Source organism: Haliotis rubra, unplaced genomic scaffold, assembly GCF_003918875.1.
Source record: "Haliotis rubra isolate DU_JTF1 unplaced genomic scaffold, ASM391887v1 Scf646, whole genome shotgun sequence".
NCBI lineage: Eukaryota > Metazoa > Mollusca > Gastropoda > Lepetellida > Haliotidae > Haliotis > Haliotis rubra.
Genome location: NW_025767353.1, coordinates 66,965 through 138,541, shown reverse-complemented (window position 1 = coordinate 138,541; position 71,577 = coordinate 66,965). Strand labels below are relative to the sequence as shown.

At 40.3% G+C, this 71,577-nt stretch overlaps 1 protein-coding gene across 1 annotated transcript; it reads right to left on the bottom strand.

Moving 5' to 3' along the window:
* Positions 1-10,869: 10,869 nt before the first annotated feature.
* LOC124256978 (A disintegrin and metalloproteinase with thrombospondin motifs 18-like) lies at positions 10,870-42,309 on the bottom strand. Its single transcript, XM_046690936.1, has 14 exons — positions 42,274-42,309; positions 41,634-41,691; positions 39,300-39,523; positions 37,856-37,948; positions 37,141-37,278; positions 32,890-33,081; positions 30,991-31,071; positions 29,153-29,304; positions 28,271-28,305; positions 27,262-27,376; positions 26,075-26,218; positions 22,716-22,851; positions 18,985-19,104; positions 10,870-11,029 (listed from the first exon to the last, which is right to left on the bottom strand). Exons 1-14 carry the CDS (start codon positions 42,307-42,309, stop codon positions 10,982-10,984), a joined length of 1,572 nt encoding a protein of 523 aa, XP_046546892.1. The 3' UTR covers positions 10,870-10,981.
* Between the last annotated feature and the right edge of the window lie 29,268 nt (positions 42,310-71,577).

Sequence of the window (71,577 nt, the reverse complement as noted above, 5' to 3'; positions counted from 1 at the left end):
ATCGTTATTATTTTGGAGTTTTTGTACTTGGGCCTATGGCCTTTATACGGAATAAAAGTTTGAAAGCCGGGGCTTACACATGAATGTTGCTAAATAGGCTTGGCAAACCCTCAATAATATCTAAATATGAAGCTTTGTAACCTATCGGGCTTACGCGAAAGAAATGGCTTGCTACGCGCCTGTCATTATACCCTGTACACTCTCTGACTAGCCCTTCTTCCAAGCTTTATTACTGTTACTGTTTATATTACCATTATCATCATGCTCGGCTTCATCACTATTTGATGGTGATTCATAAGCTGTCTCCATGATAAAGCGAAATCGACTTTGACTTTAGCAGAGAATTCTCATAATTATGGAAACGTTTCTGTTGTTTTTTATTTACATCAATATTTGATACTTATGTAGTGGACGGTAAGATAATGAGCATCTTACACTATTGTCACAGTTGGTAAACTACGAATCTTTGCATCTTCTGTAAAACAGATTACTGCTAGCAGTAAATTCTCTTACATTTCTAGTTCAGGAAAGTTAATTTTCAAAACAGGTTTGTTTAGAACAAAATTAAATAATCAATGTAAAAATTTCCATATTTTGATCCTATAAATAATCATTGTATTAAAATAAAATGTCAATATTTCAGTCCTATTTGTATCCAACTGGATGCAGAAATATGTTTTATATTTTAATGGCTCTGGTGGGAGTATCCAATGGTAATACGAATCTTATGCTGAGAGTTTATAAACGAGAGTATGACACGGGGATAAATATAACAAAATAATGGCAGGTGGGGATTATGAATGAGAGGCTATGGAAGTTGGAAAATGTCATTGCCTTGAGGTTATTCAAATTCGCGACTCTGTCATAAGACACGCAGCCAAACAAACAAACACAAGTTCAAGAGCCATTGGCGTGTCAGCGTGGGAGTGTTTGTAAATCGGGATGTCTTGTCATACCATATTGGTCGCATCCGTTGTAAGATCGACAATACAGTTGTCTCTAGGAATATTTCACCGCCCTATAAGACGTCGGAAAATCTAAATTTGACAAACATTTAAATAATATTTGGCAGGATTTCAATGGGCCTAAAATACGTTAAAACATTTTCAATCTCAGAAGTTATGGTGGCCATGCATTGTAGAAGGAGAAGAGGGGGTCTTTCATAATGTTCATCTTATGGTAGATATCTCGTGTGAAATCGCACCGTTCTAAAATTATGTGAATAAACAGGTACAAACAGAGGGCGAGTTAAAGGGTCGTTTTTCAACACTATTTTACTTGTATAGCGACATGTCAGCTTTCACAATCGCAAAACATAATCTGGTAGAATCGGGATTCGAACCCATGACTATGTTTCCGGCCTGCCCAAGGGACGCAAGTTTGTGAATTACGGCGACTGAGCGATCCGTGCCCCTAAATGTATAATGAGGATTTGAACTGTTCGATGATAATAGACTCACACGACGGTGTTCTGATACTGAGGAGATAAACATCATGTGTTGGCCAATTTCCGGGTGTTATTGAGTATTTGAAGCACGGGAATTCATTTGGAACCGACGGCGTCAGCCGGAGGTTTCAAATGAAATATTCCCGCTTAATGGTTTGACTGCTGGTGACTGCTGGCAGAGATGTACAGAGAGGATAGGCCATGATGAATAGATACATGAATATACCTTGATGTTTTCATTGTGTCCAACGCTGAAAAGCTGTTGCATAACGTTTCTCCTTTGGGAAATGCTTTCTTTCAAATAAAATTTGTCTCTGTTCATCCAGAAAAATGGGTACACGCCAGAATGAAATAACTGATGTATAATTGATATAATTTGAGAAATGTTTTTCCTTTTTGGGAGACGCATTGTTCGAACTTTGCACATACACGGCGAAATATCCTCTATATACTTGAGAGCATTGAAACAGTGAAGTACTGGTGTTTGGAGACAGGGTAACAGATTCCATGCCGGTTGTGAATACCTTCAGGACCTGGCGTTGTATTGCATTTGAACTTCACGCAGTCAGTTGTTGATGAAACACACCAATGGCGACCATATCTTCATGTACATTGTTATTGTACTCTTCCGCCCATAATTCTTCGAGGTTGAAGTTGACTGATGTAGACCACAACTGGTCCAAACACTTTCACTTCCACTTTCTTTTCGTGTTTGTTGAAAGATTTCACTTTGCCTTCAAAGAATTAGAATTTAGAACTTTTCTTTCGTTGTCCTGTATATTGTTCATATAATGTTTTGTCATTGATTGCCCTGGGAACATTTCAAGTAAATTTCTATCCAGGGTACATCTGTCCTTGTTTCAGTTTGTTTACTTTGAAACCTGCTTTTGTGATGATGCCAGGACACGCCAACTGATTTGTGGTTTCGTCTATGGAAACTGTATAGAATTAATTCAGTGTTCGAGTAGGAGCTAACACCCAACGGCTGATGTCATCCAAACAGCAGTCCGCATCGAGAGTGACTGATCTAACTTGATTTTGTTTATCAAGTTGATTCTGTGGAAATGCTTCGTTTAGCTGGCCTCCTTTTCTCAGTCAAAGCCTTGAGTATATAATGACATAAACATCACACACAAAACGATTCTCAGGAAGAACAGGTGTCAAAAAGAAGAAAACTCAAAATCATCGAGGCCAACATCGAGGATATCATTTTGTAAGCCCAGATGTGGGTTTTCAGTGACAACCTCATCTTGTAATTAATGGAAGACTATTGTGAACGTTCAATCGTTATTTCGGGACTGCTCTTGCTGTTGTTACCAAGGGTGTTGACAGTTAGCTCACCTGGTTCACGACGCATAATCAAGTTTAGACATCAGAGCTGGTCACGAATATTCTACTTTTTGGGGTATTTGTGATTTACTCGTGGAATTTCTGGCTATCCTCTTGTTTTCCCACATTCGAGAAGTGTGGATTTCAGTTAGATTGTCCAAGATACTCTTAGACGGGTTCTGTGCCTCCCCTGGTGCAAGACCTACATGTGTATGTCCAGTGTGGCTGATTTGAATACCGGAGCTTTGAAGTGAAGAAATATATTCCTTCTGTTGACCAGTGATAGCCAGTTTCGGTGGATGATTGGTTCAGGAAAATAACCCTTCTCTATTTATGCCCACCATGGAAATGCGTATATTTACAGGATATCAGTATTATCATCATAATTACAGATAAAGGTTGGGTGGTCGAAGTAGTCAGGCCGATGAGGTTGACCATCAGCTCTGATATCCTTGCCCCAACGACACACAACCCAGAAAGCGACTGACTTCTCTAAGGATGCACTGACTAGTCGAACCCTACAAGAACTGTCCGGAGAATGTGGAGACTCCCCAACTCGGCAGCCGTCTGCATTACTCAGAGAGTCAGATGCCGGACACACTCCTGAGCTGCGCCAAGAGATTAGGAGGTACCAAACCAAGGGTATCTAGAACAACGGGGCGTCTGACGACAGTGTTCTTAGGATGCCAGACATTACAAAAGCGAGTTCCGCATCATGCTTTTCCCGAACCTTACCAATCACATCGCTGTCTAAAGGGACAGAAAATTTAAGAACCTAAATAAGTTCATCGGCTTTATCAAAACGGACAATTTTGGCGGGATTTTTTAGGCTGTATATAGGTCTATTCCAAAGAAGTATTACAGCATCATTTTCCATGACCCATGTTCCATGGGTGGACCTCGGAATCAGAGCCACAGGCATGAAGAAGACGGTAAACGAAACAACGAGTCATGCTATCGTGTCGTTTAAGATATGTTGTTTGAGCCAAACAAGGAAGGACATCCACTGGCAAGGCGTTGAACAGTTATCATTATTAATATTATTATTATTTCTTACTTTCTTGTAAACTCTATTTACGTGGCTCGCATCAGTGTTGACATTATCACACAGGTGATTGAGACGATATGTCAGACGAAGAAGCCAGATATAATGGCTATCACCTTTACAGTTTACGTACATTATTAACGGATGGACGTGAAACTGATTGTATTTATTAAGCCAATTAGTTGTCACTGATTTTAAACATGGGAACCCTTCCAAGTAGATCTGGCTGTTGGTCCACATAGCGTCATTATTAAGGCGTCAAAATAGATATTTGTAACTTCGGACAATACAACCCTTGATGATTCGGGTTAGAATTTATCTTCAGCAGTCTTTGTTTGTCGTAAGATGCTACGGGATCGGGTGGTCAGATTTGATTATTAGTTTGATGGATGTCATCCTATCCCGATTGAGTAGAACGATGCTCATGATGTCAATCACTGGATTGTCTGGTCCAGACTGTTGATGTTATTTTCATACACTGCTTACACTAACCTTTGCTCAGTGCGGCGTTAAACAATAAAACCCAAACCAGAACAAAAACAACCCCTACCATACATAACGAAGTAAATTTAAAATCAAAGCTGTGGAAATGCAACATTTCCTGTGGGATGTATTTTTTGTATGTTAGGAAAGACTGTAAAAAGATCATTATCTGGAGTTTTTGTTGTATCATATATACTACCTATGTTTACAAGTTTACACTCACTTAAAGCACTCACTATATGTTATGCATATATGTGTGGATACATTGAAGATGAGTTTCTCCACTAACTTTGGGGAACCAACTGCAAACTTTATGCAGATGAATTGCACGAGGATCATGCATTAAATTGCTAAAAAGCATGTGCAAATATCATGTACGTGAACAGCTGTGTTGTGGTGTAAAAGTTTGTTTTAAAAATTCGCCAATTTTCACTCAGTTTCATCATGTTTTGTAACCTGACAAATAATCTTTTCAACGTTACGAATTTGTTTACAATACATCAGTTCATGTGTAAACAGTACCTTTAAACAGTATGAAATATTTGTAAAATCTAGTTTAGAACAGTTGACTTAAGTAAGTGGCTACATTTACACTAGTGTGTCTAAACTTTTGATGGGGAGTATAGATACATTGTACTTTAACGACCGCCTATGATTAATATGTCTGTAATTAATCTCTCATGGTCCTTTCATTCTTTTTATTATGGTACGTCCTGTGAGGGAATGGTTTATGATAAAAGTCTGAGGTGTATTTCATGTAGATTTACCTCTGCAAGGGATTGGGTATGGTTTTCCACAGTCTTCACTAACGTTCTGTCATTAAGGCAAGGGACAACAAGAACAGTCAAACACACTTGAAGTTGAAGGGACCTACGAACGAACTTCGAGTTATTCGAGGTTCGACACAACCGCACAAAAGATTGATTAAGGAAACGTAACTACCTCGCTTTGACTTCCAGACAACCGAAGATCAATACTTTAATCCAATGTTAGAAATCGAACCAGAGTGAGTGAGTTTAGTTTTACGCCGCACTCAGCAATATTCCACCTATATGGCGGCGATCTGTAAATAATCAAGCCAGGACCAGACAATCCAGTGATCAACAGCACGAGCATCGGTCTGCGCAATTGGGAACCGATGACATGTGTCAACCAAGTCAGCGAGCCTGACCACCCGATCCCGTTAGTCGCCTCTTACGACAAGCATGGGTTACTGAAGATCAATTCTAACCCGGATCTTCACGGGTCGAATCGAACTAGAGTCTTCGACCACGCTCGAATGGTTAGGACACCAATTGACTTTCGACCTCATGCCACAGACGTTGGTCCGTTATGCAAAGGGAAATATATATTTTAAATATATTGCTGAATACGTGTGAATGGTAACGTTAATTTCTTGCTTCTATGTCCATGATACGTTGTTGGTTCAAGACCCGAAATCTCTCCAATGTTTGGTTTGTCCACACCAGATTCTTGCGTTCCGCTGAAGCCAAAATCTAAAACATTTTTTTCAATGTCAATGGTTTCACTCAATTCACTTGAATCTGACACACAGTAATTTGACATAAATACTGCCGCAAGTGACGTTACATGCCCGATCACCAATTCGCCCTGACATAGAAAAATGTAAATAAACTCTCAGGTTCTATTCTACTTAACACACATTTATTTGAAAAGAAAATATATTGACCGAATCAGCTCATTCACTCGTCGAGAATAATCAGTGAAAACAAAATAAACTGATAAAGTAAATGCAAGGAAGTTTTAAAATAGATGCTGTCCAAATATACCCTGCGTGGCACTCAGACTGTCCAGCAGTACCATTTGTCCCCAGCCACCTGTCCGATAACAACTGATGTTTTATAGATTACACAAGACCACTCAACGGTAGCAGTAATTGCATTTGTAGACGACCAGAGATTCGGTGATGCCAGCGTCACGTCATTAGATGAAAAGACTAATTTATTACACTTAGATTGCTGTGTCAATATCACAGAGTGTATATGCAATATTCATTCGTTTATACCGCATTTGTATTTAAATGTTTTCATCACCCCCCAAAAAACTATTTGCATTGCATCATTATTTTTAAAGTACAACAGGATGTGAATCAACGGACCAAAATAGTTCATGAACAGTTGATGCAAGAGCGGGCAAGACATTGGAAAAAAGCAAGGGACGTGTCAATGAAAGGAAGTATCGTGCAGGTTAATATGATAAGAGTAAACCCGTGGTTTACCCATTTGCAGTCACCGGATGTGTGATCCATTCATATATTTCTTTCTTTGAGATAACGAACTGATTGTGCTGATTTTTTTATACCAACCTCAATTCCGTCAAAACATTTCATTTTTTAGTTTTGTAAACCGACAAATTCCTGGAAAAATTCATTCCTTGAACTATGAGGCATTTGTTATTAAACGTTTTGTTTCCTTTGTTTGTTGTTTAACGCCAGACTCAGCAATATTCCAGCTATATGGTGGCGGTCTGTAAATAATCCAGTCTGGACCAGACCGACTAGCATAAGTTGCTGAAGACCAATTCTAACCCGAATCTTCACGGGTATGTTACTAAACGTAATGACCACGGGTGGGATTCTATGAAGGTCAGATCGTGCGAAATAGATTTTTAATGCCCCATCAACTTTGGATATCATTTTTCGTTTAGTTGATAAGATTAACGATGATCTGCATGACGATCGGAAACATTTTGATTGAGCACTGCGAGAACCAATTATCGTCTACATCGACAAACTGAATTACATCTAATAGCGCTTGAGCCATTTTGTGCCTGGAACAGATCAAAGTTGATTGTGGAGATGCCAAAATTGATGGGGTTTGTGGTTTGTCTTGCTATCGGTCACTCGTCCATCTGGTCCATACTAACAGCTGGTCATAGCACAGCTAGAATATTTCAGTCTGCGGCGTAAAACAACATTCGCTCACACATTGTCTTGTTTCAAGCTTATTCCTTTTGAGAACACCTGGTGTCATAATTGCCAGAAGATCAGGTTACGACTTGATCTTCAGTAACCCATGCGTGTCGTAAGAGGCGACTAACGGGATCGGGTGGTCAGGTTCGCCGACTTGGTTGACACATGTCATCGTACCCCAATTGCGTAGATCGATGCTCATGCTGTTGATCACTGGATTGTCTGGTCCAGACTCGATATAGCTGGAATATTGCTCAGTACGGCGTTAAACAAAAAAAATCAAGTGCCTTTTCATGTTATTTCGCTACAAGTTTGCTCTTTGACCCAGTAGAATCTCTGTCGGGAGATAACCTTGAATGGCTGCTCTCTTGCGTTGACATTCTATATTTTAAATGCAATTTCCCATCAACATCAATATACTTTGATTAAGGCATCCGAATCAAATACACCATTAACATATGCTATACAGCGTGGTAACTATATACCTTTAGTAGCCAGAGTGCGATATTTCCCTTGTGGCTATACCACTCTGTGACTGGAGACTCGCTTCGAGAAGGTAGAACCCGGTTGAGCGAGTGGCTGAGCTGAGTAAAGGTCAACAAACGTAAATCCCAAAATGCATTTGGATGCCCACAAAACTTATCATGGATACAAGCGTGGGAGGTTGACATTTTCGCACAGTGCTAATCACATAGGCATACATGCATATGATTCAGTAACGGTTTGACCATCTCTGCATGGAATCACAAAGGGACTCAAGAGTGGCTGGAAATGTCACCGGATCTCTGGAGGTAAATATATAACATCGACGCCAGAGAATACCAGTCTCAATTATTCGAGAAAGCAGATTAAAACTGGCGTAAGGGTTCAGATGTGTGAAAAGTATATGAACATATGACTGAAATTAGTGATGACACCAGGTGTTCGCTTAAAGAAGGACACCGTTATGACAAGCAGGATATGCATGGTCATTTATTAAGAAACGGCTTAAAGGAAGCGTCCTTTCGAATTGCTAAAAGGAACTTAATGATTAATTATTATAAAACTTGAGTAATTAATTAATAAATTCATTACTTTACCACAACAAACAATATTCCTGTATGCAAAGATACAATTAACAAACCTATTAAATATGCAGATTTATCAGGAAATACATAACTTCATTATATGATTTCCCTGATCAAATACTTTTCTAACCATTATTTCCAACCGCGGATACTCTGGTCGAATGGACATGGTCTCCAGCCCAATGGAGATGGCTTATCACACAGATGACATTTTAAACAACAATATTGGTATTTCCCATGTAGGAAGCGTGACTGTTCAATAGAGTTTTCAATTAACCTCAACTGGGGATATTGGGGATTAATTTCTCTGTGGAACCATCCGGTTATTGTCTCCCTCGTTTACGCTATTCAGAAGTCCATTATCCCTTGTAGCGACTTAAGAGCCATGCAAGTTTGTCCTGCTTGTACATGCCCACCTACCTAAACACAGCAAACTCACTAGAGAAAACGTTGGACTATAGAAGATTTGTCAATGAGCTGTGTGTTGCCTCACTGATGTTATGTTCATGTTAACAAACAGCTCGGCTTGAGTTAGTAGTTATATGTGGACGTTTGTGAGACCTTAATTCATCCGATCTGATGGACTGAAAAGTATTTTCTTTATACACATATGACAGCCATTTTTTGTATACATAGAATTTACATATTTATGATATAAAAATAGTATATAACATACAAATATAGAACGCCAGTGTATCAGAAACAAACGTGGGGTGTAAATGATAAATAGCTGTGAAAACACATACCAGAGTACAGTATACGAAAGAGAGGAAGACGATGGGTTATTATAGACAATATTGTGTTTGGCTTTGATTCATCTAATCTTACAATAGTCTAAAATTAATTTCATAAGCATATGAATGGTCGTTATGTGAACATTCCAACAATTATGTGAACAATTCCAGCCAGAATATCTTCTAGGAACCCATTCCTATGTTCATCGGTGGGGTAGCCTTGTGGTTAAGGCGTTCGCTCGTCACGCCGAAGACCCGGGTTCGATTCCCCACATGGGTACAATGTGTGAAGCCCATTTATGGTGTCCCCCGCCGTGATATTGCTGGAATATTGCTAAAAACGGCGTAAAACCATACTCAGTCAGTCAGTCCTAGCCTCCCCCGACCAACGCCCTACACACACCCAGAATATAAATCTGTCGGTGCCTTAAGAGCACATGAATTTATGTAATTATTGCATAAATATATGTTGTGATAAACACATTATTAACACAGATTGAGTTAGCAGATTAAGTTCGTGTAAATGCAGCTATGCGTTAATTTTTGGGAAATTTTTATATGACACGACTCGAATTTGATGACACTGTAGTCAGTATACGGTATATTTAAGAGAAACAGTGTAGATAAACAAAGAGACCCTTTTCATAAGTGAAAATATATGTTTTGATTTCAGCATTGAAAAAGAACACTGGAGGCGTTGTCAAAGACACCTCATAGCCTCCCCGATCAATGCCCACCCCCACGTGGTGCACCCCAACCCCCAGTATATACATTTCTTGGTACCTTGAAAGCTTAGGAATTTATGTAATTATTACACACAGAAATGTTGTTATGAACACATTATTAACACGAACAACCTCAAAAGCAATTTACTTTTCGTCTTCTGCCAAGTAACATTTATGCGTCATATCCGGCTGCACCCGTATGACACGACGTCCCCCCTATACCGTAAAACCTGCAAACGCCGGACGCGATCAGTTCCGGAAGGTTCTGACGGGGTTTACTCGCGACAGGTGTTATAGCGAGGCTAAAGAAATCAAAATATAATATCCTTTCTCAAAGTTTCACATTTGTAAGAGAACGGATAAACGGTTCCATTGGGATACAATACCTTCCACATTCAACGTTTCCATCTCTTAAGACTTTACTGGTTTAGCAATTGCATTTATTCAATAATTTACGGTATCTGTTAGGAGTGCTACATTCACCTGGAAACATGGATCACGGCTCGAGAAGTGTTAATCTTTTTGTATTGCATGCTAGGATACAATCGAAATGGAACTCGAGGAAGGCTATTGGTTATACAATAAGCTGTTTATCAGACTAAAATTCATTGAGGGCAATCATTAGAAACAAGCAGAATCTCCCCAATGAGAATAAATACTGGTACTGGATTACCCTTGTCAGTGAATACGGTACAGATTGCGAAATGTGCCTGACAAACGTTGAGAAACAATTATCAGCCACATAATAGTTATTATATTTATATTTGAGAACCTAATTACTAACGTGTTTTGAATCGGCTTCTGATGCAACAGCATCTGACGCATCAGAGGCGGTGGGGTAGCCTAGTCGTTAAAGCGTTCGCTCATCACGCCGAAGACCCGGGTTCGATTCCCCACAATGTACAATGTTTTGAAGCCCATTTCTGGTTTCCCCGCCATGATATTGGTGGAATATTGATGAATGCGGCGTAAAACCCAACTCACTCACTCGTACTAAATGGTATTCTCCCAACATTCAAAATTGGAACACAGCATTTTCACTTTTAAGCGACGTTTATTCAGCTAGTTTGTGTTGATTGAAACTAATATATTATTCAAAAGCCTGAATTATCAAAGCAAATTTATAAAACGTTTATTAGAAACTTACATTTCCAAACCACGATCGAAAATTCATACTTGTGATATTTGATATTCACCCTAGGTTGCATGTGAGATATCATCAAAGGGGCGCCCTCCGGTCATAGAGACACACTCCTTCAACACACCACTGAAACAGACAAAAGTTAGTGAGTGAATATTGGTAACTTGACATAATGTCCATAAACATAAGAAATCACAGCCCAAAGCAGAGTCGACCGCACTACCCTGACAACATCACGAGCATGTATTTATGAATCACCATCAAACAGTTATGACACCAGAATATCCATGTCCGACGATGGCAGCTATCACAAACACACGCAAAGGCTGGTCAATTGTTCGTACAGTACAAACATAAGATACAGATCAAAGTACGGAATACTATTGTCATTGATGCGCCGAAATACCCTCCAAATGTGTACCATAAAACGTCTTAGAAGTTTACTGGGGCCATCAATGCTTAACAATGAGCAAATATCGCATAACCATCTATGAAATCTTCAAGGATCGTGCACGACTGTACCTAATGATTTTGTGAACTGTACACATCATAGATTGGAACTGCCGAGATATTGCTCGACATAAGTAAACTTTGTCTGTTGGGTCAGACTGACTTGTGATTAGTCACTCTGAATCTTTATGCAAAGATCTGATATGAAGCAGACGCGCTTGTCTCGCTGGGTACTTGTTGTTCTTTTTCACGTGGATAAATCAATGGCAGGACATTGGCTGTAAGTACTTTCAGAGTTCTCAATGGCAGCCCCCACCCCCATCCCTAGATTATCAAAATAGTCGGTTCCTAAGTGTTATAGAATAAGATGTGCAGTATAAGATGATATGCAGGAATAACATCATGTGCAACGGTAACATGGTATGCAAGAATGGTCATGCGCAAGATTAAGATGGTATGCAAGAATGGTCATGCGCAAGATTAAGATGATGTGCAAGAATAAGATTATGTGCAAGAATAAGATGTATATAGCAATAAGATGATAAGTCACATCAAGGTTAAGGAGATGAATACGACGATATGCAAGCATAGACTTATCTGCATCAATAACATGATATGCAAGATTAAGACAATACGATGATATGCAAGCATAAGCGTATCTGCATCAATTACATGATATTCAAGTTAAAGACAATACGATGATATGCAAGCATAAGCGTATCTGCATCAATTACATGATATGCAAGATTAAGACAATACGATGATATGCAAGCATAAGCTTATCTGCATCAATAACATGATATGCAAGATAAAGACGATACGATGATATGCAAGCATAAGCATATCTGCATCAATTACATGATATTCAAGTTAAAGACGATACGATGATATGCAAGCATAAGCTTATCTGCATCAATAACATGATATGCAAGATAAAGACGATACGATGATATGCAAGCATAGACTTATCTGCATCAATAACATGATATGCAAGATAAAGACAATACGATGATATGCAAGCATAAGCGTATCTGCATCAATTACATGATATTCAAGTTAAAGACAATACGATGATATGCAAGCATAAGCGTATCTGCATCAATTACATGATATTCAAGTTAAAGACGATACGATGATATAAAGACAATACGATGATATGCAAGCATAAGCGTATCTGCATCAATTACATGATATTCAAGTTAAAGACAATACGATGATATGCAAGCATAAGCGTATCTGCATCAATTACATGATATTCAAGTTAAAGACGATACGATGATATGCAAGCATAAACTTATCTGCATCAATAACACGATATGCAAGAATAAAATAATATGAAAGTAGAGATCTAAGCAAATGCGAGTGACTGACTGACTGAGTTTGGTTTTACGCCGCTTTTAGCAATATTCCAGCAATATCAAGGCGGGGGACGCCAGAAATGGGCTTCGCTCATTGTACCCATGTGGGGATTCGAACCCGGGTCTTCGGCGTGACGAGCCAACGCTTTAACCACTAGACTACCCCGCCGCCCCTAAATGCGAGTGAACTAACGTGAGTGGATATGCTGAAATAAGACACTACGCAAATTTGTGCAAGTTGAATATAATATAAAAGGCATTTAAATAAAATAACTAAAAATGTTCAAGTGAGATGAGACATACATAGGTTTGAAGCTGCAGAATAAAATGAATTCAAACAGATTGAAGCACATTGAAGTCATCGTGTACCTGTATAATACTTTTCAAACAGCACTCAATAACCTTTAGGTATACAAAATTGCAATGCAACACTCCCAGCTCCAAAACAAATAAGGATTATTTTACACGCTCATATGAAATATAGTCAATTTCCTGCTGAAGATAGTGTCGGTATATTTCAGTCTGGAGCGTAATTTCTTTTTCGAACCTGCCGACCCTGAAATGATGCATGGGTAACTGCCATTTATACAGGGTGAGAGAGGTGAAATGAGATTTAGCGTCGCGTTGAATATTCTTTAACGTGCATGTGTATGTGCATGCTCGTCCGGACCTAGGGTGGTATTTTATAGCGCCAGAGAGCAGGGATACCGCGCCACAGTATACCGTGGATACCTTCCGCTGTACGGGCCGATGCCACATCCACTAGACATTTACACGTGGTCCATTCACACAACGGATCCATTTTTCCCTACGACATTTGCCTTATATATTATTGCACGGTGTAAATTGCTTCACGCTGTTGTAAGTGCTATTCAGAGGCGCATTGATGGCGCTAGATATTAGTAGGTGATCTCGCCAGACAGACATCAGTGTCACACTGCACCACACGGTTGTGAGGTGTTGAATATAAACTGACGTACCAAAGTAACTACACACCCGGTTAAAATATTTTCAAATATTTTCAAATCGTTTTGATTGTGACGTACAAGTCACAAACATTGTGTACGTATTACCAGACCACCTCATATATCCTTAACAGCGGTGTGCATGATTTGGTTGGTTGGTTTGTTGTTTAATGCCCCCGGGGCGGTGGGGTAGCCTAGTGGTTAAAGCGTTGGCTCGTCACGCCGAAGACCCGGGTTCGAATCCCCACATGGGTAAAATGTGTGAAGCCCATTTCTGGTGTCCCCCGCCGTGATGTTGCTGGAATATTGCTAAAAGCGGCGTAATACCAAACTCAGTCAGTCAGTCAGTCAGTTTAATGCCCGACTCAGCAATATTCGAGCTATATGGCCACGGTCTGTAAACGGTCGCCTCTTACAAGTCATAGGTTGCTGAAGACCAATTCTAACCCGGATCTTCACGTGTGCATTAGATGATAATTATGACAATCACGATTTTTTAAATAGCACGTGCAATATGAAAATATTACACAGTTGACTAAGATTGTCAGTCGTATACCTGTTAATGGCACACATCAAAATGTTGTCGTTTTGGCAATCAAATAATCCCAAACCTCCAGGTGTGTTCTTTTTCAATGCTAACATGAAAACATATATTTTCGTCTATTAAAAGGATCTGCTATTTTATATACTGTTTTCTCCTTAATATTCCGTATACTTACTACAATGTGATCAAATTCGAGTCGCGTTGTACATATACGACAAGGATTTCGGTATGACACAAGTGTTATCATGCATGATGGCAAGGTGTTAGGGCTTGACACAAGTGTCATTATACGTAATGACATGGGGTTTTGGCATGACACAAGTGTTATCATACATGATGGCAAGGAGTTTGGGCATGACACAAGTGTTATCATTCATAATGACAATGGTTTTCGGTATGATACAAGTGTTATCAGACATAATGCAAGGGTTTTTGGTATATCACAAGTATGATCACACATAATGGCAAGGGTTTTTGATATGACACAAGTGTGATCACACATAATGACAATGGTTTTCAGTATGATACAAGTGTTATCATACATCGGCACAATGTGTATTGAATGGCAGCCCTGGGGTGATTGGAGGGGTGATCCTTGTGCCAAAAAACCTTGGTCTGTTGATCTACTACAAATAGTTCAAATACAAAATAGATGTTGTCTTGAGGGTAAAATGTTGCACTTCACCAATAAGCTCTCTGTTCGACAATATCACATCGAAGGATTTTACCAGTGTGATAGATGTCTACTGCAGGGGATCCACGTTGGGCTTCCGTGCCCGACCCGTGAAGGTCCGGGTTAGAATTGATCTTCAGTAACCCATGCTTATCGTAAGAGGCGACTAACCGGATCGGGTCGTCAGGCTCGCTGACTGGGATGACACATGTTATGTCATCGTATCCCAATTGCGTAGATCGATGTTCAAGCTGTTGATTCCTGCATTGTCTGGTCCAGACTCGATTATTTACAGACCGCCGCCATATATCTGGAATATTGCTGAGTGCGGCGGAAAACTAAACTCACTCACTCACTCACTCACTTCCATGCCCGCTTATACTAAAATGTCGTCAAAATAGGTGAGTGAGTATGGTTTTACGCCGCTTTTAGCAATATTCCCGCAATATCACGGCGGGGGACACCAGAAATGGGCTTCACACATTGTACCCATGTGGGGAATCGGATCCGGGTCTTCGGCGTGACGAGCGGACGCTTTAACCACTAGGCTACACCACCGCCCCAAATGTCGTTAAAAGAGGCGTTATTCCGTCATACTGATGGACAGTGTCCAAGACGACCGTCCACACCTTATGATCATACCACATTATATTTCCTGTATGGAGCGTGTGCACGAAGGAGGTTCCAATTATCCCCATCCCCAACACAAGGAGACTTACAAAGAGGCAGCTTACAGCCCGCACGCCCATAGAACTAGTAAATGTACCTGCTATATTTATGGAGCATGTAATTTACCTAAAAAGTAGACCAGTGTACAGCTTGTTGAGAGTTGAGAGCATTTGCTCATTAGGAAGGGGAATTCTTCCTCTAAAAACCCAACCTAGGTACGAAGCCTCTGCTCTGGGACCTATAGGTCTATTTTTGTCGTTGGACAATCGATATGACCTTTAGCTCCTAATCCGCAATGCAAAGTGAGCATTTTTCAGTTCTCCTTCATTCCCATTAAGTGAGCAAGTGGTATTGGGTGCAACTGGATTCCCAAATTACCCAGTATACGGATGGTTTCCAGGTTTCAGGAAACGAAGTCATTTTTGTAGTGACAGTCAGTTTCAAGGAGTCGAAACTAATGTATCTTCGCGATCCGACCAGATTGATGGCCAAAAAATGCAGCAATGACGTAAAAGGGAACATGAGAAAATTATTTAAAACATTAAAAAAAAAATATGAACGACACAACGATTTCAATATTCAAACAGACATAGGAGTGAGTAAGTGAGTGAGTTTGGTTTTACGCTTCGTTTAGCAATATTCCAGCAATACCACGGCGGGGGACATCAGAAATGGGCTTCACACATTGTACCTATGTGGACAATCGAACCCGGGTCTTCGGCGTGACGAGCGGACGCTTTAACCATTAGGCTACCCTATATAGGAAATATACATAGGAATATGATTTATAAATGAAAAAGAGAATCCAACGCTTTTTTACTTCTCGAAGTCTGTTGTGTAATTATTCATTCCAGGGAGGATGCAGGATTTTGGAGAAGGTTGGGGCTCGGGGGAGTGTGCGCATAAATCATGAAGTCCAAAGGTTACGGGGAATTGCTCCTCAGGGAAAATTATTCGATGGTGAAGGTGAGAGGGGCAAATACTGATCTGTATGGTAGACCTGTCTGTGGAAGTCAATGTGACACCGTCAGCCAAATGAACCTTGAGTGTTTTAGAAAGTCCAAGAACATCGCGCTAAGATCAGATGTGTTGTGTTACAGTGCTAAACGACTGATAGTCTGCATCCTGGAATAGTCTGACTTGTGCCAACAACATATTGTATTCCGCCAGACTAACCTCAGAATATAACAGGCCAGAGTCCACTTTAAAGGGGAAGTTTTACACGAAATTAACCTTTTTCTTTAATAACAATAACAGCAAATTTAGAATTAATTAACATGCTTGAAAAATATACGGTTCCTTTTTCACACACTGGAAGTAGGACGTTCTAAGTACTCGTAGAAATATGAAGCCGTTATTAGTACGATCTAAAACAGACAAGAGTTACTCCCTTAGATTATGACGCAATTGGTTCCAGTTTGGCAGGATCCTTGCTTTGAACAACAGTATATTCTATAACCATTTGCTAATATGAACCAACACATCCAATTTTACAGATTATGACTTTCAAATGATGTTGGATGGAAACGACGAACAGGAGGTGGAAACAAGAGAAGTCCTTAATACTCAGAAGTACAATGTTCAGACAGTAGTTGATTTAATTACAAGGGTCTGTTATATTTCCGTCTCCTGGTTTACAGCAATGAAATATTTGCCTGCGAAAACCGATCTGTGTGATGTTGTAATAGAAAAAGAAGTCATTATGTTCTCGTTATTATCTTCGTGCAGGCGTGGTATATTCCATCACTGGATAGAGTGAGTGAGTGAGTGAGTGGCTTGGATTTAACGCCGCGTTGAGCAATATTGGAGACATATCACGAAGAGGGACACCAGAAATGGTCTTCACACATTGTGCCCATGTGGGGAATCGAACCTGGGTCTTCGGCGTGACGAGCGAACGCTTTAACCTCTAGGCTAAACCACCGTCCCCAATGGGTAGAGGATGAGCTGGGTTCAACGCCGTCGCTTGAACTTCATCAAAACCAAGTGAAACCCAGGAGATAAGGCATGGTGTTCGGGATCCGAGGTTCGAACACATGCAGCGGATCCAAGAGCAGTTCAGACATTTATAATACTGTTGCAACATTTGAGACTATTTTGCCGACCGTGTTCTCATCAGTGAATGAAAACAACAACAGAACAGCAATGATAGATATACATTTTAAAATACGATAAATGACGATGATGATGATGATTATGATGATAATAATGATGCTTCAAATCCTCACTATTAACAGTAAGAGGCGACCAACGGGATAGGGTGGTCAGGCTCGCTGACTTGGTTGACACATGTCATTGTATCATTGATGCTCATGCTGTTGATCACTGGATTGTCTGGTCCAGACTCGATTATTTACAGACGGCCACCATATACATGTGGGCGTAAAATAAAACTCACTCACTCACTATTAGGCATGCGCCAAGCGTTACATTATTCACCCTTCGACGAACAGTATGCAAAGGTTGTTTTTTTCATTCTCCGCTCCTTGGGAAGTATACAACCCAAGCTGCCCGTAAGGCGTTAGAAGGTTAGCAGTCAAATTACTCATCCAACCGAAAGCTACGAGACAAACTAGGAAACATGAAAAGAAAATAACAAGTAAATGGCGATTAAGAAGCCAATGGAAGACTGGAGGAACAGACAAACCATGACCAACATAACTGAAGAATTGAATGCAACAATGTAAAGACTAACAGATTAATAATTGATACGCGAAATGCATAATGGATGTCATTGAAAGACAACACATTACAAACTATGACAGAAGCTATGGGAATTTATGTTAAGTTATTCTAGCGGACAAATACAGTATCTTTCCTCGAGATTCCTTTGAGAAACCAGGGACGGATAATCCGTACATGTTCGCTGATGTAGGCCTGATTGGTTTGTTTGTTGATCACTTGATTGTCAGGGCCCCTATCCACAAAACGTTCTTGGCGCTACGACATTCGTAAGCCAGTGATAAACTATAGAGTTACGATAGGTCGTAACGTTACGTACGCTCTGTGGGCCGGGACGCTGGCTAGCTATTCTCGAAACGTTCGTAGTCCTACGAACTTCTTAAGCCCATTCTTTACACACATTGGCCAAAGGGACCGTTTCTGGTTTGTATCCAGGGTCGGTTTCCAATGGCAGGAGTACTGCTTTTGCGTTGACGGGCTGTAAATACTCATATTTTAGGCAAATTGTGTGAATGGCGGGTGTTACCTAGAGGGCAGGACATGCTTACCCTTGTTCTAAACACCTGGTGTCCTCCCTGAACTGCGGGTGGTGGGATAGTTTAATGGTTAAAGCGTTCGTTCGTCTTGCCGAAGATCCCTGTTCAATTTCCCAACTGTGTGAAGCCCATTTTCCCCTTCCGTAATGTTGCTGGAATATGGGTAAACGCGTTGTCACTCACTCACTCAATTTCTGTTTGTACCTTGTTCGGGCCACATGATGTTCCAAGAGCCGCCGCTGACTTGGTAGAGCACACGTTGCTCAGTAAAGGGTCCCAGCACCACATCTTGTGGCATATGTCCCCCAGTGTTGTGCCCGTACTCTAGAGGGAAATAAAAGAATTCACTGGGTCGTAATATGTTCTATACATCGTTTGCTGCAACCGAGTGACTGAATGAGATCATTATGTCAACTTGATGTGAAAGGAAAGCCTGATATGGTGCTGGTCTTACCACTTATGTTTACCACTTTGGCGAAGCCCGTGATCACGTATGAGGTGTGGAATCCAAAGGAGGAACGGAATCACTGTGACTCAGGGGTTCATAGGGCTGATAATATTTTTGCGAAGCCTTTACGACCCCAAGGATCCAACCGGACAGAAATCAGTCCCATATAATGGTCCACACTGCTGTGAGACATTGGACATATGTAGAAGGGCAGTGATGGAACTAAATGTTAGTTTGTGATCTCACCAGACAGATGTTGGTCCACACTTCTGTGAGATATTGTACATATGGAGATGCGCAGTGATAGAACTAGCTATCGGTTTGTAATCTCACAAGGCAGAAATCAGTCCCACATATTGGTCCACACTGCTGTGATATATTGTACATGTATATTCATAGAAACGAATAAGGGAACACATGAAAGTACAAGTGTTTCTTTATTTATTTCCAGAATTTCACTCACAGTGGAATACACTTGTACTTTCATGTGTTCCCTTATTCGTTTCCATGAGTATATGTAGAGGGGCAGTGATGGCACTAGCTATCAGTTTGTAATCTCACCAGGCAGAAATCAGTCCCACATTTTAGTCCACACTTCTGTGAGATATTGTACATATTTAGAGGCACTAGATGTTGGTTTGTAATCTCACCATACAGAAATCAGTCCCATATACTGGTCGACACTATTGTGAGATATTGTACATATGTAGAGGGGCAGTGATGGCACTAGCTATCAGTTTGTAATCTCACCAGGCAGAAATCAGTCCCACATTTTAGTCCACACTTCTGTGAGATATTGTACATATTTAGAGGCACTAGATGTTGGTTTGTAATCTCACCATACAGAAATCAGTCCCATATACTGGTCGACACTATTGTGAGATATTGTACATATGTAGAGGGGGCAGTGATGGCACTAGCTATCAGTTTGTAATCTCACCAGGCAGAAATCAGTCCCACATTTTAGTCCACACTTCTGTGAGATATTGTACATATTTAGAGGCACTAGATGTTGGTTTGTAATCTCACCATACAGAAATCAGTCCCATATACTTGGTCGACACTATTGTGAGATATTGTACATATGTAGAGGGGCAGTGATGGCACTAGCTATCAGTTTGTAATCTCACCAGGCAGAAATCAGTCCCACATTTTAGTCCACACTTCTGTGAGATATTGTACATATTTAGAGGCACTAGATGTTGGTTTGTAATCTCACCATACAGAAATCAGTCCCATATACTGGTCGACACTATTGTGAGATATTGTACATATGTAGAGGGGTAGTGATGGCACTAGCTATCAGTTTGTAATCTCACCAGGCAGAAATCAGTCCCACATTTTAGTCCACACTTCTGTGAGATATTGTACATATTTAGAGGCACTAGATGTTGGTTTGTAATCTCACCATACAGAAATCAGTCCCATATACTGGTCGACACTATTGTGAAATATTGTACATATGTAGAGGGGCAGTGATGGCACTAGCTATCAGTTTGTAATCTCACCAGGCAGAAATCAGTCCCACATTTTAGTCCACACTTCTGTGAGATATTGTACATATTTAGAGGCACTAGATGTTGGTTTGTAATCTCACCATACAGAAATCAGTCCCATATACTGGTCGACACTATTGTGAGATATTGTACATATGTAGAGGGGCAGTGAAGGCACTAGCTATCAGGTTTGTAATCTCACCAGGCAGAAATCAGTCCCACATTTTAGTCCACACTTCTGTGAGATATTGTACATATTTAGAGGCACTAGATGTTGGTTTGTAATCTCACCATACAGAAATCAGTCCCATATACTGGTCGACACTATTGTGAGATATTGTACATATGTAGAGGGGCAGTGATGGCACTAGCTATCAGTTTGTAATCTCACCAGGCAGAAATCAGTCCCACATTTTAGTCCACACTTCTGTGAGATATTGTACATATGTAGAGGCGCTAGATGTTGGTTTTTAATCTCACCATACAGAAATCAGTCCCATATATTGGTCGACACTATTGTGAGATATTGTACATATGTAGAGGGGCAGTGAAGGCACTAGCTATCAGTTTGTAATCTCACCAGGCAGAAATCAGTCCCACATTTTAGTCCACACTTCTGTGAGATATTGTACATACGTAGAGGCGCTAGATGTTGGTTTGTAATCTCACCAGACAGAAATCAGTCCCATATATTGGTCGACACTATTGTGAGATATTGTACATATGTAGAGGGGCAGTGATGGCACTAGCTATCAGTTTGTAATCTCACCAGGCAGAAATCAGTCCCACATTTTAGTCCACACTTCTGTGAGATATTGTACATACGTAGAGGTGCTAGATGTTGGTTTGTAATCTCACCAGACAGAAATCAGTCCCATATACTGGTCGACACTATTGTGAGATATTGTACATATGTAGAGGGGCAGTGAAGGCACTAGCTATCAGTTTGTAATCTCACCAGGCAGAAATCAGTCCCACATTTTAGTCCACACTTCTGTGAGATATTGTACATACGTAGAGGCGCTAGATGTTGGTTTGTAATCTCACCAGACAGAAATCAGTCCCATATATTGGTCGACACTATTGTGAGATATTGTACATATGTAGAGGGGCAGTGATGGCACTAGCTATCAGTTTGTAATCTCACCAGGCAGAAATCAGTCCCACATTTTAGTCCACACTTCTGTGAGATATTGTACATACGTAGAGGTGCTAGATGTTGGTTTGTAATCTCACCAGACAGAAATCAGTCCCATATACTGGTCGACACTATTGTGAGATATTGTTCATATGTAGAGGGGCAGTGATGGCACTAGCTATCAGTATGTAATCTCACCAGGCAGAAATCAGTCCCACATTTTAGTCCACACTTCTGTGAGATATTGTACATACGTAGAGGTGCTAGATGTTGGTTTGTAATCTCACCAGACAGAAATCAGTCCCATATACTGGTCGACACTATTGTGAGATATTGTTCATATGTAGAGGGGCAGTGATGGCACTAGCTATCAGTTTGTAATCTCACCAGGCAGAAATCAGTCCCACATTTTAGTCCACACTTCTGTGAGATATTGTACATACGTAGAGGTGCTAGATGTTGGTTTGTAATCTCACCAGACAGAAATCAGTCCCATATACTGGTCGACACTATTGTGAGATATTGTACATATGTAGAGGGGCAGTGAAGGCACTAGCTATCAGTTTGTAATCTCACCAGGCAGAAATCAGTCCCACATTTTAGTCCACACTTCTGTGAGATATTGTACATACGTAGAGGTGCTAGATGTTGGTTTGTAATCTCACCAGACAGAAATCAGTCCCATATACTGGTCGACACTATTGTGAGATATTGTTCATATGTAGAGGGGCTAGATGTTGGTTTGTAATCTCACCACACAGAAATCAGTCCCATATATTGGTCGACACTATTGTGAGATATTGTACATACGTAAAAGGGCAGTGATGGCACTAATGTTAGTTTGTAATCTCACCAGACAGAAATCAGTCCCATATATTGCTTCACACTGCTGCGACACGTTGTACACCTGGCCTGGCATCGTGGCCGACACAGATTCATACAGGTGATTCACCGGCGCCTTGTTGTAAACGCAGTAGGCTGATTGTTTTCTGTAAAACGAACGCGGTCTTTGTTAGATGTCCGAATTGATGCCGTCCACAGACGAGACAACATTGTGCAATGTGACAATCAATGAGACAGGGTCGGACAGCTCGAGTTGTGTAAATGATGGACGTTAGAGGTGTTGTGTTGCTGTACGTAGTGGAAGAAGTTGACGGCGTGGTAGGCGTAGTAGGGAGTATTGTATTGGTAGTTGTTGTGGGGACGTAGTAGTATGAGGTGAGGTGAGGTGAGGTGAGGTGAGGTGAGGTGAAATTGGGTTTAACGTCGTGCTTCAGAATATTTCGCTCATATGACGACGTGCATGCGTGTGTATGTGTATGTGCGGCTGCTTGTACTAGCCCAGACTGTAGCTGGTTTTATAGTGCTAGCTCACTGAGATACCATGCTGCAGTGAAGCATGAATACCCCACTCAGACACATTATACAGTGACTCCGAGCCGACCAGTCCTTGTTGTGCCAATTAATGTCGAGCGCCAGGCAGGGACCAACAAGTAACATATTTTAACGTCTTTTGGTATGACGCGATCGGGGATCGAACCCGCGATCTTCCGCTCTCCGGACGGACGCTCTAACCACTACACCATGGAGGCGGTCAGTAGTATGAGTTGTGGCGGGATATGTCGTGTAGTTGATGTGACTTGTAGGGCGGGTTGTGTTAGAGGAAGTGGTAGGAGAGGGTGGTTTGTTGGGGGGATTGGTTGGTTTGTTGTTTAACGCCGCACTCAGCAATGTTCCAGTTATATTGCGGCTGTCTTACGGCAAGCATGGGTTTTTTGTTGGAGGAAGTGATAGGAGAGGGTGGTTTGTTGGAGGTAGTGGTACGATGTGTTGTTGGAAGAAGTGACAGAAGAAGTTGCGTTGTAGGAGGAAGTGGTAGAATAAGTTGTGGTTGGAGGAAGTGGTAGTAGAGGTTGTGGTTAGAGGAAGTGGTAGTAGAGGTTGTAGTTAGAGGAAATGGTAGTAGAGGTTGTGGTTGGAGGAAGTGGTGGGAAGTGTTGTTTGAAAAAGTGACAGCAGAAGTTGTGTCGTAGGAGGAAGTGTTAGCAGAGGTTGTGTCGTAGGAGGAAGTGTTAGCAGAAGTTGTGTCGTAGGAGGAAGTGTTAGCAGAGGTTGTGTTGTAGTAAAATAGTAATAAAAAAAAATTAAACACAAAAATGTTGTGTTCTAGTACGTGGCAGGAGAGATTATTTGTCTGTATGTTTTGTGTGTTCTTTAACGCCGCACTCAGCAATATTCCAGCAACATAGCGGCGGTCTGTAAATAATCGAGTCGGGACCAGACAATTCAGTGATGGACAGCATGAGCATTGGTACACGAAATTGGGATACGATGGCTGGTGTCAACCAAGTCAACGAGCCTGACGACCCGATACGGTTAGTCGCCTCTTACGACAAGCATTGGTTGGTAAAGACCAATTCTAACCGGATCTTCACGGGTGGATTGGGTGGTCAGGCTCGGTGACCTGGCTGTTTGCGTTTCACAGTGGTGCAATGGCCTAGGTAACTGTTAATGATTCGATGACCGGTTTATCTTGTTTAGATTCGGACGGTTACAAAATTGCGAGCCTGACCACCCGATCCGGTTAGTCGCCCCTCACTAACGCATGGGTTGCTGAAATTCTAACCCGGATCTTCACGGGTTAGGATAGATTGTGTTGTTGAAGGAAATGGTAGGAGAGATTGCATTGTTGGAGGAAGTGGCAGGAGAGGTTACACTGTTGGGGAATTTGTAGGGTAGGTATCGGAGGAAATGTTAGGGTGTCTTGTTCTTGAAGGAAATGGTACGACAGGCTGTGTTGTTGGAGGAAGTGACAGGGTGTGTTGTGTTGATTAAGAAATTGACCGGAGGCGATCTGAAGTTGTAGGAAGTGGCAGGATGCCTTTATATCTGCGCACTAGCGATGGTTAACTTCCGGTATGCAGAAACTGGAATGTGAGTAGAATCGATATATCAGGCCTTCGTTTAACTACTATTAATGTTTTTTACGTCTAGCCATGGCCTGTTTTCAAGCGTCTCAGTGATTCGATCATCAATGTACATGTAGTAACAGGATCATTTCAATTTATAAGCATCACGTTATAAATCAATTAATAAGATACGGGGATGTATTTTCCAATGTAATGCCTGCTAAAATGTACTTTGTTCAAGAAGTAAAAGCTTACTCCAATCGAAGTACCACAAATGATCTTTAGTGTTTGTCACGAAAAGGTCATTTTAGGATTCCGGATGTCCATTTAAAAAACATCGAGGACTCTAATGCCCTCCAGCGCTTGTTTTGTTTACAGTCCAAGTAAATCAGTCGCCCGAAGTGCATCATGGGAGTTAATGGCCTCGTTTTGAGTAACGTCTCGTCTTCGTCATATTTAGTGAAAACTGATCGCCAGTGTATCATATTTAAGTTTTAAATAATGTTATACAATGGTTAGTTTAGGTAAGAGAAGCCACAGTGTCTGGTAAGTTCATGGTACCAACGTCTTAGCATGTAAGAACGCGAATTGATGCGGTCTGGAATTGGTCTCCAGCAACCAATGCTCGTATTAAGACCTGACTAACGGGATCGCTGGCCTGAATTTCTGTTTTAGTTGATGCAGAACGGTGTAAGCACTACACCAAGGATTGCATCCCTCTCAAAGTTCAAATACTGATTTTCTGCAAATATATTTCAACAAGGATACTGAAATCCTTGAATTTTTAAGCTATATGAAAATACAAGGTTTGGTTGTCGAATGAGTGAAACTATAAACTATTAACTGCTTTCGACATATTCTAACACTTTGAGACCGGCAGATGTAACAATAATAAAACCGCATGTATCGAAAATGGATACGAATCTTTATCTATTTGTGATATATTTTACTCATTTCTAGTATATTTGCGTTTGCTGACCATTTCTTTGTGTTCCAAGCAAACACTGATCATGAAACTGTAATGAAGAAATTATCACAATTCTTTTATCAAGCCGTTTTGTCAAGGCAAATATTTCTATAACGCCATATTGCAAGATGATGTTTTTAATAATGGGTCTATGACCTTATTACGTGAAGAAGAACTATCGTTTCTCTTAGATGTGTCATTATATAATTGCCCTCAAAGAAGTAATAATTATTGGTTATCTTTATGAAAATATAATTTCTTATATTTTTCGAAACAGAAATATAAAGTTCGAATATAGTTAACATTAAATGCTTTTGTGTGAATAAATTAACTTACAACAGGTTTTTCTTCATGGAATCAATCGAACACTGTGAGAAAACGAATCCGTTTTTGACAAGTGGTGACAAAGGCGACATGATGTATCCATCCGCGGCGGAACACGCCCTGCCACGGTACATCCCGTCATGGTCACTACCAAGCCTGCGAGAGAAAATAGTGCAATTAATCTCAGTCACTATATTGGCATATGCATTACATCTCCATAATATGAAACCATATACAAGTATACAAGTGTTGAAGTAAATCTCAATTTACAGCTTCAGTGGTGCTTAATATCATGTCATGAGCAAATCGGATAATGCCATGGAAGGGTGTTCGACATCAGATGCATCGTTAATAGTGTTAAGACGTTAATAGTGTTGATTAATGGTACAAATGAACCCACATCAGTAGTTTATGCTCGTATATGTTCCAATATTAGTTATTTGTGTATATTTACTGTGCCCACACGCCTACAATACAGGAAACTCATTTGTGGTGTGCCCGGAGTGATATTGTGGAAATGTAGTTAAAGAACAGTAAAACCATATTCTGTCACACATATTCAGATGAAGGATTATGCTTCATATTTTGCATTTCATATGAACTATACCACTGTGAGTTAATACCATTTTGGGTTTGTTGGTTTGTTGTTTAATCTCGTACTCAGCAGTATGTCTATAAATAATCGAGTCTGGACCAAACAATCCATCGTTCTACGCAATTGTGACACGATGACATGTGTCAACCAAGCCAGCGAGCCTGACCATTTTGGGAGTGGGTACGGTGTCTTAGGCACTGTGGAACCCTGCGATTCATGGACCCTCCAGTCCCAAAATCGAGTTGGTGTGTTTAACCAAAATGGAACACTTCAACTAACTTACGAGTCATTAAGCGGGCATGTTTTACGCCGTGTTTAGCAGGAAACAAGAAATGGGCTTCAGTCTTAATGTTACCATAGAGAGAATCGAACTAGCGTAAGGTGACACCACTCGGCCAATATAAAATATCAAACCGGTCTTATTTCGATATTTCTCTACGGTAAGCTGTCATGCTGACATAATATCACTGAAATATGATGATATTTCTCCGACATAGATTCTAATGCCGTTGTCAAGCAAGTGATATCACTGTTTAAAACAGCATAGAACCCACTCACTAACTCACTGTCTTTTCTGGATCACTTGACACCCGACTTTACTCACACGTGCGCCAGTTCGTGAGCCACTGTTCCAACACAACTGAAAGCCCCTTGGTCTTCTACCAGCGAGGAGGACTTGCCATCGTAGAGCGAGCATATTTTGTCCGTGAAGGATACACCTCGGTTACGAAAAAGAAACAAGACAATTAAGATGTACGGTGAAAAGGCGTCAAAGTCTGTGCAGAGTTGCTTCCCTTACTGGCCTTTACCGTGCCGTAATCCTATGACCGTGGGTTGAAATCCTCAACTCACGCTGATTATGTTAGTCTGGCCACAGCCGTGGACGAGGTTCACAAACATCTGGAAACTCCATCGGCTCCACCTCTGCATCTACGTTAAACTGAACTTCTATACACTGTATTAAACCCGTGAAGATCCGGGTTAGAATTTATCATCAGTAACCCATGCTTGTCGTAAGAGGCGACTAACGGGATCGGGTGGTCGGACTTGGTTGGCACATGTCATCGGTTCCCAACTGCGCAGATCGATCGCGATGCTCATGATGCAGATCACTGGATTGTCTGGTCCCGAATCGATTATTTGCAGACCGCCACCATATTGGTGGAATATTGCTGTGCGGCGTAAAACCAAACTCACTCACTCACTCTTAGATGCATAACGACGAAATCTATGCCTTGAAAAGAGTTCTGGTTATGCATATGTATTCATAACAAATATTATTTATGTAATGTTTATGACAAATTTACGCAAATCAATAAAATAATACAGCTACACATGCTTAACAAGCTTACAAAATAGGAACAGGTTTACGAGTGTTCTGAGGATAAATTTAATCATCATCTTCCGAACGTTATTGCTTAAAGTTATCTTTTGACATGTCAACGTGAAAATTAGGATACAATCAAAACGTCCTCTTCACCATTTCACACCAAACTGTTCACGAGAGATGAGGAAAACACGGTTATAGATGGTAAACTGCCAATTACGTGTTTCATTGTTGCGATTTAACTGTTTCTCAGTTGCTTCAATTTGTGTGGAAAAAAATCACTTACCTATCGGCGTTCCGTTTGGGTCGACAAGGTCCAGTCTGAAGTTTAAACGAAAGTTTTGAGTTACAAACACCGTTTTGTTGAACATTAATGTGTCGAACTTAGGTTTTCTCGAAGTGAAAGCTAGGTCCCGTCTTAGGCTTTGTCTATTTATTATTTGTGCCGAACGTCAGATAACTCGAAATATCTACTTAGGTCCCTTCAACTTTACGCAATGGTGTTTGCCTGTATTCAGGTGAGTGAGTTTTAGTTTTACGCCGCTTTTAGCAATATTCCAGCAATATCACAGCGGGAGACTCCAGAAATGGGTTTCACATATTGTACTCATGTGGGGAATGAACCTAGGTCTTCGGTGTGAGGAGCGAACGCCTTAACCACTTGGCTACCTATCGCCTGTATCTAGGTGATACTATTAGTTTTTCATGTTTCAATTTCAGCTTAGTTTGGGAGGACGATTGCAGGCAACATTGAACGACTGACTGACTGACTGAGTTTGGTTTTACGCCGCTTTTAGCAATATTCCAGCAACATCACGGCGGGGGACACCAGAAATGGGCTTCACACATTGTACCCATGTGGGGATTCGAACCCGGGTCTTCGGCGTGACGAGCCAACGCTTTGACCACTAGGCTACCCCGCCGCCCCAACATTGAACGACTTCGAGGTGACGTGTACAATGTAGGCACTCAAGGCTATATCAGGAACAACAGGACAAGAGTGTTTTATCTTGTCCCTGCCGTTTCTACAATCAAGATAAATCTTTTCTCAAATTCGGGATAAAAGAATGGCTGGTTTTAGGTGTGCATCTTTACTCGTCTACAGAATTACCCTCAACTGGTAATATTGCGGATATTGCACTCACTCACTCACTCACTCAACAAATACCTGGTCAAAGCAGTGGCCTGATCAAACCGGAAGTGAATTCTGGCCTCCTTGTAGGCTTCACTGAGTTGGACGGCGAAGTCGTCAAGCGCGATGTGGTTGTTGACGGTGTCGTTGATGCGGTGATTCTCGGTGAAGCGGGAACACTCCGGAGTCTGGAGATGAACTAAATCGTTAATCATTTCGTTATTCAGCTCTTGTCTCACAGACATGCCATTTGTATCAAAGAAGAAAGGTAATCACGATGTTCTTTTCCCAAGTTTACCAAATTCATTCATCTACCAACACTCAATATTTAAGGAAAATATAATACAGTATATGTGTATGAGTTCCGCGCTTCTCTGAGTCCAACATTGACACTGTGTTTGTTCGTTTGTTGTATAACGCCGTACTCAGCAGTGTTCCAGCTAAACGACGGTGATCGGTAAATGATCGAATCTGGACCAAATGATCCAGTGATTGACATCATGAGCGTCAAGCATCATGACACTGTGTAACGTATATTTACCAGATTCGTAAACTGATGAAGACATTGATTTTTAGCATAGTCGTTGTAAATGAGGATGCTGGGAAATGTATGTTCAGCAATAACTGATTGAATGATTGTCATCAATACAGTATATCATCGAACTACACTAAAATTATTTTTAAAAAAAGCATTAATACCTTGTGGTTCAAGTTTCTTTGTATATATATTCTATTATAATTTGCATAATTTATATATGTAATCAATGCACATAGTTCTAAATATGTCAATGAATATGTTAAGGCCAAAATAGCGACACCCCTTAGATAAAAAGCTACGAAAATCATGTTAGTTAGTAGTTGGCATTTTTTTTTTTTAACCTGTTAGTCCGTGAACATATTTACGTTTAATATTCCTATATAGATGTATCGTGTATGTTATTAACAAGTCTCCAAGACTGTAAGTGATGGAACCCGTCAACATTTGAAGAATGTACGTAAAATGAATACGTCAGGTTTGGCGCTACGTGACGTAAATACGTCAACCTTAAAACGCGTACGCGAGGTAAATTCGTCAACCTTGAAGCCTGTACGCTTAAGCCTATACGCTACGTAAATACCTCAACCTTGAAGCCTTGGACCCAGATTTTCGAAGCTCTCCTAGTGTTAAGATGGTCGTAAGTGCCATACATTAACATTAACTTACGAAAATCTAGTCTCTGTACGCTACGTAACTACGTCAACCTTGAAGCCCTGTACACTACGTAAAAACGTCAACCTTGAAGCCCTGTACACTACGTAAAAACGTCAACCTTGAAGCCTTGTACGCTGAAGCCTGTACGCTACGTAAATACGTCAATCTTGAAGCCCTGTACGCTACGTTAATACGTCAGTATTTAGGCCTATTCGTATCGTAAATACGTCAACCTTGAAGCCTATACGTGACCTAAATTCGTCAATTTTAAAGTGTGACGCAAGTATCTATCAGACGTACATGATGTAAGTACGTCCATCCTAAATCGTGTATGTGATGTACATACGTCAACCTTGAAGCATGTACACTTCGAAAATACGTCAATCTTGAAATCTATACATAACGTAAATACGTCAACCTGAAAACCTATACGTAGCGTAAATACATTGAAGCCTTTACGTGACGTAAGACCGCCAACCTTAAAAAACGTACGTAACGGAAATACGTCAGCCTTGATGTCTATACGTGACATCAACAAAGCCGTCAGTCAGGTCGTTGACCTTCAGTCCTGTTAGTACATTAACCCATTAATTCCAGGTGAGATTTCCAGCTCTCCGGTGACATATTGTACAGTGTTACAGTGTAATACAACCTGGCTGCTATGGTAAATACAACAACTTACAGTGCACACAACAGTTCCAGCCAGGGTAAGGGAGATGTTGAGAGTAGGGTCTCGTATACCATCCTTGTATATCCTGTCTGCCTAGGAAAAACAGAGTTACCAGTTACAGGAAATATAAGATACTGATGGAAATAAATAAGGGAACACATGAAAGTACAAGTTTTCCTGTTTATTATATATTCCCAGATTTTCAACCACAGTACAATTCAAAGCTTGCAAAGAAACATGGAAATGAATACAGGAACAGCTATACTTTCATGCGTTCCCTAATTTGTTTTCATCAGTATATAACGTCAATGCCAAGCAATCAAGACGTGAGGATGGTTTTACGCCGCATTAAGCCATATTCCAGTATTTGGGATCACCATCAATTTCAGGGCAGTGGACACAAGGAATGAGAAATCACTATTGTACTGATGTGAGGAATCGAGGCTACCAAACATGTGCTTCACCTATTGTACCAGTTGAAGAATCAAGACCGGATCATTGGCGTGACGAGCCAACGCTTAAAGCACTAGGCTGCATCAGCGCCCTCAAAGCCAAAAACTAACCAATCTCTGTAATCTGTCGAAACAGACACTAATGTATGTCAAAGGCAGAACAAGTGTAATATACAAAGGGATCTCTGAAAGTCAGTGATGTCACCAGGTGAAACCATGGCCTAAAACTCAATGTCGATGTATACTCTGAGATACCCTTCGGGTGAGTTGGGTTGTTTGTTGTTTAACGCCGGCTTCAGCAATACCTCAGCTATGTGACAGTCTGTCATTAATCGAGGCTGCACCAGACAATCCGATGCCTGCATTGCTCTTCGCAATTTGGGACATGATGATATTCATCAATCAAGACAACGAACTTGACCACCCGATCCCCTAACGAAGACCAATTGGACCAATGGATGCAAGTATGAAGAAGATTATCTTGAACATTGATCCAAGCTTACTAGACTAAGTGTCTCTCATCAAGAAATAGTCAAACTCCGATGTGTCGAAGTTGAAGGAATTGCGTGAAATACTTCGAGTAATCCGAAGTTCGATACAGCCGAAAAAATGAAGCGTATGGAAAACATTACTTTTACTTCGAGACAGTCATAGGTTCAACACATGTTCGACACAGTGGTGCTGACCGCCTCCGTGGTGTAGTGGTTAGAGCGTCCGCCCGAAGAACGGAAAGTCGCGGGTTTAATACCCGGCCACGGGGAACCAAAAGACGTTAAAATATGGTACTTGTTGGTCCCTGCCTGGCGCTCGGCATTAATGGGAACAACAAGGACTGGTCGGCTCGGAGTCAGTATAATGTGTCTGAGTGTGGTATCCATGCTTAAATGTATGGTATCTCAGTGAGCTAGCACTATAAAACCAGCTTAAGTCTGGGGTAGTACAATCAGCCACACATACACACGCATGCACGTCGTCATATGAGCGAAGTATTCTTAAGTACGACGTTAAACCCAATTCCACCCCACCTCACCTCGCAGCGGTGCCATTAACTGTACGTATACTCCTAAATTCTACCAGTTTTAGGCAAACGTATGATTTCGTTAACTGCAGGAAAGTGAAAATAACCTCTGGTTTCCTTTCTACCATACATCAAAAGCCATTTCAACATATTAACCCCACCGTAAAATATTTCATTTCACAGAGTCAAAGCTATAAGGTAAAGGTTACTATCTAACATGGGTTTCTGGTCAACTGCTGCAGGGAAACGTGAGTGTGAAAGCGTCCCAATATCTGTTCTTGAATGGAGTTTCGAATACGACAATGCAGGAAATCCAGACACAATTTACACAAGGGCGGGAACACCATGTAAACATGTTATACGATGATTAAAAAGGTCGTTAACATTCTCCCATTTTCATTAGCGAGTAATGCGATATGAGCGAATCAGGAAAGGTCTTACTGCGTTCAGGAGCACAGCGACGTACCACGTGATCTCCATGTCTATGTTGCCATAACTACCGACTTGTTTGAGGAACGATTGGTACATGGAGTAGTCTGTCCACACGAGAACCTCCACTGTGCCTGACACCGAGCCCGTGGGTGAGGCAGTGGTTGTGTGCGTGTCCCGGGGGCCATGGTGGGAGGGTGGTATCTTGAACAGAAACCACAATTCCACTGTAAAATATTCATCACTTCCTGTCCAAATGGTATTGTAAAAATGTATCATGGAAAATGGTTGCTTAAAATGTAAAAAGTTATACAGTTTGAAATAAATAAATAAATGGTTTGATGGATGGGTGGATGGATGGATGACTGTATGGACGGATGGATGGATGAACGAATGAATGAATGAATGAATGACTGATATAATATGAATGAATGAATTGTTGACAAATATACTGAACATAACTGTGGCGCAAACATAAGACTATGTATGAATATCATGAGTGAGTGAGTGAGTTTAGTTTTACGCCGCATTCAGCAATAGTCCAGCTATAGGGCGGCTGTCAGTACATCATCGAGTCTGGATACGATGACATTTGTTAACCAAGTCAGCGAGTCCTGACCACCCATTCCCGTTAGTCACCTCTTACGACAAGCATGGGTTACTGAAGGCAAATTCAAACCCGGATCTTAACGGGTCTGTATCAGTAGAATATCGAAACAGCGATTCCATTATATAAATTACTCATAATATATATCATATATATTATTATTTCATGGCGGTTGACAAATACCTTTTCTGCTCATCCAGCTGCGTGATAAGAATTGGCATTTTCACGATTGACCTTCGAAGACGCTCAACAATTTTATCAAAAAGTAATCAAAACTTAAATGACATATATATGATATTGAGTGATAGCTGACATCTTTATTAGATATTTTCCCTAGTAGCGTTTCCACTCTACATAGCCCGATCATCGGGCTTCAGATTATTCATTTACTTTGAGAGAGATGATGTCGTATATAACCCACTCAAAACACGAGTGTATATGGTCACTCGGCATCAGTAGGGAATCTGTTCCCTCGATTGATTAATCTAACAGCCGGTTATGGGACAAAATGCAATAACAGTAACGGCTGGATAGGGGAAATAACTCCGTTGAGAATTAGTTTACTCCATCCACCATCCCCATATTCCATATTTTGGGGATAATCATGATGAAATGGACGATATAATGTGCAGTAAACTACGGTTGTAACGAACTTAAGGGACCACAAATGTTAATTCGTTATAACCAATGTTCGACGAATCGTTATACGCATTTCGAATGAAATATATAACATTGGCCTTGACCTAAAACGTGCGTCGATATATCCGTCAGTTCGTTATAAGGTGTTCGCTATTATAATAGTGAGTGAGTGAGTGAGTTTAGTTTTACGCTGCACTCATAGCTATATGGCGGCAGTCTGTAAATAATCGAGTCTGGACCAGACAATACAGTGATCAACAGCATGAGCATCAATCTACGCAACTGGGAACCGATGACATGTGTCAACTAAGTCAGCGAGTCTGATCACCCAACCTGTTAGTCGCCTCTTACGACAAGCATGGGTTGCTGAAGATCAATTGTAACCCGGGCCTTCACGGGTCGTGTTCGTTATAAAAGTTGTTTATTGTATTGTATTGAACTTTGTCTCTCCGGTGAACTCCACGAACAAATGTGCAAGGACATAGAGAAGGGACTAGCATTAGGAGCGGGGACGGTGTCAGGGGTGGGGGTTTGGAGGGGTGTCGGCAGTGTATAAAATATGGCCCCCGACCGCCCGAGACGGGCTAGATTTCTGATGGACGGTCTAAATTTACAGCTTGCCAGCCCGATGGTCTGGTTCCATACACCTGAGTAAATTCACTTTATCTTGGTGTTTGGTCTGGTTAAATCCATTTTGGGCTGGTAACAGTCTGGTTGGTTTTGGGGCTTATTTCATACACTGGTGGTGTCGGTATTGTCGGTTCATAATTAGTACATAAAAAACTGACACCCAGCAATGGGTAATAAATGGCCGACCCCCGAGATGTCAAGATGGAAAATTGTTCATAAAATAGAAAGGTTAGAGGGTATCTGCCAATCCAAATATTGCACTGCATTTGCAACTGGTTCAACCAATGAGAAATCTGTTTGTAATATTCAATTAGGCAGTTTCCTAACGGAAGTGTCCAGACATGACTAGACGTGTTGCGAAACTGTGTAATTGTTACTAAATATAGATATGATGAAACTGTAAAAAGCATAAATGTGAAATAAAATACTCTCGTGGGTAGTATTACTGACAGTTCCCGCGACCTGTCTATTTACAGAGCAAATTTTCTTATGTGTAATTTTACATTAATTCATATACTCCTCGAAAACAGTATTTTCGTTTGTATGTTGTTGTTTTGGTTTTTTGTTTTGGTTTATGCCGCAGTTAGCCATATTCCAGCTTTATGAAGGTGGTCTGTAGATAATCGAGTTTCCATAAGAAATCCAGGTGGGATACGATGACATGTGTCAACTGAGTCAGCGAGCCTAACCATCTGATTCCGTTAGTCGCCTCTTACGAGAAACATGGGTCGCTGAAGACCGATTCTAACCTGAAGCGTCACGGATTTTACCTACGTCGAGCTTATGAACAAGAATAGGGTTTATCAAAAGCATTCGCGTCACACACACGCACACACGCACACACGCTTATGATCATATCCTGAAGATGAGGAGATCTGACGTCATATTTAGAAAGACGTTGTTTGAAAAGAGAACAGTCCGCCCTGACGTCACCAAACGTCCATATTTTACCCATGAGGTTTGAAACTAGCATCCTGATAACTAGCCATAATTTAATGACTCTCACGGTTTATCACCTAAGGTTTATGTCCACGAAGTGATTGGAGCAATCACTCGTGAAATGGTCGTTGCAGCATATGTGCAGATTACTCAAATTAGAGTAATCGTCTCTTAGATACATTAGGGGTGATGACTCGGATATAATATTATATAGTAATTTACATATACACTGTTGAAAACATAACAAGCGACTGGACACAATTCGACGTCCTTGTATGCGGCTGTACCGATACGTTAAGTCAGCCCCTTTGTCTCGAATTTACTCATATCTCCAACATATTATCCGGTTCTGACCCCAATCTCTAACTCCACTACAAGGTGGCATTTGCCATATTAATAATTTTGAGAACCGAAAATAGATTCAAATGTATATAGATTTCACTCGATGTTGGAGCTTTCAGTTGCTGAACTATGAGTACCGATATATGATGAAATCGCCCGTATTAGATGTATATCCTCGATGTATTTGTGTTCTTTAGGCGGGTTTCCGGGTTTAAAGGGTTCGCTTTTTACCAAAATATTTAATCTTAACAGATTCTTAGTAACTATTATTCACTTGCTTAACAGACTATATATCTATAGAAGTATAAAATATACATTCAAAATATAACATTAATAATGATTCATAAACACAAGCTTATGATGCTAATCGTTGAGTTTCATCTGGAGGTGACACACAAGAGAGAGGGTAGCCTAGTGGTTAAAGCGTTCGCTTGGCACGTCGATAGTCCGGGTTCGATACATGGGTTCAATGTGTGAAACCCATTTCTGGTGTTCTCCGCCGTGATATTGCTGGAATATTGCTAAAACGGTGTAAAACCCATCTCACTCACTCACATAAGGGAGGGGAACAATGAGGGGAAGAAACCATCATATTCTCCGGAATTCCCTTATATCTGTGATACATACGGAGGCGTATAATAGCTCTGGTTGTCGTACAGATATATCGTTTTCAGCTATACGAACTTACTGATATATTCTCCCCGACCGCCTCATACCAAAAGACGTTAATATGGTACTTGTTGGTCCCTGCCTGGCGCTCGGCATTAATGGGTACAACAAGGACTGGTCGGCTCGGAGTCAGTATAATGTGTCTGAGTGGGGTATTCATGCTTCACTGCGGCATGGTATCTCAGTGGGCTAGCACTATAAAACCAGCTTTATTTAGTCTGGGCTAGTACAAGCAGCCGCACATACACATACACACGCATGCACGTCGTCATATGAGCGAAATATTATCAAGTACGACGTTAAACCCAATTTCACCTCACCTCACCTCACTGATATATTCATAGCTTTGCATATTCAACAACGGTCAGGAAAGTGAGTTGTGGAGATGAACTTGAGGGGCGGGTAACCGATATTTTACAGGCGCATCAAACACTTACAGTATGTGAAGTCTTGTCAGCGATTCTCTTCAAGATTCTGTGCCGAGATGTGACGCCGCCATCCTGCGCCCATCTGGAACCTGGAGTCCGTACAGGACTGACAACCACGTCGTAGTCAGTACCAGGCACGATGCCGTCCTTAAAAATATACATTACCACCAACAATCTACTTGTGACAGGGATAGTTTTAACTTTCCACAATACACAAAACGAAGCTTTAGAGATATAAATGTACAATCGACTCAGCTCTTGGCAGAGATTTCTTAAGAATAAGAGAAGGTGTTCGTGTCATGTAATAGAATAGTGAGTTAGTGAGTTAATATTTAACGATATATCGGTAATATCTCAGCCATATCGTGACGAAAACAATTTATGCAATAAAAATGAAAACATTTTGAAGAGTAAAACCTGTCGACAATGGACAGTAAAATACTAGAGTATCATAGATATGAATATAAAACCAGCATGTTTAACTAAAACATTTTAATTAAAGAAGACAATACAATATAGAATAGATCGCCAACACGGGCTATACGAGGGTTTACACATCTTTGATTAACATTGTCATAAATGACTTAACTGTATATAGTATCGTTCCGTTTGTTTTTATATTTTAAAGTGACCTATTATGTACAAATGACCACATATTTCCACCTCACCACGCTTTGGTCGTCTATGACAATACTGATTAATTAATCTTTACATCCTGTCTTACCAGAGATATGAGTTGGGTTCCATTAGCAGACACGTGGAACTGAACTGCAAAAGCGCCGAGGGTGTTTTGATCATGGTAGAAGTGAATGTTGTGCTACAGAAAACAGGAGTGAGTCAGTGAGTGAGTTTAGTTTTACGCCACTTTTTAGCAATATTCCAACAATATCAAGGCGGTGGTCACCAGAAATGGGTTTCACACATTGTACCCATTTGGGGAGTCGAACCCGGGTCTTCGGCGTGACAAGCGAACGCTTTAACCCTTGGCTACCCCGCCGCCCCTACAGATAACATGAAGAAAACTTGAAAGCGTTTCTTGTCTCTGGTTGTTTAATATTAGCACAGTTAGCAGTAAACGTTGTCTGTACATGCCAAGCCCTAGCACTGGGGCACCTGTTGCTACTAATTCTGCATTTTGCCGTGAAGAACTTGCCCAGTGCTTCCATCTATTGGCCAACATCAACATATACACCAGCACAGCCGCTGCGAAAGAACTTAGGAATCAATATAACTTTTTATACAAATGCGAATATTATGCTTTTCAGAGTTGTCATTTTAATTGCCTCACGGATGAAAGATGGCCAGAACGGTTAACAACGTAATGGTTTTTGGCAGCATGTTGTTCAATGCTGTCATAACAAATTTGCCATCGGACATGGACTCAATGTTTGGAAGATTCTGAATTAGTGTTGTTGACCACTCAGCCAGACACACACACACACAAGCACACGCTCTTGCACACACACAAGCACACGCTCTTGCGCACACATACGCGCACGCTCTTGCAGGAGTATGTTTCTGAGAAACATTCCTACATGCCTGCATGCCGGTGAATTTTGTACACGTATATACTTTAAATGTATTCGTCACAATTGTATCACTATATTTGTGAGTAACTTGTTCATACTAATTCTTACCACCTTAAACATTGACTATACTCTTCATTATCAATATATTATACCCGTGAAGATCTGTGTTAGAATTGATCGTCAGTAAACCATGCTTGCAAGAGGCGACTAACGGGATCGGGTGGTCAGGCTCGCTGACGTAGATGGCACATGTTATCGAATCCCAACTGCGTAGATGATCATGATGTTGATAGCTGTTGATCACTGGAAAATCTGGTCAAGGCTCGATTATTTACAGACCGCCGCCATATAGCTGGAATATTGCTGAGTGCGCCGTAAAACCAAAACCAAACCAAACTAAAAACACTATCAATATGTAAATGCTCATTAACCACGACTTCTATTTCTACTGTCACATTCCCCGCCATGATATCACTTGCAAATTACTCAATGCGGGGTAAAACAAAAAAAGGCCAACTCTATGTATTTTTACATCTATATGTGTAATCTACATCTACAACCAAACACTACGTCAACAACCACCACTTCTCGTCACCAGCGTTGACTGAATTAGAACAACGGAACTCTCTTTATTCTAACCTCTTGAAATTTCAGCATCTTGACCTTCTTCCTCTCTTTTCCCCAGATCATGACTGGTATCCCATAATCACCGTAGGCGGAAGAAAGAGGCTGGCTTGGGACAAGGTGAAGGTTGAAGACCTTACCAAGGGCAGAGAACTCTATCTGTAGGTTGCCTCGGTCATTCAGCGAGCAGGTGTTTGAAGACAGGCTACAGACAAGCACCTCTTCACTGTCGGCTTGGACTGAAGGGAAGAGGGAGGAGTTATGCATACTGAACATGAAATCACTTCAGATTAACACACTCGCTAGGTCCTTGAATGGACGATAATTTAAGAAAGACAGTTCGCTCTACCCCCATATATAGTGTTATAAAGTACAGTTTTTCCCTGAACTATTAACAGTTAAAGCACGGAGATGCTTGCGTTATGATGGTTCAGGGCAATTAATACATTCCTGCTGACGATTAATCTAGGCAGAAAAAACGCAGAAAATTGACGGTGTCACTGACCCAAATTTACAATCCTCGTTCAGGTCTAACTGACGTGCTGTTCTTTTGACGTGTCTGCCCCCCTAAGTTAAGACGCATGTTACCATGAATACAAATGATAAACAGTTTGAAGACGGTTTACGTTCGGACTAAATATCTTCTCTATTTTATTTTAATTACATCTGTGATCATCGTAAACCATATAGGGTAATATGAATGTCACACTTCTACTACCAACGTAGTATATCAAGATGAAGCTGACTAGTCACGCGACATTCCACCGAAACATTGATGGACTGTGGACATAGACTGAGTTAGCGAACGTTGTCGTGTCGCTGTTGTGTTGTGGGACAAAACGAAACAGTTTCTTCCGTCGAAAAGGGTTAAACGTAATGTTTCCACCTGTGATGTTAGCCGAGTGAAGCAACTGCAAACCAAGAAACGGGGTGCTACGAAGGTATTGTACTGCAGGGCCTAGATTTTCGAAGCTCTCTTAGCGCTAAGACAGTCGTAAGTTAATGTTAATGTATGGCACTTACGACCATCTTAACACTAGGAGGGCTTCGAAATCTACGTCAACGCTAGAACACTGTACATGCATTGTGACGTCAGTTACCAAGGTTACGTTTAAATGGCGTAGTGACGCCAATGCAGTACGAAGCAGAAAGTTTTCTTTATCGTCTGATAAAATACTGTCGGTGCTTTTGGTTCTTTAGCGAAGCATCTTGGAAGGTCAGGTGGATGTGATGTCGTCAATGAACATAATTTGCAGGTGCACGGTTTTGTCGCGACGGGAGTGGCTCCGTCACATACACATAGGATGTCTGGCCGCCAGAATGTACCCTAGATATGAACTCCCTGTCAGATATATTGGGACACATGTACTCTTGTGCAGACAGTGATGGACTTATTTATATACATGTATATGTTTTGCTATGTTGTTTAACCCCGCTGTCAGCAATATTGCAGCTATTGCATGATGACGGCCTCACAATCAACAAGTCTCGTCTAGACTCAGTGATTGCTATTGTAAGAATCGTTCGCTATTCGAGGACCCTGTATCAATCAATTCAATAAGTCTGACCACCCAATCCATGTGTTGCTTATAGGTTGCTAGGGACTTCGTATACCCGGAATATAGCCCCAGTCGGTATATTCAACTGAGCTCAGAGTGAAGAATAATATAACTACAGTGAACAGTTGGTCTAAATGGTTACTCGGGTTAATGGAAAATGTGTAAGTATTTTTTACGCCGCTTTTAATAATATACCAATAAAATCCCCTCAGCGAAAAACAGAAATGGGCTTCACACATTATAACCAATAATGAATCGAACACGGGTCTTCGGCGTGACAAGCGAACGCTTTAACTACTCCACCGCCCCTTGTAACAACTGAGTTTAATATTCACCCATTGTCATTTTTTTATTGACCGTGGGCGAAAATAGGCCTCAGGACGAATGGGTGAACAATCTAACCCCTACGGTCAAGTCTACTGCCATGAGAATGGACACAGGCTACAACCTGCAGATATATACCATTGCGAGTATAAAATATTTATACTCCACGCTAACCGTTATACATATTATGACTGCTCGTTACATTAATATTCCGGGCACTATGACAAAGTGAGCCTATGGATTATTTTCTCGTAACAAACTTTCCACACACATTCCTTTTCTATGTGTATGATTTAATTTAGCATTAATGTAACCTTTTCTTACCAAAGTTCCTCAGTTGCCTAGCTGACAAAACAACGCCTATAAACACCGTTGTAATGCCTTTCACAAATGACAAGTCTTAACCTGTGTAGAAAAAGTTGTTTGCGCATCACAAACAATCATAAACATTGGGATGATCGCTTACCGTGATGCTCAGTGACGTCATCAGGTGGAGGGGGAAGGGCAGTGGATATCCCTATTGTCTGAAAAAATGCAATTAATAATGTTCCAGGTACAGGGGGTAGTTTGTTGTTTGACGCCGCAATATCCTGTATGACGGCGGTGTCATAACCTGACACCTGACATGTTATTTATTGTGATATCGTAATTACTGATTTGAGTATTTTTATAAAAATCCATGAGCATTGCTTTTCAGTAATATTTCAAATTTACCATCAGTACCTCATTAGTCGACCTTGCTTACTCACTCACTCACCCACTCGTTCAGTCGCCCACACACCCACCCACTCACTCACTCAAGCATCCACTCACTCACTCAAGCACCCACCCATAGACCCACTCACTCACTAGCCAAGGAAAGTGAATAATTTCAATTTGACTCGGCTGTCACCTTTGGTTCGAAAAGGATTAACGTTGTTTCTTTTCATTAGAATGGTGAAAACTCCTTGACCCTATTCTGTACCAGGCATATGCGGTTGAACACACCTCTGTGACCACAGCGTTTGAGACTGCATCTCACGACGATACATACAGCCGTAGTACGAACGAATCATAGTCATAATCACCTCACGAACCTATAAGCAATAACATGTACATATTCTTACCTTCAGTAAAATTAGTATGGTAAATATTTCTCGCATGTTTATCAATGAATGAGTGAGACATTATCTCGGGTCAATCTTTATCTTAGACAGAACAAAAATTGCTGTCCAAGATAGTGTACGACCTTGATCATACCATATCCGAAAAACGTTTCAGCATTCTTTAAAATGTGTTCACTTCAGAAGTGTTCTATCCCGTAATTAGACTAACAACTAGTCTCTGAAATGAACATATTTTACAGAAAAAACAGTTCATAATAATGAAAATAAAATATAATGAAAAGGAGCCCCGAGACTTTCTTCATTTTCAGACTTGCCACGTATTCTAGACTTGCATAGGCTTTCTTGGATATATTTGTTTCAGGGTCTGTATGACAGACTATCCCGTAATCTAGGACTTGTGTATCTTGAATTGTTTCAAAATTAGATTTTTTAAAATAGTAAACTATTTTAGAAGCTATTCATGTATTCCTTGTTCGCATCACAAAGCAGGGTGTGCCTCCATGAATGCCGTGTTAACAAACATATATATATATATACGTTTCTGCACATTGTGTGAGTGGTGGGCGTACCTGAAGAGCAGGAGTTGCTTACTCCTCTCGAGAAAACCTGTTGTCAATGGTTTTCAGTGAGATGCAGCATCCACAACCCAATCCCACCAATGTTAAATGGATTAGAGTGCGTGGTTTTTATTCGTGAATGAATCATTTGTATGTCTACTGACACTTAAGGGACAATAGGCAAAGCGCGTATCTATCTAAGTCCAGATGTACCGCGGTGATCAAATTAAATACCGAGGTATAGCTGGACTTAGATGGGTATGCGCTTTGCATTATATTACAGTGAGTGAGACTCTAGTTTAGTTTTACGCCGCGTTTAGCAATATTCCAGCAATATCACGGCGGGTGACATCAGAAATGGGCTCATACATTGAGGAATCGAACCCGGGACTGCGTCATGATGAGCGAACGATTTAACAACTAGGCTACCCCACCGCCCCTTTACGTTGGAGCTGCAGCAGAACAGCCTGTTGTACTTTTGTCTCTGGTGATCGTTTATCTGGAGTAGGTGCGTGGTCTGTTCCCTGTATATGTGAAGCTCACTTCTCATAGATAGTATTGGAATATTGCTAAACGTGGCCTGTAATAACATTCGCTCACTTATATGCTACAAGAACATCGTTACTCGCCCAAAATCAGAGAAGCAGTCGTAAAATCATATTTGTTAAGTGTTCAATAGACACGTAAAATGTTTGATCTCGTTATGAATTGTTGCTAAGAGTAAACACTTTAACACTATGGCGGTAACGAGTGTTATATGTACCATTAAATGTCACAGCTGTTATGGGAGAACAGCAATGAAGTGGTGTGATCTTGGGGTGAAATCCATGGCTCGTCACACCCACCTACAACGACGTCTATCGTAAATGGCTGGATAAGCATTGATAGGGAAAAACCGACACAAGATCACTCACTCACTCACTCACTTTTAGTAGATAATCAGATCCGTGTTAGAATTGGCCTTCAGCACCCTATGCGTTTCGTGAGAGGCGACTAACGGGATCGGGTGGTCAGGATCGCTGACTTGGTTGACACATGTCATCGTATCCCAACTGCGTAGATCCATGATCATGATGTTGATCACTGGATTGTCTGGTCCAGACATGATTATTTACAAACCGTCGCTATATAGCTGGCATATTGCTGAGTGTTGCGTTCAACAACAAACAAAAAGAAAACAGATATTAATATGAGCTGCATAACAATAACACATCAATAATTGTGTACAAAGTAAACACGTCAACACAAGAGGATACCTCGAACACCTGACTACACAGACTCCATAGGGCGTCAACGGCAAATCGCGATGAATATTATGTAAATTTTGCAAATTTGTCATGTCCGATTTAATGTATGTGTGTTATGGTGATATATTTATGTAAACAGCCAGGCAGAATACACCCATGTTTGACAAGAAATAAACAAAAGACAGCTGTTCAATGTATGCACAACGAACTTATTTAAGACACCCTGTATTTTTGCGTTCATAAAATTTCTCGTGGTGACCACAATGAAAAAACCCATGAGTTTTTCTGACCTGTATGATCATAAGAAAACCCGAGAAAATGATTGGAATCAAAGTTGATTTTATGATGATAATTGCTCATTAAAAAAAACAACCACACACTGATTTTCATACAAAACCATGTCTGTACAAATATGGTGGCACTGGAATGTGTAACGTTGAACCCCACATGGGCACAATGTGTTAAGCCCATTTCTGGTGTCCCCCGCCGTGATATTGCTGGAATATTGCTAAAAGCGGCGTAAAACTAAACTCAGTCAGTCAGTCAGTGTAACGTTGAATTTATTGGTGAATGTGAACATTCAAAATGTCATTTTGCGTGTAGCATAATACACGACTCAAGGTCAATATCGAGTGTAACTTCCATGTGACTGTATGACACCCAGCACTCTCCTCCCCATACCACCTGTCAGCCTCCTGATCTTCTGAAGGGGCTGTCTACGCCATTCCTCGTGTAATGCAGCTTCCAATTGGGCCAGGTTCTGCACAGGAGGATCCCTTTGTTGCACACGACGACCAATCATGTCCCAGATATGCTCCAAAGGGTTAAGATCGGGGCTCATTCAATCGTGATATATGTAAGGGGGTGCTTAACTAAGTTCTTTGTGTATATTTACGGGTATTGTGTTCTGGACCTTTAGTTTGCAGTTTAGTTTGCAGTGTTTCCGTGACTAGTTTGAAACTAAACTTTAAAGTGCGTAATGTTTTGGTCACATCAGTTTTCAAGTGTGAATTTTCTCCTGCCCTGCAGTCTAGGATCCTAAACTACCTGAATCCTTTCAGTGTATATACCCTACTGTATATAATCGTAATGGGGCGGTGTGGTAGCCTAGTGGTTAATGCGTCTTCTCGTTATGTTGAAGACCCGGTTCGATTCCCAACATGGATACAATGTGTGAAGCCCATTTCTGGTGTCCCCCGCCGTGATGTTGTTGGAATATGGCTAAAATCGGCGTAACACCAAACACACTCACTCACTCTTCATGCTTCAGTAAAGAGATATCAATACACAGATAATTCAGAGCATTATAAACAGAAGGAACAAAACCCTTTCCACATCCCTAACTAATCTCTTGTTAGACGATTGTACAATTGTGACTATATCATGAGCATCTATTTGTTTCAGCAGTATAACAGCTGTATGTTTTTGTAAACAAATCGAGTCTGGACAAGACAATCCAGTGATTGTCACCATACGATGATAGAGAATGTGTTTATGAATCACTATGAAATAGTGATGATACCAGGTGTTCGAGAAAAGGTGAGCGTATCTTGCCCCGCCGAAATGAATCACACTGTAACAGCCATTTCATAACTGAATATGGAATGCTAGAAGGGACATTGTCGCGTTGTCGCCCTCTAAAAAACAAGCAAAAAGAGGCAAAATTAACCAAAGCGCGATAATGCGACAACGCGACAATGTCCCTTCTAGGATTTCATAACTAAATGCCCTGTGAACACATCTGTCATTTAATTCTTGAACCATGGAAACAAACACCACTGCAAACCGTGACATGATTAAATTAATGGATTACATTATTTTCTCTACAAACATGCATCAGGTGGTTAGGCGGAGAAATATGTAAATGTTTTAACCAGTAATTGTTAAGAGATTCTGATAATTGCATCTGTTCAGCTCAATCATTAATCATTCTGCCATCAGTTTTTTAATAAATTGTCAGAAATTAGTGTTTAAGCCGATTTAGGTGCACTTAGCAGTGATGTATGATGGGAGATGAATGATTGTTACAAAAGCAGCTTTGAAAAGACACTTTAAAGTTAAACAGGAACAATGGGCATTTTTATTTAAAGAATAAAAGGTTTGTACTTTTAGTATGACCCGAGTTGCTTGTCCTTATGGTGTTACGGTTAATATTTGCCGTGACAAAAGGTTTAAAAGTCCCCTTTGAACCAGCAAAATAGAACACAGACAAGTCTGAAATATTCAATAATATATTGAACAAACAATGAGCAAGCTACAATGAATGACAATACAGATATCTAGTACAATGCAATTGAGTCACAAATCTAAAATATTGGGTCATAAATATTAGATATTAACTCACCAGAGTCTTGACATTCACAGTGAAAACAGATATACTGATTGAAGATTGGTTACAATGACAGTAGACGAATAGGCAAGCACAATCAGTCTTGAAATGTTGAGCAAACTCGATGATGGCAGACAGATATGTGTATACCTCCAGTGATGTGAAGTCCCATCGCACAACTCAACAACCAGCCTTTATATAGCTTTAACACAGTTCTCGAGCATTCTAGCAAAGCTAGGCTTCATCATCATTCCCTCGGAACGCTATGGATCATGTGGAACTCACGGCATGATGAAAGCCGTAAATAAACAAGATTGCCAAGGGAGGCAACTCTGAAGCGCTATCAAAAAGGCGTGCCGCTAAAAATACTATTGCCATTGAACATATATGATGCGAGATGTGAGCCACAACCCACACTCAAAACTTTAATCACCGTGACCCATAATAACTATCACTTAATCAATATGATATTACGAATTATAAAAAAACACACCCTCGTAACAATATCAAATTTGTAAGATATGTAAAAAAGTGTAAATTAGTCTGTCGTACAGACATTGAAACAAATATACCCAATATGCAGCCCATGCAAGTCTAGAATATTTGGCAAGTGTAGATGAAAATAATGATAGTCTCTGGGCTCATTTTAGTTTATTTTATGAATATAATTCAGGAACTGTTTTTTTTTTCTACGAAACTTTAACGATATTTTATGTACCTATTTCTGTTATAACCCCACAAGACCTTAATGATGTCTTATATATTGCATGTTATGTAATAGGTACCAATTTATTTGAGAATTGAAATGGAATAAAAAATTTTTTTAAAACACACCAAAAAAACAAAAATACAAACAAAAACAAAACAACTGGGACAATTCTTGAGTTTGGAAAAGTTAGAACCGTAGCCACTGCTTGGAGGTGTGACGTAAAAGCGAGCTTTTATTCCAGGTCAGCCATCCTTCGTCACGTCTAGCTTGGTGCAGACAGCGTCTGATGTTCAGAAGACAAGACACATGAGGATTGGGTTCCCCGGGACAACACTGGTGGTTCTGCAGGTGTCCAGGATGAGGCCCTTATCCTCAAGATCGTCATTGTGTTGACATTGTTAACGAATTGTTACGCGTTTACTCTTTTGGGTCGTGTCGCCCTGCCTCCTGTTACTTGGTGGGGCATTGGCGGATCCAGAGGGTACCCAAAAAACATGTCTGTACAAGTATGGCTCTGGAATGTTTAATGTCGAATTTATTGGTGAATGTCATTTTGCGTGTCTTACCGAGTGTAACTTCTATGTGACAGTGCCCCCACACACACACACACACACACCTCTTTGAAAATGACTTAAGACCACATTGGCGGAGCCGAGGAGGGAGTTCAGTGAGTTCGAACCCCCTGGACCCACCCCACCCCACCCTTGAAAACTCCTGGATCGGGGGTGGGGTGGGGGGTGTGTGGAGTGTGGGTGTGGGTGTATATATATTTAGGGAATTGGAATCGCCATGAAATCTTTCTGGCAATCGTAAGGGGTACCGCTCAGAAGAGTTTATGAAGTACAGTTAGCACCACCATGTTCTGGCCATATACTGGAAGGAATAATAGTGGGCAGAATTCATTATGTGTAGAAGTAATGAAGACTTCATTGCCATGGCTGAGTATAACTAAAAGACGAAATAGGTTTCTGTTTTGAGAGATGAGAGGCTGCTGCAGACATTAAGCGTTAACACCATAAAAAACCCAGTCCCGATTATCTCCTAAAGCAGAACCTATTGGACGTAACAGTGAGTGAGTGAGCATGTGTTTACGCCACTTTTATCAATATACCAGCAATATCACGGTGGGGGACACCAGAAATGGGTGTCACATTGTACCAATGTGGGAAATCCAACCGTGACGAGCGAACGCTTTTACCACTAGGCTACCCCAGCACCCCGGGCCCCAACAGGGGTAAAAGGTGAGGTGAGGTGAAATTGGGTTTAACGTCGTGCTTGAGAATATTTCACTCATATGACGACGTGCATACGTGTGTATGTGTATGTGCGGCTGCTTGTACTAGCACAGACTTAAGCTGGTTTTATAGTGCTAGCCCACTGAGATACCATGCCGCAGTGAAGCATGAATACCCCACTCAGACACATTATACTGACTCCGAGCCGACCAGTCCTTGTTGTACCCATTAATGCCGAGCACCAGACAGGGACCAAGTACCATATTTTAACGTCTTTTGGTATGACGCGGTCGGGGATCGAACCCGCGACCTTCCGCTCTCCGGGCGGACGCTCTAACCACTACACCACGGAGGCGGTCCAGGGGTAAAAGACCAAGCAGGGGAGAAAAATATATGAAGGGTGTTCGGAAATCATTTCGTGCGGGCCTGAAGTGACTGTACATAAATCAAATCATCTTTTCTGACCAGGTGTCAACACTACTGTCATCTGTCAATCATGTGTCCAGTTCTATGTTGGGGGAAATTCCTTCTGTCAATCATGCGTCCAGTTCTATGTTGGGGGAAATTCCTGCTTCTGTTTTTTATGAGAGGTGTGTCGCTGACAAGTCACTTGCTCAGTACCTGCCTGTGTTGGCTTGGGGGACAATCTGTCATTCCACTTTCATGAATATTATATATACGGATATTTCTTTAATCCTTTGTAAAGCGAACACTGTCTATTATGAATACAGTCCAATACAAAAATGTTTGTGGTAAACCGAGTTTTTGTCTGGTGTCGAAATTGTTAGAGAATGGTTTTCTTTCCGGTTATAAGGTCAAAACATCTTAATTTGCTTCAAATTCTATATTTCAACACGTGACGAAAAAGTTTCTAAAATACGTCTTTTGCAAAATTAAGTAGCATTACATCATATTTGAATGAAAAAATGTTGAAAGCAACGTCTCGTTTCACCCCAACTCAAATCAACCCAGCTCAGGGCAGCTCATCACACCTCACCTTATTGGGAGGTGTTTCACCTAGCCTTGTGGCCAGAGGGCAACATTGATTGTAGTTCATGAGTGTGGTTTTACTAACATACACCAGATACATAACCTCAGGGTGAACATGGAACACATGCGCTCGCCAACTTACATTCAGGCAAACCTATGAGAATAACTCCGAAACAAATACAGTTCGTGGTATGGCTACATGCTTTTGTTGCACTATTCCAACAGTATGTTCATGGCGGACACGAGACAATCGAGACACAAACCAGAACCAAACCGACACCTCGCTAGTTGGAACAGGATAGTTGATACGTAAATGGGTAAACTTTGATACCTAAATAGGGATGACAGAGTGAGTGAGTCAGTTCAGTTTTACGCCGCTTTTAACAATATTCCAGCTATATAACGGCAGGGGACACCAGAAATGGGCTTCACACATTGTAACCATATGGGGAATCGAACCCGGGTCTTCGGCGTGACGAGCGAACGCTTTAACCACTAGACTACCCCACCGCCCAGGGATGACAGAACATTGGTAGGTTGACAGATAGAAAGGTGTGTCCCAAATATTCAATGCCGGTAGGTATTTACACTGACATTTTCAAGAATCCAAACAAATAAAACTGCTCCCCTTTGCACGGTTCATTGTAAACTAACTAAGCTAAGATAAAAACACATTAATTTTCTATAGAAAACACGTGGTTAGTAGAGGTCGACTTGCCACAAGGTTGGCTATGACTTGTAGCATATAAAACCTATATCTGGAAATCTGTGGCCAACCACATTCCTTGGTCATGTCAGGTGATGACGAAGAGGAACATAAACAGGCGATGCACCACAAATAGAATTTGTGTGCTAGCGGCTAACTTTTCAACATTATAGCTTCAATACATATAGTCCCTAAACCAGCCTGTAGATCTTCCTAATTCTTCTGCAAATACTATTATCTCTTTTATGGCAACCAAGCGCACACATGTGTAAGTGGTGCTGTTGTGGGTGAAGCGTAGCTGTAGTTGTGTTCGAGAACTACACATCCATCGCCTAAGTGTTGGTTATACTATTCCCATGTTCATATTGTGCACTCTCTAACATATAGAACAACACAGAGTTACACTGATAGGTAGGTTACATTATGTCAAAGATGCAACTTAAGCAAAACTGGTCCAACATAATCTGAAGTGATAGAATCACTTAAACGTCAAAAAACATAACTTACAAATGCAACAGTATTTTATATAATAGACTTTGCATAATACAATAGTTCTGTTTAGTACATATCATCATAATTTTTATTATGATATTGAGTGAGTATGGTTTTACGCCGCTTTTAGCAATATTCCAGCAATATCACGTTGGGAGACACCAGAAATGGGCTTCACATATTGTACCCATGTTGGGAATCGAACCCGGGTCTTCGGCGTGACGAGCGAACGCCTTAACCACTACGCTTCCCCAACGCCCGCATCATATGATAACCTTTGCAGTATGTATCTTACGCGCACGCACGCACGCACGCACACACAGACACACATTCCTTCTGGAATGTTGAGGAGACTGGTCCTGTTGTAATGCACTGTTAGCCACGTCACGGTAATAGATACTTGAATGGTCTTCATGCATTGTGTCAATGTGGAGAATCGAACCCTCGTCTCCGGCGTGAGGAGCGAACCCTTTAACAACCTAACGTTATTGAGTGTTGGCAAGTAGGTTTAGAATACCACAACGCTGTAGTCTTTGATGAAGTATGACCCATCCTCGTGTTATCAGATGGGTGACTATCCCCGCCATGTTGTAGCAGTAAAGATTTGACAGAAACTCCCGTTTGAATGTCAAGCAATTACCATCCCGGGTCGGCACAGACAGCTAAATAATTCAAGCTATGTTACGGTGTGATTGCCTCGGGCAATATTCATATCAACTTACAATAAAAAAGCATATTTTTATTCAGCCTAAAGACAATAAAACGGCGTGATGTTCCAACTCCGCCCCCAAAATGTCAATGAACGACAAGCCCTTGGCCTAAGGCAGAGAACGGGAACTTGTAATGTCTTGTAGCCTAACCTTAGAGTGTGTCTACATGGTTGAAGACAAGCCTACCTTGTGGGAGCGTGGCGCCTTTGGTCTATAGAACTGTGCGGATACTGGTGTTCATAATTGGATAATGTGTTGCCTAGGAACCAGACACAAACCGCTGCCACTGTCTCTTAATAGAAGGGGATTTTAGAAATTACTGTAAAGGTAGGTGACACATGATATGTTGGAGACTGGTCTCTCCTGATTAGTGGGATTGCCAGCGGTTAGTCTTAGTAAATACGAACAGACAGTACTTACTTGCAATATAATATAATAATTATACAATATAAACGAAGATACGTGAAGAAAGAATATGTGTTATTGATTTTAATGTAATTTCTATACTATTTCCATAACTAGTTTGCCTCTTACTCCTAATTGCATCTTTGGATAGATATTCTAATGTCAGGCGTTGTCGTTTTGCATATAATGAAACTACATAAAATATATGTCGATGGGAGATCCTCAAACACGATATCTTCCTGGGAACAAGTTTTACAATTCCTATTTTCGGATCTCAACTCCAGTGCCTGTGGGGTTTTTCCCACAAAGTACATGATCTGATCAATGACGCTGTGGTTCATTCTGATGCACAGAACGCACAGCTTATAGCAGCAGAATTAACAGTAGCAGTAGGAGTAGCAGCAGTAGCAGCAGCGGCAACAGTGGTAGTAGTAGTAGCAGTAGTTGAAGAAGAAGCAGTAGCGTCAGTTGTAGGAGTAACACTAGCAGCAGTAGAAGTAGTAGACGTAGCAACAGTAGTAACAGTAAACAGCAGTAACAGTAAACAGCAGCAGTAGACGTAGCAGCAGTAGCAATATTAGAAGCGGCGGAAGTGATAGTAGTAACAGCACCAGTACAAGAAGTAGCAACAAAAGCAGTAGAAGCAGAGGTGGAAGGTAGTATTAGTATTAGGAGTAGGAGTAGCCGCAGCAGTAGTAGCAGTAGTAGCAGAGGTGGAAGGAGTAGTAGTAGTAGTAGTAGTAGCAGCAGCAGTTGTAGTAGCAACAAGCAGTAATATGAGCAGTAGCAACAGCAGAAGCAGTAGAAGCAGAAGTAGTAGTAGGAGTAGCCGCAGTAGTAGTAGTAGCAGTAGTAGTAGTAGTAGCAGTAGCAACAACAGCAGCAGCAGTAGAAGCAGAAGTAGTAGTAGTAGTAGTAGCAGTAGTAGTAGTAGTAGCAACAACAGCAGCAGCAGTAGAAGCAGAAGTAGTAGTAGGAGTAGCCGCAGTAGTAGTAGTAGCAGTAGTAGTAGTAGCAGCAACAACAGCAGCAGCAGTAGAAGCAGAAGTAGTAGTAGGAGTAGCCGCAGTAGTAGTAGTAGCAGTAGTAGTAGTAGTAGCAGTAGCAACAACAGCAGCAGCAGTAGAAGCAGAAGTAGTAGTAGGAGTAGCCGCAGTAGTAGTAGTAGCAGTAGTAGTAGTAGTAGCAACAACAGCAGCAGCAGTAGAAGCAGAAGTAGTAGTAGGAGTAGCCGCAGTAGTAGTAGTAGCAGTAGTAGTAGTAGCAGCAACAACAGCAGCAGCAGTAGAAGCAGAAGTAGTAGTAGGAGTAGCCGCAGTAGTAGTAGTAGCAGTAGTAGTAGTAGTAGTAGTAGCAGCAACAACAGCAGCAGCAGTAGAAGCAGAAGTAGTAGTAGGAGTAGCCGCAGTAGTAGTAGTAGCAGTAGTAGTAGTAGCAGCAACAACAGCAGCAGCAGTAGAAGCAGAAGTAGTAGTAGAAGTAGCCGCAGTAGTAGTAGTAGCAGTAGTAGTAGCAGTAGCAGCAGCAGCAGTAGAAGCTGAGGTAGAAGGAGGTGTAGTAGTAGCAGCAGTAGCAGCAGTAGCAGCAGCAGCAGCAGCAATGGTTTACGTTGTGGTATGGATCCGCTAGGTATTTGTGAAAGTGTGGTATTTTGTTGAGTACAATCTGCACTCACACATGGAGTTCATATGATCATGATGAGCAGACAGGTTCCGGCTTCGTTTATTGTGGACATAAATATTAATAGGTTCGTTTCATCTTTTGCCAAGGGAAATATATCAATGACAGTGGATCCAGATGAACTGTTGACAATGTAAGGAGGTTTAAATAGCGTCTGTTAGAAAGGAGACTCAGTATAAGGCTTACATATCCAAAAAGGTTCTGGAACGGCCATACCGTGATATGCTTGACTGTATTCTGAAAAGTATCTGAACGAGCATACAAGTAGATCCTTTAATGTAAATGGACGACCATTCCGCCGTGTGATTAGTGTAAGACATCATACACTTTTCATGCAAATCGTAGAGTGGAGGGTGCTATAGCTGGAACGAGATACCTTTTCGCGTACACCTGTTGACATCACTGATTGTCAGTGATTCATTCTTATAATTAATATAAGAAAATCACTACGTTGCCTTATACGCCTAACGGAAGATGTTACGGCAGACAATCAAGGCATATTACTCATCTGACTCCATCTGTATTCATAACGATAATTAAACGACAGTTGAAACAAATGTTAGACAGTACCTGGAACGATGTGCTCTGTATTAATGTGGGTGGGTGTTTCCAAGGTATGAATCACCGTCAGACGGTGTCGGTATTGCCAAAGGGGACTCACCTTCGCGGCATGTTAACACTTATTTTATGGGGCCTCTGTTTGAGATACAGCTGAACGTTAACCATACGGTTCTAGAAATGTTCACTCGGGTCAAGTTCATTCTTGAATAGAGTCCTCGTATTTTCAAACAGTTTACATTGAGCGAATTTACGCCTTGTTTCGTAATCTTTGGGAAACGCCATGTTCTGATGCTACTACTTTAGACGTAACAAACTCTGCATTATACGTTATGGTAATGTATCACACAGTTATGTATTCTGGAATTATGTCACGGTTGGAGAAGAGACCAATGCAACATTGTTGTGCGCCACCGATGCACAACGGTGTTGCATGTTGTGTCAAGCAATCAATCATCCCCTTTAGGTTAAACATACAATATACCTTTGAATATTTTAGCGTAAGAATTCGTGCACGATTACTGAAAGTGCAGTATGGTTCATAATCTTTCGTTTAGTCATCTACGACTGCACACTTAGATGTAAACCCGTCAGATAAAAACTATCAATGCAGCTATTTGTATATATGTTTTATTAATTACGTTACGGGGTATTATAAGTGTATAATACATATTTTAATATACTATATTCATACTGACATACTTTAGAGGTGGGAGGTTTGCCGCAAGTAGTCTCCGGGGACAACCTTAAGCTAGTTTATCATCCGTTTAAAGTTCAGTGGCTTTATATAAAAATAACTGCATGATGTTAAGTATAATGTGCTCTGAATCGTAAGGATGGAAAGGAACTGCATAATGTAGATGGGAAGACAGATTATGGAGTATAATGTACCCGATGTCTGTAGGGTTCTGTAAGGGTTAAGATAGCAGAGTACGTTTTAAATCTACTTTTCGCTTCTGTCACATTGACTGACAAACAGAAAATCATGTTTGAAACAATATATGTCGTATGGGTGTTTCATAAGTATCACACTGGGCGGTGGGGTAGCCTAGTGGGTATACGTAAAGCGTTCGCTCGCCACGCCGAAGATCGGGGTTCGATTCCCGACATGGGTACAATGTGTGAAGCCCATTTCTGGTGTGGCCTGTCGTGATATTGCTGGAATATTGCTAGAAACGGCGTTGAATCTCACTCACTGACACAAACATTTCATATCAGTAAATTCCTGTGCCGTAATAACAATGTTAAACAAATTATCTCTTTTGCAATATTCCTATGTTCTACATGACTCCAGTTTGCATAGTTCATGGTGACACCAAGAACCCAAGAGTTTTGTCGCATTCTCTACCACTTCTACCATTAATTTCAGTGCCATAGATAGTACAATATTACATGAAGAGGACATTAACATCAGTGATATCAAATAATAATGTTGTCCAAATGCATAGGCAATTCAACTGTTTCACCTACAAAACACGAGAACACATGATAAGTCAAATAGGCAATTTCATAACTGGGACATAACTTTTGTTACTGATGAGTCAAATTTGGAAATGTTCTCCACATGTCTTCCATAAGCCTTTTGAAAGCGATGTGTGTTGGAACCCTGAGCAAAATGCATTCGTGTGAGAATCTTTTGATGCTCTTTGATGCATACTATTCGATAAAGTTCACTATTACAAAGTTCGTCACTATCTTCATAAAGCATTGAGGAGAATTTGCTGTCATTCTGAATTTGCATACATAGATCCTAATAAACGAAACACCTGAAGCGATCTCCTTGATTTCAAGTTCAAAATAAATTTATTGAAATGTTGAAATGAATTGGCTATTTCACATTTAATGAACGATATACCTCAAACTTTTTGTTAAACTTATCTGTCTAATTCCTGTATTCAAGCTGAGTAGAATTCCTCGATTCCATAAACAAATTAATCATCAAGGAGAGAAGGTGTACACACTGATACCTCCTTCTTACTTAAATATCCTACCACTAGCTTCATACATGTACGTCTTAACGCCTTTGAAGATAGATCTGTAACTAAATCTGCGAAAAAAACATTTTAAGTCATTTTTAGTTTTTCTTCTGTTTGTCATGTGCGAGAAGTTGTGTCAAATTGAAAAATAAAGTATTTTGGCATAAATGAGCTTTGGTTTCCTCTGGGATTTCATAAGATATTGTTGTGTATTTTTAGTGACTTAGTAGATGACCGAGGTACTGATTATAGATAGCGTGCTGCAGTGGCCAAACTACACCGAATGTATCATTTAGAGTTACCTCCCCTAGTTGTAAATTACATATAGCAAGGTCGATCGAGGAGTTTCAGAATAGGACAGTTTCTAGAAGGTTGTGAGAGGCGATTCGAGGCGACCTACCTTGTTGCCGCAATATGGAAGGAATATTGCTTAATGCGTCATCAAACAACAAACAAACAAACGGCGTGCATCTCGAAAACATCAACTTCCTTTAAGCTTCCGTCACTCTTCCGATTTCAAGAACAGAGCAAGCTCTTTCATGACATTTGACTGTGACAATATCTGGACATTCGTGAGTGCAGTGATGTTGGGCATGTTACATATCACTGTATTGCATTGATAGTGAACCTTGAACTGTGTGTTTCAATACACTTTGTTCATTATTCGTTGATATTGTTTGGCTATTTACGTTGTTCTGTTCAAACAATCTTCTGGCTTCGTCTTTTCATTTTCAATTTGGAATTCATCATGAATTATTTATTCCTTGGTTGTATCAGGGATTGTGTTTAATCTTTGAAACAAGGATTTGGTCATTTTCTGGACCCAGCAATACAGCTGTCTCTTTACAGATGTGTTGAAGCCATGGAAATCCAATAGAAATTAGATCTGGACATATCTTCAGGTGTTAAAGTGAAGCCAAAAGCAAATAAAACTAATACGTGCCTATGGTAAATATTTTCCTCAGTTAACTCTTAACTCATTTAACTCATTGACTCATTCAGCTACATTTGGACTTATTTGATAAATGTCACTATACCATGTTCCTGGATCAAATAATTACTGTATTCATATGTCATATATTTGTTGTGGTTCTGTGGAAGCAACTGCATACTGTGAATGGCGGTTGGCAGGTTCTGCTTCGTCTTCTTTAGTTTGTGCATTCTACCATTGACATCAGTCACTGATTATACCCATTCCGAGAGACTGTCACAGACATCTCAGGAACTAATTCTCTAATCATAGTATAAGTTGTTACTGGATCATCCATCAACAGATCTTGCTGGAGTCATTTGGATTCTATTGACCATTTATCATCCGAAACTGTGTTCCACAGGAGATTTCGCTTGTGTGAGATCAGACGATATTTCCTAGAAGATATCGTTTTGACAGTAGATTTTGTACAGTGCCCTGACAATGCTATGACGTCATGAACGTGATGACGTCACAATGCTATGACATCGCTGCACTGCAAATCTAATGGCAGTACTGTGTTCAAAGATGTACATTTTTCATTGAAAACTAATGAAGAGTGATTTTTGATGATAAATAAAATCTCACCCTCGTGTCTTCTGATATCAAGCCTCGGATATTTGTTACTTTATCAACTCGTGGTGATATATTTGATATCAAAAGACACTCGGGTGAGATTCTCTATATAGACAATAGTTTTGTTCTTACTTTGTGTAGGAACAAGGACTCTTCCCAGTTCTCTTGTGATCATGGCCACCACGGGGTCTTTGGAAGGCGTGATATGCAACACAGAAACACTGCCAACGTATATAATTTTGTTATTACATCCATTTGGTATTGCTCTACACCAGTCAAAATCCTTTGAAATCAATTGTATCTCAGTAAACTAGATCAATGGTATACTTTGCCTAAACTTTTATTCGTAGGATGAGTGCTTACATGTCATGCCCTGTTGATGCCGGATGTATGCTGGAGATTCATGTCGATACTTTCTGTTGTAACTCTCAAACGGAAATCAACCCACAGAGGCATTATACATTTTTTAGTTTGCAATGACAGGACATATAACAGGTTTTTGCAGCATGTTACAGTTGTAAACCTAGTTTGAATTTAGAATTCAAAAAATACCTAAAAGAAGACATGGTTTGATATTTCTTCTGCTTCATGAGAAAATAATCAATGGAAATCTCTTCAGAAAAATGTTTTGAAATTTATCAAACATTTTAACGATGTTAGTAAATGCATCTTGGCTTTTGAAAAAGAAGTTGCCTTCTTGCTGCATATATGTACAGTTTCTGGACCACCCGTTGACCTTTCTGCAAAATAGTTGGGGCAGTTTTAATGTCTAGGTTCACTCACTTAATCTGTTGTCTGTCCGACAACTTAAGTAATAATATGACATAATTTAGGGAAATTATTGAATTGTTTTCGGGCCCAAAATGACCACCAGCTTTCAAACGGACCAGGGCCCCGATCCACAATGAGTTCGTACGTTACGACCTGTCGTATCGCCATGGATTGTCACAGGCTTACAGTTGTAGCGCTACGAGTGTTTTGTGGATCGAGACCACGGTTTATACGTTAGTCTGATAAAAGCAACAAAACTAACACATCAAATCCAAGCCCCCACAATACTGTATTCTGTTACGTTGACAGGCTGGCAGTACCATAGCAATTTTTTATTTTCAGAAAATTAGCTGTATGCTACTTTTTTCATGAAAATATCCTTTTCCTTGACAAAAATTGTTACGGAGGAAGTATTTAAAGTTTCTTAACTCGTATATTTATAAAGTCACGTACCATGATAGACTGAGTCTCAAATTTGCATGAAGGTAAGGGGAAAAGGCAGATTCATCGGTGACTTTTAATACAGAGAAAGTATACATGTGACACATACGCAGAGCTCATTGCACTTCCCATCACGGAGTGCTTGTTAAGGCTTGTTTGTTTAGACGATTAATACCGTAATTACAAAAGCCTAAACATGAGGGTAAGATTACTTCGTGATCCCATCGCTGTGAGAAGGTATTCGGTGCAAAAAAAACAGCTGATTGACGGCCTGTCAAAGCGTCAATCTTTCATCGAGCCACTGTCTCTACTTTATTGCCGGATTTACTTCACACTGAGATGCAAGGCAGGGGATGGTTTCCACATGCTAAAAATATGTCCGACTGTGTCATGTGTCTGCGTTAGTCGTGATTTCAGAGGAGATAGCGTGCTAAGGACAATGAGTAATAACTTCGCTGAAGGCTGATGATATTGTTTCTTCTCGTGACGTTTCTCAAGCTAAAACATTTTGTGTAAATGCAGGAAACGTATGCCCAGAAATATGCTCATTAAAATTTGAGTTCATACATACATTTAATTGTATTTAAACGTTACTATAAAAATATCAGATACAATTATCTTATTTATGAAAAGCCATCCCGGCATACAAATGTAATACAGTTATTAATAGAGGTTATAATGAGTGAGTGAGTGAGGTTTTATTTTTACGCGGCTTTTATCAATATTCCAGCAATATCACAGAGGGAGACACCAGAAATGGGTTTCACACATTGTACCCATGTATGGAATCGAACGAGTTTTCGGCGTGACTGGCGAACGCTTTAACCATTGGCCTAACACCATCGCCCTAAGTTATAACGAACTGATAGGGGCTTCTAATTTTGGATCATTACAGCCGTAGTTCGATAAACGCATTTCTATAGAAACATACATAAATGGCCGGAAACACAGAAAAATGTTCGGTTGATAGTCAGTTCGTTATACCTGTTTGTTCGTTACAAACGTGTTCGTTATTAACGTACTGTTACATAAACATAGTTTAACTGAGATCTTTGAAAGAAGGAATAGGATTAATACAGGTTGAAACGATTTGGTTTCCTGTGATGTTCTCTTTAACACTTGATGGAAACAAATGGGATTTTTTTTTAATCTAAGTAATAGTGGTACATTGTTGGCTTCTGTATGGAATGAATTACCCATAGTTGCTGGCAAAAAGAAGCTGCACATATCTAAAAACGCAACATGGCGAAAATTGTGAGACACGTTTGTCAGATAATGCTCAGACATCATTTATGGGTGCGACTGACACATAAAATATTGACACATTGCCCCACGGCATAGAGTAGGTACAGGTACAGTACACAGTGTATGTGTCCCAGATGGTTGTTGTGTGGCTGTCAATTGAGGACAACTATGACCTGACCTCTGTGAAACAAGGTAACGACCTCGGAACACCTGCAGGTACTGATATACTGTCCGATGTCGAGTCAGGACTCCGATTGCAATCTGGTTTCAATACCCGTGTCAGAGGAACACACAACTATACTCATGCCAATAATGGTTGTCATCCCTTCAATTTTATTAATAGGCTGGGGGGTGACAAACATTATTGGCCTGAATATAATTATATCTGTTGACCTCAATAATCCACTGACCAAGCTGTTGTCATATTTATCTAGAGTGATAGCATACAGAATCTGAACTGCATTATTTTCCCCGACTGTCAGCCCTTTCTGCAATACTAAAACCCTAAATGAAGCAAGTGTAGATTTCCTCGGGAATATCCCACCTCACTGGGGATCGATGTAAAAGGATTTATTGTTCCTATCATAATTGTATAATTATAGTCTGAGACTAAGCGTTGGTCTATTTGAGTGAGTGAGTGTGACGTATCTGACGCTGCTGTATACAATATCCCGTCAAAGTTTGCGTTTCCTTGTGTAGAAATCGGAAATCTTTGTTGTTTATTGTTTAACGTCGCACTCAGCAATATTCCAGCTATATGGCGGCGGTCTGTAAATAATCTAGTCTGGACCAGACAATCCAGAGATCGACAGCATGAGCCCCGATCTACGCAATTGCGATACGATGAGATGTGTCAACCAAGTCAGCGAGCCTGACCATCCGATTCCGTTAGTCCGGGAATCATGGCGGCAAAGGTTTATGACTGTTTCAAGTGCATGTGTGAAAATAGTTGACTCCGGTTTAAACAAAGAAAGAAAGTAAAATCGGTTCGTTTTATCTAAAGTTAATAGGGCCTGTAAGTTTCGCCTCCAGTACTTAGTTGGTTCCCGGCTCCCTTTGCGCGTGCCAACTTGCGATTTGTGAGACAGGGGCCAGCTTACTTCCGGAACCCGATTTCTGGTGACACGTGTATATTCAAGAACCAATTCTGGTACCAAATTAATATGATTTAGACCGAACCAACTGCACGGCTGTGAAAGCTGTTGACAGTCGTAATAGTCGGCTAAGTTGGGGATGGCTAGATCGGAAATGTGTTATTCCTGCAAGGTTCCTTACTATCAAATGACAAAGTTCCGTGACCTACTTACAGGCCCTATACTGCACGAAGCAGTGCAAGTATTGTAATGAAAAGTCAGAGAATAATTCTTCTCGGTTTTCCGACGAAATAGATTCACAGGAGAAAATAGCATGTATAAATGGATCACTGAAAAACTGTGAAGTGAAGATTTGTGTTAAAATATAGATATTAAAGCAGCCTGAGGGCTAAGGAAGCTTTGTGCTAGTGGGCCTGAACAAAACAGCTTTGGGTCCATCTGCACAAAGCTATCTTAGCGCTAAGGTGATCGTAACTTCCATACTTTAACATACTAGGCCTACGATCATCGTAGCGTTAAGATCGTTTTGTGCAAGTGGATCCTGATCTTCAGTAGAAATATTCAAAATTGTAGGGTGAATTTCCACACACGTATCGCATATTAAAATGTCGTTTTTGTTGTTTTCACTGTATACAGGTTAATCCAGTTATATGACGTTGTCTGTACATGCGGGCCTGCCTGTGTGTCTGTCTGTCCGTGAGACTTTACATGGTCCATGACGTCGTAAATATCAGAAATTATTCATATGTAAAATAAGTCCTCATCCTTTGAAATGATACCTGTCATGTTAACACTGCTGTCATACATTCCATCAACATGGTTGCACCACGTATCTCATAAACGTCACACACCAGTATGTCAAGTGCCGAGACTGAGAGATAAAATACAAATGTGATTCTGTATCTGATTCTGAATTCCAATATGAATTACGATAGTCAACACTGGTTTTATTATCTGCACATACCAACGCATACCTCCAACACAACACAGACATTCCCCGCCTTACGCCCAGTTTAAAAGATAATGTATGTCTCCTTGAACAATTCTTACTTCCGTGTAGTTGAGGAAGTACCCACGTGAATAACTAACACGACAGCCAGCTGACCCTCTAACACGCTTCGCGAACCACGACGTAGGCTTATACGTAGGACCTGCTGTTGATGATGAATTGTGGGATTAACAAACAAAATGTTGGACTGTTCAAAAACAAAACTGAGGATGCTAATAGTGAACTATACTTTTTGTAGTTGATGAAAACATAAGCACTTCATCAGCATGTTTGCTGTGTGCTTGCTGACTCATAACGCTGAACAGGATTTAGTTTATAAAATAAAAAATTGGGAAACAATTTGACGTAAAATAAAAGGTATTTGAACTAGTAACGTATTTGGTTTCGTAAAGGCAATTCTCTGACGTCTTCTGGGTCGTCAAGGAGGAGGATTTTGTCTTGAGGTATTTGAACTAGTAACGTATTTGTTGTTTCGTATAAGGATGTTCTCCTTATCAGTTATATCAATTAGTTATAGAATAGATGTTTAAACAGTTGATGAATCCTTATCACTTATAGAATTGATAATGTTCTTACCACTTATAGATGATTTTGTCCTTTCACTTATCGAGTAGATTTTTGTCCCATCACTTATACAGTTGATTTTGTCCTTTCACTTATACAGATGATTTTGTCCTTTCACTTATACAGCTGATTTTGTCCTTTCACTTATACAGCTGATTTTGACCTTTCATTTATAGGGTTAAGTTTGTCCTTTCACTTATAGAGTTGATTATGTCCTTTCATGTATATATGGTTGAGTTTGTCCTTTCACTTATAGGGTTGAGTTTGTCCTTTCACTTATAGAGTTGATTATGTTCTTATCACTTATAGAGTTGATTTTGTCCTTTCACTTATACAGTTGATTTTGTCCTTTCATTTATAGGGTTGATGTTCTCCTTATCAGTTATAGGGGTGATGTTGACCTTATTAGTTATAGAATAGATGTTTAAACAGTTGATGTTGCCCTTAATATTTAAAAAGTTGGTGTTGCCCTTTCACTTATAGAATTGATAATGTTCTTACCACTTATAGAGTTGATTTTGTCCTTTCACTTATCGAGTAGATTTTTGTCCCATCACTTATACAGTTGATTTTGTCCTTTCACTTATACAGATGATTTTGTCCTTTCACCTATACAGCTGATTTTGTCCTTTCACTTATACAGCTGATTTTGTCCTTTCATTTATAGGGTTAAGTTTGTCCTTTCACTTATAGAGTTGATTATGTCCTTTCATGTATATATGGTTGAGTTTGTCCTTTCACTTATAGGGTTGAGTTTGTCCTTTCACTTATAGAGTTGATAATGTTCTTATCACTTATAGAGTTGATTTTGTCCTTTCACTTATACAGTTGATTTTGTCCTTTCATTTATAGGGTTGATGTTCTCCTTATCAGTTATAGGGGTGATGTTGACCTTATTAGTTATAGAATAGATGTTTAAACAGTTGATGTTGCCCTTAATATTTAAAAAGTTGGTGTTGCCCTTTCACTTATAGAGTTGATAATGTTCGTATCACTTATAATGGTGGTGTTGTCCTTATCACTTAAACACTTTGCAATTGCAATTCTTGTGAGAATTGTGCATGAAGTGGTGTACAATCGAGTATATTTTAAAAAAAATATATGACATTAAGAATAACTAAGCCGGATTCCAGAAGATTTTAATGTTGAAGGTAGAGATCTTGTGTGTACATTCCAATTTTAGCTGTAGGTTTGACGACCAAATACGATATGTTCGATTTTATTCAGCTTATTGAGAAACCCACCAATTATGTTCCAACAGTCAGCGTGCATAAGGTTGGATATTCGTCTTCAATATGTAAACGTGTATGAAATATCACTATATCTGTATGATTACAAATCACAATTAAGAGCACACATTTTTTCTATCCATTATCATGTTCTTGTCGACCCATTGATATTCCTTCGAGAAATATAACATTTGAAATAGTATACACACATTACTGTATACACATTAAAGTATTCATATTCACACGAAATCGTACTACGGACGCTGCTTTCGGCAAAGATTTCTTACGAATATGGATTTGGTATCTTGAAAAAATACCAACCAATGATTATTGTAGTGGCGTGAATTTTGCCAGAACTATAATATGTAGAAGAAACTCATTTATCATCCAAAACTGTGCTCCACAGTAGATATCGCTTGTGTGAGATCAGACGATATCTCCTAGGAGATATCGTTTTGACAGTAGATTTTGTACAATGCCCTGACAATGCTATGACGTCATGAACTTGTTGACATCACAATGTTATGACATTTGATGATAAATAGAATCTCACCCTCGTGTCTCCTGATATCAAATATATCAACACTCGTTGATAAAAGTAAAAATATCCTCGGCAAGCTTCGGATATGTGTTACTTTATCAACTCGTGGTTATATATTTGACATCAAAAGACACTCGGGTGAGATTCTCTATTTATCAACGGTAACGCATAAAATGACGTTTACTTCGAAACTACTTATTACCAACTGTCATCGCCCCTGTGGCGAACTTCGCGAAAAGATGAATGAGCATAAGGGTAATCTATGTTTAAATGTCTAGACACATGTCATACTGCTACGTTGTACTTATACTGTTGTTGAAGTAAAGACTTTGGTTAACATACCATTGTCATACCAGATGGTATATGTATGACTGTAAATGCCACACTCTGGCACAAATATCATCACATCACTGTAAAACCTAGACACTCGTCCACATTTCATTGCTATATAATGAATTAACCTTTATTAAACTTCAGTAATCTAAACACGGTACAACAAATGCCCGGCAGTTTATTACGTCATCAGAATAAAAAAATACCACAATTACATAGGTACATGTATGTAAACACGTCGAAGTCACTACGTTTCCTAATGTTTCTCTTGACGTTTTTTTTCCGCAAATCCCTAGTATCACCATTAATTCACACTGATACATCAAGATGAGTGAGTGAGTGAGTGAGTTTAGTTTTACGCCGCACTCAGCAATAGTCCAGTTATATGGCGGCGGTCTGTAAATAATCGAGTCAATTCAGTGATCAACAGCATGAGCATCGATCTGCTCAATGGGGAACCGATGACATGTGTCAACCAAGTCAGCGAGCCTGACCAACCGATCCCGTTAGTCGAGTCTTACGACAAGCATGGGTTACTGAAGATCCTCAATTCTAACCCGGATCTTCACGGGTAAGTACATGTATGCAAAACACGTCAAAGTGAGTACGTTTCCTAGTGTTTCTCTTGACGTTTATTTTATTTTCGCGAACCCCTAGTATCACCATTGATTCACACTGATACATCAACATGTACTTATGATATAGTCGGAGTGACACGGGGCGGTGGGGTAGCCCAGTGGTTAAAGCGTAGGCTCGTCACGCCGAAGACCCGGGTTCGAATCCCCACATGGGCACAATGTGTGAAGCCCATTTCTGGTGTCTCCCGCCGTGATGTAGCTGGAGTATTGCTAAAAAGCGGCGTAAAACCAAACTCAGTCAGTCAGTCAGTCAGTCGGAGTGACACAAGGGAGATTTCGTATGATTATTGAAAGGGTTTGTTCCTCTTTTATCATAATATAGTCCGGTCAAAGAAAAAACTTTCAAGCTATCCTTACCGCTTTCAGAAATCAATATAATGTAATTAGCTCTTACATAATCGGGTATATCGTATTTATTCTGTGAATAGCAGATCATCGTGTACTTAACTATTATGATGTGTCACTTTCAAACAAAGAAGACAACTATTGATATAGAATTGTAGCATTCTTATTATAAGGTAGTTGATAGATACAAGGTCAAAAGGATTGTTTTCCACATGGCTGTTTCGTGAAATCAAAACGTTCTTGTTTAGTGCGAACGTATTTCTGTGCAAAGATTTATACCCTCCCTCCATGTTACTCCGTTATACTTAAGACATGTGCATATATAAAGCGATCTAAAGTTACTATATTTTAATTAAACTGTATCAACCATTATGAAAATGCTGAAACGGGTTGGGACGGGTGGTCCACACGCTTATGCAGTTTCCTTTATGAGTTGAGTCTCCTGAGCATCTCCTCGGTTATGTTTCTAGGTGTGTTAGAACAATACGGTCTCACTAATGCGGACAACGCCAGCCACCTTTATCACATCGGGGCCTCAACCCACATCCAGCGGATGTGTTTTGATATAACTGAGGTTAAAAAACCCGACCTTAAACCAGTTTCACGCACTCACAAATATGGGAGGAAGGCCCGCAATGGTAAGACAAATTATGGTCACGCTTCGATGGCCAACGGATGACGTCATATATATATATCCGCGTTATTGGAAGTTATTCTTCATGTTCCGATGGGAGTGTTGCAGTCTTACCCATCCTGAAGGAATAAACGAGATGTAAAAAGAGTTATTATTTGTTAAACACAACTAGACAATGCCTCGTTTGTACAATCAACCCACTGTTAAAGTACATGTTCGTATGTAAAAGTACATGTTCGTATGCGTTGCAGCGTTTTAAATACATGTTATTACTTTACCAAAGGACGACAATGCAACAATGCGACATGCAGCAATGCGACAATGTCCCTTCTACGTTTCCATATATTCGCCCACAACATAAACGTGAGAGTTGAGAAGGGCATATATGCTTGCAAGACACAAATTTGAAACTATAAGATTATAGTTGGAAATGTATGAATATCCGTACAGACAACTGTGGCACACTCAACAATAGGGTGAATCTTATCCCCTATGTCCTCGTCATATGGAACTTCTATTTAAATACAACCTGAAGTATTTTGCAATTGTTTTCTTTCATAAGAAATAAAACCTTGTGGGTATCATTTAAGTTATAAAACAGATAGTTACATTTAAAGGCAGCTACAAATAGGACACAATGTAAATCCTCATAAAAATTACATTTCATTAAAAGATTAAATTCATCTTCAACTATATATACATGAGAATCATTAACATTAATAATACAATATTTACAATGGTCTTTGTAAAAGAGGAACAGGGGCTTGGCATATCTGCCGGTTTCAATGAACAAGGGTGAAAATATCACATCTAAATTTGGATGAAATACGACGATCACCTCTAAACATAATTTTTAAACATAATTTTCAACAAAGGGAGTGTCTTTATACAAACGATAGGTGCGCAATTTATATGTACCATCATTTCTACAGTTTTGGTCGTCATGCATTATGCTATTCAGTTAAGATGTTATCTATTTAGTTTACTTTAATATCTGTACATTTGAAAGGTCAATATATCAAAATTCCAGGAAATGTCTGGAAATAGTGGACTTTTCACAGTAAATTGACTTTGTACGAAGAAAAGAAAAAAAAATCATTCCATGAAGAGGCATGCCAACAATCAACATCCTGTCTTTTAAAAAGTTCAACTCATTTACATAATTAATACAAGCCGCAGTTTAAGATGGATGACCAACTCAGATACAGTATGACTCCGAGTCAACCAGTCGTTGTTCCATCCTCTTAATGCCGAGCCCCAGGCAGGGTACCAACAAGTACCATCTTCTAACGTCTGTAGGTAGGACTGCTAATCCTGACAGTTCTTATCTCTATCTACTCCAACAAGCAGATTGTCTTATTCAGATTTAAAAATCACATTCGTACTGCACATTCAACGTAATCTGAACCAATCCCCCACGGCTAAGTGCAGTAAAGTTTAAGATCGACATGGTACTTAATTGCTGCCATAAATGCTCTCAGCCAAAGGGTGTGTCTCCATATGACGTTTCACAATTGCACCTATAACCATTCACATTGGTAACTACAAAGATCAGGATGGACACACTTTTTGAGAATAACATTAATTGACATTTTACAATGTTACCATATATTTCATGGGCGTTTTCCTTATACCGTTTTGCTAACAATGAGATAGGATCGGCTAAGAAAACACCAGGGTTTGATTATGACTGAACTGGTATGAATAGATTTCTTTAGATGCTGTTCTCGTCTTTATAGCTGTCTTTATCGTGCTTGAGTTCCCCATGGACCGTACCCGGATGTAGAGATACATCATTGTTGAATTACATCGTGATATTAGGAAGGGGCTGATATGATTAGTCAGTTAAATCACCATGAATTACATCGTGATGTTAGGAAAGGCTGATTTGATTGATCCGACAAATCACAGTGAATTACGTCATTATATTGAGAAAGGACTGATTTAATTAGTGAGACAGAGATTTACAATTACAATCCCGTACAGTGTGCCTCACATTTTAGAAATAGCTTCTCCGCAAAAGAACTATCTCTCCACCAACACTAAATATACATTTCTGGAAAATTGTTTTGCGCTGACATATAACTTATCTTCACTCAAACATTAATGCAGTGACGATCCTCTTCTGTGAACGTCTCTTAACTGTAAATATCTGCAAACGTTCATTCAATCCTTGGATGATTTCTTTAGTTTTGTCTTCAGCGGCTTACTATAAAACAACAACCGAGTAATCTTTCTGCAGATCTTTATTTTAGATTACAGGACAAGTTGTGTATTACAACCTTTACAAAATTCATTATGTTCTAGTTTGCATTGTCAACCTTCCATATCAGCATGTTGTGACGTGGAGTCATAGAGCTGAACTAAACCGCTTTGTGTGTGGAAGGCCTCAGGGATAAAAGGACTTGCTGTTCGTCGAAGAATGTACATGGCCGTTACTGAAGTAAATTTTCTTTATAGTTCATCATATATTTTAAAAGGGAATATGAATGTCTGTTTCCAAGTTTTAATACGAATGATGTGTGTATTTATACACTGTGTGAGCTCACACAAAGTGTATTTGTTACTTGATGGCATCAGGATACTTCAGTGTTTTAATATCATGTTCTTCATATTTGCTAAACCCGTGAAGACCTATATGTGTGAGTGTATTTGGCCTTCAGTAACCCATGCTTGTCGTAAGAGGCAACTAACGGGATCGGGTGGTCAGGCTCGCTGACTTGGTTAACACATGTCATCGTATCCCAGCTGTGTGGATCGCTGCTCATGCTGTTGACCACAGGTTTTCTGGTCCAGACTGGACTATTTACAGACCGCCTCCATATAGCTGGCATATTGTGCAGCGTTAAAGAAAAAAAAACAAGCAATAATAATTAATATGTTCATTACGTTGTTTATGGGCACGAGTACGTATTCAGGTTATTGTGCGCGTGTAGATTTATGTACATGTTAAAATACATGGTTGTGTGAGGATAAATGTAACGCATGCACATATGCATGGTTGATTTCATGTGTGGGCAAATAATGTATGCATGCGCATATGCATGGTTGTTTTGGCTTGTGAGTAAATAGTAGTTTAATGCGCATCTTACACATTTATGAATGTTCAGATACACGTATGTGTGTGAGTATATATTATTGTATATGCATATGCGTGTTTATATGTGTGTGTGTGTGTATGTGTGCATATGCATGTTTGTTCGTGCGTAAGAGTACACATTCACGAATGTCCATTTACATATCTGTGTGCGTATGGTAGTGAATGTGTGTGCGGATATACGTATGTGTGTGTATGGTAGTGAATGTGTGTGTGAATATTCGTATCTGTGCGTATGGTAGTGAATGTGTGTGCTGATATACGTATGTGTGCGTATGGTAGTGAATGTGTGTGCTGATATACGTATGTGTGCGTATGGTAGTGAATGTGTGTGCTGATATACGTATGTGTGCGTATGGTAGTGAATATGTGTGCTGATATACGTATGTGTGCGTATGGTAGTGAATGTGTGTGCTGATATACGTATGTGTGCGTATGGTAGTGAATGTGTGTGCGGATATACGTATGTGTGCGTATGGTAGTGAATGTGTTTGCTGATATACGTATGTGTGCGTAAGATAGTGAATGTGCGTGCGGATATACGTATGTGTTCGTATGGTAGTGAATGTGTTTGTGGATATACGTATGTGTGCGTATGGTAGTGAATGTGTGTGCTGATATACGTATGTGTGCGTATGGTAGTGAATGTGTGTGCGGATATACGTATGTGTGCGTAAGATAGTGAATGTGCGTGCGGATATACGTATGTGTTCGTATGGTAGTGAATGTGTTTGTGGATATACGTATGTGTGCGTATGGTAGTGAATGTGTGTGCTGATATACGTATGTGTGCGTATGGTAGTGAATGTGTGTGCTGATATACGTATGTGTGCGTATGGTAGTGAATATGTTTGCTGATATACGTATGTGTGCGTATGGTAGTGAATATGTGTGCTGATATACGTATGTGTGCGTATGGTAGTGAATATGTGTGCTGATATACGTATGTGTGCGTATGGTAGTGAATGTGTTTGTGGATATACGTATGTGTGCGTATGGTAGTGAATGTGTTTGCGGATACACAGCAGTGCTGTTGTACCAGAGAGTATATCCGTATTAAGGTAGAGTGTAGATGTTTGTCAAGGACAATGTTATTCTGAAAGAATAAACTTGACAATTATTCATCTTATTCATCAGATGGGCGTGACATATAAAATGTTGCACGTCACAGAATGAACAGAATCGAATTCAAAGATTACGAGGACATCTCATTGAAGGTGTTATAATTGAGGTCATCGCAACAAGAACTGACATGGGAAAACACTATTAGGTTACGTTATCTTTTGGGGAAATTCTGGGACTTGAAATGTGAAAATATGACATATAACGTAGACATCACCACATGAATAAAGCTGTCAGCCACGTCAACATGAGGAAGTGTGTAAGAGAAGTGTATGGGGACACGCATTGCACACATACCTGTAGCAGGCAGCGGTGAATGGATGATGACACAGAGGATTTTAGTATTCCTTATAATTTTTAAATAATTCCAATTCACTGTTAGCTGGAATAGCAGTCATTTTACAGAATGTCCCCATCCATGCTTAGAAGAGATGGGTTGAGTATAGGCTGGGAGAGCTGAGATGGGATGGGTATAGGTTGATATAGAGCTTAGAATTGGATGAGTATAGCATGCTAGGACTGATAATGTGATGAATATAGACCGTTAGAGTGAGTGAGTGAGTTAATATTTAACGTCACATCGGCAATATTTCAGCCATATCGTGACGAGAACATTTGACATTGAAATTGAAGATATAGATTATAAAAACCTGCCGACGAAGGACAGTAAAACAACTAGAATATCACAGATAATATTCATGTAAAACTAGTAATTAAATCTAAAACATTTAACTATAGGGGACAACACAATATGAAATAGGCTATAGATCGCCAACAACTGAAGGTAGAACACCACACTAGGGACCATGGGGAATAGACCGTTAGAGATGAGAATTGAAAGAGTATATGCTGCTAGAGATGAGAATGTGATAAGTATAGGCTGATAAAGGTGATGATGTCTTGAATGGAAGCAGGTAATTGTTTTATTCGATATATGCTCTGAGACCGGTTAGAGATGCAAGTAATATGTACGACGACTCCTTATCCCGCGATCCTTACATGTTAAAACCGAGGTCACTGGGGACTTTTCTGTCGTGGAATCCCTACGTGGAGGGACAATGACGACACTGAGTGACGACCTACCCTATGAGCACACGCCCC

Excerpts from the sequence above, each read along its gene's own strand:
- LOC124256978 (XM_046690936.1), bottom strand. The coding sequence starts at position 42,309 with ATGCGAGAAATATTTACCATACTAATTTTACTGAAG. Across the intron at positions 31,072-32,889 it reads TCGCTGTGCTCCTGAACGCA|GCAGACAGGATATACAAGGA; the intron begins GTAAGACCTTTC and ends TGTTTTTCCTAG. Across the intron at positions 19,105-22,715 it reads ATGGGACTGATTTCTGTCTG|AGTACGGGCACAACACTGGG; the intron begins GTGAGATTACAA and ends ATTTCCCTCTAG.